This window comes from Zingiber officinale, chromosome 3B (genome assembly GCF_018446385.1).
Source record: "Zingiber officinale cultivar Zhangliang chromosome 3B, Zo_v1.1, whole genome shotgun sequence".
Classification (NCBI taxonomy): Eukaryota; Viridiplantae; Streptophyta; class Magnoliopsida; order Zingiberales; family Zingiberaceae; genus Zingiber; species Zingiber officinale.
Genome location: NC_055991.1, coordinates 15,300,362 through 15,372,450, shown reverse-complemented (window position 1 = coordinate 15,372,450; position 72,089 = coordinate 15,300,362). Strand labels below are relative to the sequence as shown.

The following is a 72,089-nucleotide window of genomic DNA, read 5'->3' as shown; positions in this document are numbered from 1 at the left end:
TTCAAGTTTGTGTCTAACTATTCAATGGTGATTACTATCAAAAGATAGCCTTCACCAAGGTTTTCCAAAAACATTTTAAAAACATTTTCAAAACCAATATCCCATCATGTTCCTTGGGCATAATGCACATGACTTGTACATTAGCTTTCCCAATGATGGGAAAACACATAACTATGTGTTTTGATGAACCTAAAACTCAAAAGAATGCACTAAATCAACATCTTGAGTTTTGTTCATCTTCCTAACATCTCACTTGTATCTAATGTGCACTAAAACACATACAAGTCATCTTATAGTCCTTGTGAGATGTAAGATTTTGGTTTTGCCCTATTCTAGGGATCATGCATATCTATCTAGGCATTTTAGATATATACTAGACATCCACCAAGGATGTCACTTGTTAGTAAGTGTTGTTAAATGTCTTTTGTCCTTAATTACAAGGAATTAAACTTAATGCATGATAATGTTATGGCATACATCAAAAAGAAATAATTTTCAAAAGAAAATATCCTATAATCACATGATGTATGAATGTCATGACATGGTATTTTTAGATTTTTCATAATAAAACATGAACGCAAAAATAGACATGATGTCATGACATATGATGGGCAAACAATCATGGCAAGATTTAGCATAAATAAAATATACCTAGATTAACTATCTAAGTATCCTTAAAACCTTAGCTAAACTTACAACTTAAACCTAGATTGCCCTAAAGTGCTTCAAGAAAATGTCAAAGCCTAAATTGGCATTTCTAATTCCCTTGATTAATTTATGCCAGTCGAAATTAAGCATATCCTCAAATGTTGGCATATTTCATTTTTCCACAAGAGTAGCACTTCAACATAAGGCTTCAATTTCCTTTAATTTTCTAAGAACATACCAAAATCCCAACTTGGTAGCTCTTATGAATTTCCCAATATGTGCCTTTTAAGATTAAAATCAAATTTTCACCACTAGGCACATTTTACTCTTTCAAGGAGTAAATAATAGTTCCATTTCATTTTCAAAGGTTAGCAAAAACCTTGAAAATGCTCCTTGAGTGTCAATTTCCTCAAAGTTGGGTTAACTACCCTTCTAATTGGAGTTGACACTCTCTAACCCATTTATGGGATAGAGAAGATGCTCCTAGGAACCCAACACCTATTGGTGCTCCTTGGATGCTCTAGGTACTCACTAGGGATAACTTCCCTAGATACCTTCCTAGTGACCTTGTTGGGCTTCTTAGAAGCCTTGGTCACATTTTCTAGGTCAACCCTAGGGATAGCCTCCCTTGTGACCTTGTTAGTGACTTTCTTAGACTTCTTAGAAGTCTTAGTCACTTTGGTTGCAAAAATACTCTTAGGGATGACTTCCCTAGTATTCTTGACTTGACCACTAAACCTAGGGTTTGTTCCATAACTATATGGAACCCTATGATAACTAGGCACATCCTTCTTAGCCTTTGGTTTGTATCCCAAACCTCTATGGCTATTTGATGGCTTTGACTTTCCTAGCCCTAGGTTTTGCTCATTTTGCCCTTTTAGGATATTTTCCATCCTTTTTAGGGTCTTTTCCATTTTATCAAGTCTTGATCTCAAGACTTGATTTTCTATCATTAAATCCTTAGAATTTGGTTTTTCATTAAGTCCATGAGCATGTTGGTTTTTAGGCTTGTATCTAAAATCCTTAGAGTTATTGCCTAGACTTTTACCTACATTCCTAACCCTAGGAGTGATAGTCTTAGCATGTAGGGCCACATGCTTTTCCTTAAAGCCCTCATGCTTTCTATTCTTATGGTAAATTGCATTAAAATGATAAAAATTAGAACTATCATGCTTTTTACCATTTTGCAAAGGAATAGGCTCAATGAAAGTTACCTTCCTTTTTACCTTGGAGGCTCCCCCTTGACTAGTGCCTCCTTGAGCCTTGACCTTCTTCTTCCCCTTGGGGCATTGACTACGATAATGCCCCTTTTGATTGCAAGAGAAGCATATAATATGCTCCTTGCTCTTCTTTGTGTTGGGGATGGTCTCCTTGGGCTTCACCTTGCCCTTTTGTGCCACTTGGCCCTTCTTCTTGGCTAATTTAGGGCACTTGCTCTTGTAGTGCCCATGTTCCCTACATTCAAAGCATATAATATGATTTTTATTATTAATTGAAATATTTATACCTTTGCTTGTAGGGGTGGCATCTTTTTCTTTGGATCCGGAGGTAGAAGCTTCCTCTTGATCGGACCTTGATTCTCCTCCATTTGATTTTTCTTGACTTGTGGAGGTAGAAGCTTCTTCCTCCTCTTCTTCTCTTGACCCGGATGTAGAGGCTTCTCCTTCTTCTTGATCCGGTGTCACCAAGGATTGCTCCCCCTCAATCCTAGAGGTGGAGGCTTCATCATCTTGAATATGAAACAAGGAATATGCTCCCTCCTTGTTCCCTTCGTTGCATTCCCTTGAGGATGAAGCTTCTTAGATTTCCTCTTCTTCGGAGGTTGAGCATCTCTCAACCTCGGAATCCTCCTCTTGGTCTTGCTCCAAAGAGTCTCCCTCTCTGGATTTTTCTTGATCTCGTACAGTGGAGGGGATCTCTTCATGAAGCTTGGCCAATTTGCTCCAAAGCTCCTTGGCATCTTCGAATTCTCCAACTTGAGCCAAGATGTGGCTAGGCAATAAGTTGACCAAAAGCTTGGTCACTTTGTCATTTGCCTCGCCCCTTTGAATTTTCTCCGAGCTCCATCTGCTTTCTTTAGAAGCTTGCCCTTGGAGTTCGTTGGAGCTTTGAAGCCTTCCATTAGAGCAAACCATTGCTCTATCTCCATCATAAGAAAGTTTTCGATTCTTGATCTCCAAGAATCAAAACTTGTAGAAGTGTATGGTGGAGCCACCCTTGTGTCAAATCCAAGTCCATCTTGGAATTGCATCTTGAAGTTGAGCTTGATGAAGTCTTGAACTTGAAGAATTTGCTCCAACTTCTTAACCCTCTAGCTTTTCTTGATATGCTTGACCCTTCCGGCGATGATTCCGGTGAAGAGCGGCCTCGCTCTGATACCACTTGTTAGGACCAAAAGTAGCTAGAGGGGTGAATAGCTCGTCGCGTTCGCTCGGTGCGCTTTGTTGCTTGGCGTTGCTTGTTTCTTCTTGGATGTGCAGCGGAAAATACAGAAACAAACACAAAACGCTAACACTAGGATTTTACTTGGTATCCACCTCACAAGAGGTGACTAATCCAAGGATCCACACCAACGCACACACCCTCCACTATGAATAACACTCCTTTATGGTAACTACCAAAGGCGGAGAAGCCCTACAACACTCTCAATACAAGAAGAAGAAAGGGAAATACAAGTTAAGCAAAAGCTTACAAGATGTGCAGTAAAAACCCTAACCCTAACTTCTTCCTCTTGCAATAGATCCGCCTCTTGACTTGGAAAGCCTCCAAGAACCTTCAAGAACTGGCGATCACGTGCTTGTAGAGAGCTGTGGAGGAGCTGGAATGAATCTGAGAAGAGCTCGTAAAGAGATGCCGAAGACCACGCTCGCCTGCGGCTTTAAACACGACGCAACGGTCGGATCCCGATCGATTCGAATGTTCCGAATCGATCGGGGAGGCTTTGGATCGATCCACGGATCGATCCAGAGCGCCTCTGTGCTCAGGAAACGCGCCTGGATCGATCCACGGATCGATCCAGCGCTTATCGCGCGAAGCAGCATCGTCCCGATCGATCGGCTGATCGATCAGGACCTCTGGATCGATCCACGGATCGATCCAGAAGCTCTCTGTTCGCTGGGAAGAATCTGGATCGATCCACTGATCGATCCAGAGCCTGGATCGATCCACGGATCGATCCAGCACTTGGTTTTTGCCCAAAACCAAGTCCCAAACCTCCCTAACCAACATCCGGTCAACCTTGACCTGTTGGTACATCATGCCTAGCATCTGGTCACTCCCTTGACCTGCCAGGACTCCCCACCAAGTGTCCGGTCAATCCCTTTGACCCACTTGGACTTTTACTCGTCGTGCCAAGTATCCGGTCACTCCCTTGACCTACTTGGACTTCCCAACACCAGATGTCCGATCATCCTTGATCCATCTGGATTTCCTTTGTCTGGCTTCACTCACCAGGACTTTCACCTAGCTTCACTCACTAGGGTTTTCCATCTGCCTAGCTTCACTCACTAGGACTTTCACCTGGCTTCACTCACCAGGATTTCCTTCTGCCTAGCTTCACTCACTAGGACTTTCACCTGGCTTCACTCACCAGGATTTCCTTCTGCCTAGCTTCACTCACTAGGACTTCCTTCTGCCTAACATGCCAGTTAGGACTTCCCAGTCAAGTATCCGGTCAACCTTGACCTACTTGACTCTTCTTCGATCAATATCTTATTGTCAAACATCTAAACCCAAACCAAGACTCAGCTTGGTTAACCAGGTCAACCTTGACCTGAGGGATGTTGCACCAACAATGTCAACATCATTCATAATTATATTTCTTTATCACATTACTACTAAACCAGACCAACTAACAAACAAAATAAATATACAGCCAAAAGAAATAAGTCCACTGTCAATAATATCCAGACGATAAACGGTACATTCCAATTTCTCATATTGTGTCCAGGATAAGCAATGTATTCACTTCCTACCCTCGGCTCCACTCTTGGCAACATCCTTGAATGTATATTACTGATGTCTTCATTTAGTCTAGTATCAGACCTCACCCACTTTAACCATCCATGTTACTTACATCCATAATATAGTCTTCCTGGGTTGTTGATTGATCTAGATACCAACACCAATGTTCTTAGTCCACAGTACCTGCATTGTACATTTTCAAATTTGGTATGGTCGATACTACTATTACTTGATGATGTCATTCAACAGCAACCTAAAAAATAAAATTCAACAAAATTAGAGCTAATTAAGAGAACCCCTTCAGAGTCCGAAATAAGACAAATTGAATCTTCAAAGTAAAGGAAAAAGTATAATCTAATTTATGTGCAACTTATAATGATGTACCTCATAATGATGTGCCAATTATGTCCCTTCGACGGCTAGTGTTTTCTTAGTAAAATGTTTACAAAATCAATCTAAAAGGAAGATTCTTTCTTTATGTTGTAGTTTTTTCAAATTTATCTTTATACATCAACATGTTCTACATCTGAAGCTAAAATATAATTATATAATTGGTTGTAATGGAATAAATCACACTTCATATTGGCAGAAATTGGCACAAGTGCAAATTCGCACAAGAAAACTGGCACTCTACCACCATAATAATAGATGTGAAATTAATCCTAAAATACATATAACTAATATCTCTAGTCGCAAAAAACTCTAACAATATGTTGCTTTCTAGTGCATTTTAATTTAGGATTTTATGTTGCTCTAGGTATTATGTTAAAGTTAGAATTCTTTTTCTTATTTAACTACAACATATCCTCTTTTATGGCTTCTCACCAATATTTATCTATAGTTTTATTCTTCTGCAGGCCGAAAATATTTGCGCCTATATCTATGTTGCTCTGCAGTTTTATTCTTCCTGTCAATTGGGCTGGTGGAACACTAGAAAAGAACAAAGACTTGACATTTAGTGACATAGAAAAAAGAAGCAAAATTGTTTCAAGAACACATCACATACCTGGTGGAATCACACAGCACAACTAAAGAACACAGATTCCACCAGAAGCAGAAACAAAAACACAGACAAAAACAAAATAAAAAACAAAATGATTCCACCGGATAAAGAACTTGAAAAAAGAAGCAAAATTTTCTAGAACCATATACCTAAAAGGCGGAGACGAAGCTAGAGGTCCTGGATGCCTTCGGGAGGGGAGGTCGTCAACTTCGGAAGGGGGCGTCGATGGTGCTGCCTTCTCCCTTCGAAGGTGGGGTGCTGCCTGCTGCCGTCGAAGGTGGGAAGGGGTTGCATCGAAGGTAGGAAGGAGAAGGGAGCAGCCTCGATGGTGCCGCCTGTTTCCGTCGACAGTTGGAAGACGACGGGATTTCGCACAGGCGGGCCTTCATCGGGACAGAAGTCGTGGGAAGGAGAAAGGGTTAGGGCGCAAAGAGGGTTGCGTCGCGAAAGTGTTTCTCAAGGTTTTTGGTCTTCGGCGTGACATGTTTCTCACGAGAAACACTGTTCCATCTTGTCATTTTCTGCGTGGGACAAAAGGACAGAGGAGTTTTTGGGACAAAAGATTTGAACTGGCGTTGGACGGGCTATGTGGATGATTGCATGAGCAAAGCACCACCCATCAACCGACCCCATGAGCGGGCCATTCCACTAGAAGCAACAATCGTTGGTTCGTATCGCCGATTTTGTCTAGTTGTCAGCTCGACGTCATTTTCCAAAAGGGGCAGCCTTGGTGGGAGCTGGTCCTGCATAAGGGGTGGTTGGAAGTCAACCTTGAGAGAGTCCTCTCAACTAAACTCCTCTGCAATTGGTCCCTGACATGGTCGCTCGGCCAAAAGCTGACTGGGCTTCCATGGTTGAGAAAGGGCATTGGTCAAGCGAATCTAGTCCTGATATGCTGGTGGTCTGATCGAGTTTACCCTTGCGACATCACAATATTTGTGCATATTATAAAAAATTATGGTAATATGTAGATGGGCTTGTTATACCTTGTAAACGAAAAAAAAATATATAATTTTTTTTTTCAAAAATGGGCACAAAATGAGAAAACATTATAAATCTTATTATTGTAAGATTGAATTCGACGCTAGAGGGGAGTGAATAATATTACGAATTTTATGAGCTAATAATAATTAAAATAATTGAATCAATAAAGTGATTCAATCAAGTATAGCAAAACAATGTAAGCATGCTAATAGCTGATCAACCAAATCAGAAATATATATACGTACAATAATTATAAAAATTTATTTCTAATTTTTCCTTTCCAAAAAGTCTCTAGAGGTGGGAAAACCTTACAAAAAATATAAAAAGTTAAGCACAAATACAATAAAAATGTCGACACAAAAACAAATGAAATGTTACTCTAGGTGTTGCTAATCAAAAATGAAGCTCAAGTTGCAACGTACCACAACACAAAAGGCGAGAGAGCACTTAGAGCACGAGAACAAGAGTGAATTCTGTGTAGATGAGTTATTTTCAAGCTCTACCTCAATGCTCTTTATATAACTCTTCTCTGGTCACCTAGAGCCTCCCTCGTCGCCTGGATAGGTGATGACATAGCTGCAACTTTTATTCGTTAGATATTGTTAACAAAGCTCTCCGGTCGACTGAAAGTCCTCCGATCACTTGGAGAAGGGTCAAATCTGATTTTGACCAGACTCACCGAACTGCTCGATAACTTCATCTCCCAGTCGCTAGGAAGCTACTCTGGTCACCCGTATTATCCAGTCACTGGACCCACATACATTCGCCTAGACTGTCTGATTTCCATCATTAAGAGCTATCACCAGCCAGTCGTCTGGACTCCTTCCATTCGGAATCGACGAATCTTGCTTCCCTACAATGTTTACACGTAATGAGTATGATAGAAAATGTAAAGTTACTTGCACTTACTTTGGGTCTAGACACTCAGTCCCCAACTGACTCATTTAAACTAAGGTGCCAAGCTATAGCTCTCAGTTGATTCCACTTAGACTTATTTTCTAAGTTTCAACTCCTAGCTTACTCCACTTGGTTTTATCCGTCAAGCTTTAGCTCTCAGCTTACTCCACTTGAACTTGATTCACCTACGTCCCAGCTAGGACTTTCTAGCTTGGTTTCCAACCAAGACTTAACTCCTACCTGACTCCCAATCAAGTCTTTAGCTACCTAGCTCCACTAGAACTTAGTCACTACCTAGCTTCCAACCAGGACTTCACCACTTGTCAAGTAACATACACCTACACACTTGACACAACTTGTTAGATCTCAAGTAATATAAATTTAACCTTAATCATGTATCAAAATCCTGGATTAAATGTTGTGCTCCCAAGACCAACAATTATCTCAATCAATTTTTTTACCAAAAATATATTTTTTTGGTAAGTTTCTTCTATCAACAGATAGATATAACCTGTTGGATCGAGACACATGAGAGGGGAGAGGGGAGAGGGGAGGTGAATCACGTGATTTTCTAAAAACTCATCTTTTTTCTTTTTGAAATAAGTACGTAGCGAAAAAACTAAACACGAAAGCAAAACAGAAAACTCAAACACGAAGGCTCCTTCCACAAGGTAGATCAGCTTCCAGCTGGTCTTCTTTGCATGGATGATGCTCTGGTTAACCGGAGTTGAGCTCACCCGAACCCAACTCCGACCTTCTCCTCGAACAGACTTTCTCTCCGACTTCTCATCCCTCGAACGTCGTGCATGTCCTTCTCGTCCACCGATATATTTTTCCACGGCAGCTCGTCCCTCTAATGCACCGAGCTCGTTGGCTCCTTTTCTGTGTCATTCTTCTCGCTAGCTGCATCTACCGCTCGACTTCTTATGTTCATAAAGTTTCTGCATACTTAAACACAAGGATCAAATACACAGAACCTAACTTGGTTGATCATATCAAAATTATTGCTCGAGGTACTTATAGGATCATGATTGCACCAACATTTAGGTCCATCAAAGACCTTTTTGTAAAAAGTTTTTGATAGTTGCAAGGGCTTCAAAATCAGCAAAATTGAACATGGGAAGACTAAGGGGAGTATTAGGAATACACTAGTATTAGTTTGGAGTAAATTGGATGCACCTATGTGCATGAAGTTTTTTTTTCTTTTGCAACAGGTCCTTAATGGTTACAAAGTCAACAAAATTGAACATGGAAAAACTGAGAGTATCAAAAATACACCGGGGCTACTTCAGAGTGAATTAGAAGTGTTTAGGTCCATTAAGAACTTTTTGCAAAAAATCCTTGATGGGTGCAAAGCTAAGGCTGAGGAAACAGAAAATTTGAACATAAGAAAACTCATAGTAGTACCAAGAATATATTGGTGCTAGTTTGGCATAAATCACATATGTCTACATCCATCACAGATTTTTTTTTCTTATAAAAAGTATTTGATGGATACAAAGAAACTAAAATTAGAAAAATTTAACATAGTAAGACTAGGGGAGTCTAAGAATACCTTGGTGCAAGTTTAAAGTGAATTAGAAGCGTTGAGATCCATGAAGAACTTTTTGCAAAAAATCCTTGATGGTTTCAAGGGCATAAAAAATAATAAATATGCGAAGACTCAAGGGTGCGCAAGGAATAATACATCATTATTGATTTGGAGAGAATCGGATGTGCCCAACTCCATAAAAAAAACAGAAAAAGAAAAAAACAAACCTTATGCAACTGTGATGGCCCTTATTTGGAATGAATACTATGTATCTAGGCTCATTAAGAACTTTTTGCCAAAGTCCTTGATAGTCTTAAATCCGAACATGTCTTCCTTTATATTTTGGCATTGCACTAATGACTAATAACTATCTATAATTTATCTTCTCAGTGTTGACCTAGAGACGAATTAACGGGAGCAGTAAGAGCGAGTGAATCATTTTTTTTACCACATTGATAGCCTTAGATGGTCTGAAACAAGGAAAGTTGTATATGGAAAGATTGTGCTAAGTGTCAAAAATGTATCTATGACGATTGGGAATGAACACTAGGCTTCCATATGTATCAAACACTTTGTCTGACATTCAACAATATCTGTATCGATCAACTAAAGACTCTGGAGCAGGCTAGATTAGTCTAGATATAGAGTAGGGAACTACAAGCAAAGAAACAACAAGAACACTCATTCATAGAACACCATCAAAATTTACATGATAAATTGTTAAGGAAATTTTAAAAGGATTCGACAAACTTTGCATTGTAAAGGGGAAGAATCTAAGGGGATTACGAATAGCTCAATACTATGATGTGCTTTAGGTGTCATTGATGCTATACTTGCTAAAAGGTATTTTTTTGGGGTGAATATGGCGCCAAAACAAGGAGATTAATGGGGTAATAATGGCAATTTATATTTGTAAAGTACCATTTGGTGCCAACAAAGACTGGAAAGTTTAAATATTACAAAGGCGAAGGAAAACAGCTCCGTGACCCAAAGGAATGAATGGGGTACGGTATTGATGGTTTAAAGTAGCAATACGAGTGGAGTATTTTTGAACTTGGCAGACAATTATAAATTGATGTTATAATTTATCTTCTTTGATATAATATTGGGGCAAACTATAAAAGACATCTAAAGTAAGTGTAATCATCTTTTATTATAACAACGAGTGGAGAGTATTTTGATAATTGTGGTTATTTGTAAAATTCTGAACTCGATTTGAGTATTATTAAAATTTAGATACGGGATTTACTAAATTGTTACAAGAAAACTTTTTTAACTATCTCAATGAGCAGAGAAGATGGCATCAATGCAGAGGAAGTCGAGCTGAAACTAGACCTCTTCTTCGATTGTCAAATGTCTGACTAGAACAACAAGCTTAAGATACGTTCCATTATCATGCCAACTTCATGATCCAGTGTCTTTTTGGTGTAGGGCATGCATGACGCACCCTTTTTTCACGTTGAAAGGATTTGAGAGAGCAAAGGTACACAGGAACCCCCGCCGCTCTCCTTTTGGACTACGATTCATGTATCATGTTCTTCCACTACTATCAACGATTAATAGGGGATGGATTAGGTGAATTTGGATCGGATTGTAGATTGGCTACTTAAAAAAAAATCTCAATCCCAATCTGACCAAAACTCAACCCAAAAATCTTAAATTCGAACCCAAATAATCCACCCAATTTGAAAAAAAAAAATGCTATTTTTTAATAATTTTTTTCTTTGATCTCAATATTTCATTTATATTACATTCTGTTATTTATGTATCTAAAACATTTTAATTTTTTAAATAAAATTTAATTTAACCCTAAAAAACTGTTAAATCCTAAATTTAGGCCAATCCGAACCCTACCTAAAACTAAACCAACCCAAAAATCTCCAATCCGACTCCAAAAATCTCCTATCGCAATTTGATTTTTTTGGGGGAGCAAATTAGCAGGTCATCATTTTTGAGACCCCTCACCGCCAAAAAAAAAACATATACCTGGTCTGAAGCACAAGCTCTATTCTCTTCAGTTGCATCACTTTGTGCTGGCCGGCTGCAGCCCACGCCGTGGTGGATGGGCGATAGCAACGTGAGTACTTGTGATCGGAAGGGCATGGCCAAGTGGCCAATGACTGATCAGCTGTCCTTATCTTTGTTGATCAGCCAATCTAAGGTCTTTGCCTCACCATCGTGACTGCTAGCTGACCTTCTGACTGCCGTAGTAGTGGCTCACTGCTGGTGTGGGTGACCACATGCCGGTACCTACCAGCGTGGTCCAAAAGTGTGGATGATGATTTCACAACAGAGGAAGAAGGGAATCATGGAGCATAATTATTGCAGCAAGTTTTGTCCACAGATAGAGCCATGGAATAAAGAAGCAAAGTTAAGAGAGCTTTAGATAACATTTCACTTTTATGAATGAACACCACTGGAGTATAAGAACCATTACATGATAATGAACTTTTCAAACCACATGATGTTGATTCAGTCTAAGAATTTGCTGCCTTGGGATTCTTGAAGTTACACAATGGATCTAGATTCTGAATCATACACAACTGAAGTGAAACTTCCCAGTATGCTCAAATTGGGCTAAGAATCAAACAGTATGATAGAACAGGGTAATTCCAGTAGGTAAATAGCAGCAATGTTGTCTACTCGCACTCTCTCCGCCCTCAATTTCTTTATACCTTTAACTTTTGTATTTGTTGTATTGGCTGGAATTTTTTTTTTTTTTTTTTTTTTGTAACCAATCGTGTAAGGCCCAATATAAAATAAATAGATAATGAATGTTGTTGAACATAAACCATCTATTTTGAAATTGTTTGAACAATAAAAAGATAACTGACGATGTAAGTTACATTCCTATTCATGATAAGTTCTTCAATTAGAAAAGAGCAATAGACCATCTAGAGTGAACAACCTGATTCGAGCTTCTGACAAACTTGAGAAATCCACAGAAAAAAGTTCACAACTCTTGCATGCCTCAGCTTCTTCATTGAGCTCTTATAAGTGTTTGATGCTAAGTTGGTCAATTGTAACAATGAGCCTCCATTAGTTCCTCAAGAACCTCACTCTGTGCCAAAGTGCTGACACAAAAGGAAATGTCAAGGTCGGAGATGGATTTCGTTTGAGCCATTGAGTTTATTTACCTTGGCTGAGTCAAATTGCTTCTTAAGTCGAGGTTCATTTCTGCTTAGTTGTGTCAACCCTCTCAAGCAACCTTCAGACATTCACTCAATGTCCCTTGCATTATTTTGTAGAGAGGTGCACTCATAAAGGAAGAAGACGGTGTCCTTCGAGGAACAAGAGATTAGACTTGAGGTGCCCATGCTTTAGAGTTTGACGTATAAGGGCAACATCACACCGTGAAGATAGCTTTGAGCATGTATGAAGCTCGTTGGCATCTTTGGTTTGCCAACAATATCAAATTACAAGGACCCTTCAAGCTCCTTAGCAATCTGGGAGATTTTCCATCCACTATGGTGTTGTGGATGACCTAGCATAAATCAGTACTAGGCAGGCAGGGGCAATTGGACATAGCACGAGAGGATCTATCACCTAAATCCTCAAAGGCTTGAGCATCAAGTGTTGTCCCCAAATTTTGGATAAGTTTGGCAACGTTGAGAGATGTAGAGGTAATTTTATTTCTAGCAGCCTTTGGAAGGTGTTGATCTTTTCAAGTTCATTAGTCTCAATAGAAATTGGTTCTCATCATTAGGGGCATTAGGAACTTAGCATCCATAGCTTATTGAGAAGGGAGCTCAACCCCAAGAGTCGACTTGAGGATATTAGGCCTTGGAATTTGGGGATGTGGACCTGAGGTGTGTCAGGAGATCATCTCATATGGTGTTTCTATAGCTAGTGTTATATCAGGGGAGTATCTAACATGGATCAAATTGCCTACTAATCTCAAGAACCACTAGATGAAACGTACGTGCTCATTATGATGATTAATAGTGAATGATCAATACAAGCACCATGAGTTCGGCCAATGAAAGGTCGACACACATGTCCTGCTAGTTTAGTCAACAAAAGAGATCTATCACAAGGACGAGCTTGGGTTCCCTTAGGCTGCTTCTAAATTTGACATTTCCCTAGCAGACAAACACTCATTCTAATGTCGGGGATTAGCTACACTAACACAATGTTATGGCTATAGGAACGCGATGGTATGTACCACGTCATCCTCCACGCCTTTTTATTAAACAAAATTTCACCCTTAACCCTTTCAACACAAAAGACAAATCAATTTTCATGCCCATTTCACCTTGAACGATCTACTGGCACATCAATAACCTGGACCCACTTGAACCAAGCTCCTAACACTTTGGCAAACTTAATTAATTTTCTCAACTTAGATCCAATCTAAATCAAGAGATTAGCAGGCTGTCACATCTATTATAATTTCACTCATACAGGCACATAGCACGCTTGGACAATATAGACCATAGAGCCACGCAAATACTACTATGAATTGCAATGATGATAAAAGGGTGGTTGCACAAAGGAAATCACGCTACAGTGGACTGCAATGCACGAGATGAGCGGCAACGGAGTAAAATTGTCATCGTTGGGTGCTGCTGACAATTCACATTCGTCATCACAATAAAGAAAATTACTAGGGACAAAATTATATGTAAAACCTTGCTTGCAAACAAACAACAAAAGATCTTTATTAACTAATGATTCACACATTAATTCAAATGACTCTAGAAAAATTCAATAAAATAAGCATTAGGTATCCCTATTGCTGCATTTTCACTTTTATTCAATTCGAATTTGTTATGTAATTGAATAGCAGAGAAGGTTTCATATTGCAATTTTTTTTAATATGATTCATCCTTGGAATATGATGCGAGTCCTTGGGATATGATGCATTTAATTTAAATGATATCAGATAAAACATGCTACCTTTGAGATCATAAAGTTGAGCTTAAATGCCTTGAGAAGCATACCATAGATCCAATAGACTCTCGGCTGAATGTTTCACCTATTGGAGAATATATCCACCAGTGCAGTAATTGAATAAACGAAAATTTTAACATAAATCTGTAGATAGAGAGCAAGAGGAAATGATGACTACTAGACAAGAAGGGTAATTGCCCTACTATAAAACAAAAGATCTTTTTTCTTGTTTTTTTAACACAAATGAGACAGCAGATCGTTTTTCTCCAATATTTCCCACTTTTTGCTACCTATATGCTTTGCCAGAACATCTAAATGGGCTCAAGAAACAGTTTATGATGCATACAATATGCTGAGATACATATGAAAATTCACCTTTAAATAACTATTAGTGTTCTGTTGATTTACAAATGTTTTTTTCTTGAAGTGCCATGACCTCACATATGTAGTCATTAAAACAATTAGATGGCAAGAAGTAAAAATATTCTCGACTAAAAATGAGAATCTTGTCAGCAAAGTTTGTTAATTTAGGCCATATTTCCTAAAGGGAAGAAACGTGAAAGGAAATAAGGTATTGGAAATTTTTCACTAAGTTCTTCCCTCTATTTCCTTTTGGCCTTGTTTACTTGAGAGCACGGAAATGAAAACTATAGAATGGAAATTTTTTCTCTATTTACTTCGTTAAGAAAGGATGAATTGCTTTCCATTCTTTTGTTTACTTAATGGGTAGATGGATTTACAAATCCATCCACAGATCAGTTTTTGATCATATTTTCGTCGACCCAAATCGAGCGGAAAACAATTTCCTTCCTCCCATCTATGCAGCTGAATTTCTTCACGCGACCACGAGCGACTGCAGGCAGTGGCCTCGAGCGACCGGATGGCAGCCCCATGCAAGGTCACCTCGCGTGACTGCGATCGGTCGACAGCCTCGTGCAGCCGCTGCACCTCGCACAAGATTTTTTTTTTCTTCCTAACTTTTTTCCCATTTTATTTTCCTTTCGTTACCTAAAGATTTTATTTTCTTTTCTCTTTCCTTTCCCTCATCTTTCTCTAGGGCATTTTTTTCCACTTGGAATTCATTTCTTGCTCCATTCCATTGTTCAGACTAAACAGAGAGTTAATGAAAATGGAGGGTGCAAAGAAAAAGACCAGAAAATTATTTCCCCTATTTGAACTAGAAATGCTTACTAGGTGGATGTCAATTTCATCTAAACCCAAAAGAGTTAAAATTATTATCTTTTCAAAATCATAATCGATTTATCTTTTAATAGATATATCTTTAAAATTTTAGTTTCATTTTCTATTTCCTTACCTCCAAGGTAAACCTCTTTCTTTTCCATTTCTTTGCAAACTATTAAAAACATTTCTTTATATTTTTCCTATAAATTTATTTCCTAACTTCTTTCTTTACCATATTTTCTTCCCCTAGACATAACACGGCCTAAGGACTTCCTGAAGACTCTTCTCTTCAATGACTTCCATGCAAAATTCCAAAATTTTCACAACCCTCCAAGTTGGATCTATTCATGTGTTTCAGTCTACTCATTAAAACAAGGATTAATGTTACAGCCGTCAATTTGAGTTGGGTCCGTCAGGTTGAACTGCCCCACCAAATAATTTAAGCGCATTGGGTTGAAATTTTATCAACCCATTTAAAGGCAGGTCCAAGTGGACAGACCCACTTGGGCACACGACACGCGTGAGTCGACCCACGACGGGCTTGGATTGACTCGTGAGTTGAGAAAAAATTTAAAAAAAAAAAAAGAGCAGCCCGGTGCACGAAGCTCCCGTCATGCGGGTCCCGGGGAAGGATCCATTGTACGCAGCTTTACCTTGCTTTTTGCAAGAGGTTGATTCCAGGATTCGAACCCGTGACCTTTTGGTCACATGGCAACAACTTTACCGTTGCACCAAGGCTCCCCTTCGGTTGAGAAAAAATTAATTCTCTAAAATTTAAAACTAAAGTAGAAAAGTCAATAGGTTCGTGGGTTTGACGGCTAGTGGGTCGCAAACATTGAACGCGCTATGATGAAAATGATGCATCTAAACATGCCTATGGCATGCAACTAAATTGAGTAAGATACAAGAAAATTGATGGGGGTATCCTTTTTCAGAGTATGATCCAATCCCTTAAAATTTTTAATCTTTTCTATATATTTTTTTTATTTTTTAGTGGGCTCATAGGTTGACCCGCCTAACCCGTAACTTGCATTAGGTTGGATTGGATTTGGGATTTCCTAACCAGCCAAGATGATGGATAAACTCATCCCGCCTCGCCAAATGACAGGCCAGCCATGGCTCAGCCCGCCTCGTCACGGGTCGGCCGGCCTAGTCATGGGTCGGCCTGCCTCGTCATGGGTCAACCCGTCGCTCTAATTAATGTTATGGGTAGAGTTTTTTTTTCCCATCCCTGAGTAACTCAAACCAAGATGAATCCTCAAAGAAATTGCAACCATTGCAAGGAGTTCAAGTTAAGAACCTTTAAAATAAATAAATAAAATGGTTCACTAAATGGTGTCTGATCTTCATCTTATTTAGTTGGATTTCCCTTTGTGGGAATCATGGATGATTTGAAAACAAAAAAAAACTGTAATTATCTTTTGATTCTCTTTAACTTTTTCTAGACAATATTCTTTATAAAAGAAGCATGCCTAAGTAACTCGAGATAATCAACCAGCTTAGTTATTTATCTGCCTATTTGGGGCCCTATTTCAAGAAAGAAAAATGATATGCACAAGGAAAAAAATTCAATGAAAACCTCAAGGATAGACACATAAAATGATGGGGCCCACAAAAAGTGAAATGGTGGGCCATGACTTTATGTGTCTATCCTTGAGGTTTTCATTGAGTTTTTTTCCTTGTGCATATCATTGCTCAGAAAGAAAAATGATATGGTAAAGGAAATTACTTTATTGCCTTATTAGAGTTTATTTGACTAGCATTAAAAGGACAAAACCTTAAATATATGGTAAAGGAACTGAGAGACAAGTCTTCAATAGACATGCGTAGGTTTGAATGAAGTATGCTGACATGAAAAAACAAAGGTCTTGGCTTATTTCTCTCTTTTTTCACAATAAAGTTGAACCTACTGCTTACGGAAACCCCTTCACTCTTTTTGTTCGATAAGCTGATCGACTTCAATACAGACAAATGCATGTGGTATAGTAACATCAACTCAAATTAATAAGGGCACATACACCAAAACATGTGATTTTAACCAATGAAAGGTAGATGTTACTAGGAAGGCATGCTGCTCTAGCTGTAAAATTGTGTGAATAGCTGAATCCCTAAACTAAAACCTTCTTCCTGATACAAAGATAATTCAATATTAGTTCTTGTGTGGGTGCTCGTGTGAGCCTGTTCGATTATGCCAAGTATATTATGCAGAAATGTAATAAAACAACAACAATGTTAACACGTTTGTTTGGAGATTCTGCTCCAATTTTACAACCTATGATTCGCCAGGCGAGTCATGATAACCGACATTTGGATACTTTATTTTATTATTATAACTTGGTGTTTCCACCCTCTTATGTATCTAGTTATATATTTTTAGTGTGTTTCATGCGGTTGGATCTTTGTTAGTTTCCATTTTAATTCCGGTACAATTTATGGATATTTTGGATATTATTTTATTCTATTACGTTTTGCAGAAATTGTGGGAGACAACAATTGAGAGGAGGAACACCGGGTTGATCAAATCATAACTTGGTTCAATTGTTGGATAAAAGGAGAAGAAATGCCCAATCAAATTCAATATCAAGCCTAGTTCCAAAGCCCAATTTTACAAGTCCAAGAAGAATTGCAATTAAACCGGTTCAGATTGGTTCAGATCGGTTCAAGTGAGAGCTTAAAAGGCAATCTCGGGTTCACGTTTCCTTCGGCTCGGGCACTATTCTTTCTTTCTTCCTCGCATTTTCTTCCTCTTCGACGCCCGACACCCCCTTTCCCTCTTCGCGCGATCTTGTCCAATCCGGCGACGACAGCAACTCCGGCGGCCTCTGTTAGCGGCAGCGACCTCATCTCGGTGTCCCCTGCCAGTGGAGTGGTTCTGCGCTGGCGAGCAGCGAGTACCCTTTTCACTTGATCCTTTGAGCGGACAGCGACGGCATGGATCTAGGATTCTCTTGATGATGGAGCGTTCTCCTCCGGCAAGGTATTCCTTCTCCATCCCTACCTCAGAAGTTCCTTGCCGACGGCGTTGCGAAGGTAGGGAGCTTCCAGCAGAGGAATCCGACTGTGTCCTTCTCCGGCGAGTTTCATCCTTCTTATTCCATCACTGAGCTCCGTGGAGGGCTGCTTCTGTAGACGGCGTTGCAAAAGCAGGAGTGTATCCAGAGATTTATTCAGTCCTCAATTCCGGCAGAAGCTCATCATCTTCAAGCTCAACCTCTGTTCTTCAATTCCGACAGGACTCACTCAAGCAAATCCAGCACTGTGTGCTGTGGAGCCCTTCTTCTGCGGACGGCATTCCGGAAGCAGAAGACTCCTCCATTTCAGTGAGCAATTCCATTCCAATTTCAGTGGAAACTTCACTATTCGTGATCAGCGATCGTTGTGCTGCTGTCCATCGGCTTTGGCGTTCTAGATCCGGGCCTTTCGTGTGACGGCAAAGGGTAGTCGATTGGAGTTAATTGTGGAAGAGTGGTTTGGATAGTTTTAGTTTAATTTCTGTTTGTTTGTTTCTTGTTTAGTTGTTAGTTAACTTTCTAGTTTGATTGTTTCATGTTAGTTGTTAGCAGTTAATTAGGTTTTGTTTAATTGTTGTTAAATTTGTTTAGTCAATTGTCTTTGTTTGATTGTTGCTTCCCTTATGCATTTTCGTGTTAATTGCACTTGTTTCATGTTATGCTTATTAATGACGAATCTTGTGTCGTAGTGTAACAATACGATGCAGGGATAGTCTTCGATAGTTAGATAGGATTGTTAGTTGGTTAATTCATGCTTGTTTGTCATTTCTGTTTATGGTGTTATCCGTAGCGTAGAGTGACACTGCGCTATAGGTTCATCGTTGTTGGTTAGTTAGAGTTTCCTTTATTGCATTAGGAGTAGAAATCCCAAAACAAAACCCACATTGTTTGATTCCATCTGAAAACAAACGTCCTATCACTAGTTCCTCGAGAGAGACGACCCGATCCTCTACTATACTACCTTAGTGTAGGTTAAGGGGTTCGGTAGATTAGAAATTAATTAATTTGATCTGAGCGAGTGACAATTGCAAATACTTATCAAGTCACTCCCTAAATCACTTTTTTCACAAGAGGCACTGGTTACAATCTCAACCTTTGGGATGATTACAAAGTAGATCTCCGATCACAAAGAAATAAAATGACAAGCTAAATAGAAGAGATTATCGAAGGACTTGATGATTGAAACCTTGGATTGCAAGCCCTTGGAGATTTGTAGCACTTGATCACAGAAAAATATCAAATATGTTCATGCACACTTTTTGCTCAAAAAACCTCCAAGGACTATATAGATGCTACTCTTATGAAACATATTTTATCTGCCACTAGTTGGCTGTTTAGAAATAAATGACCATTGAGCAGCCAACGACTACATTGTCAAACTGATGTTCAAGACTCTAGTTGATTATTGCTCAAATAGAACCTTTGTTCACTAAAATCTCACATTCAAATGATCAATTGAACACTCAAGTTACTAAGGTTCATCTCCATTTGACTGAATTGAGTTGGTGATCACTCCTTTACTCAATACACCCTCGTAAGCCTATGCAAAATCTCAAATTGAGCTAAACTGTAGGCTACAACTAAAACATATACCCCCTCATGAGTCAAAGGCTTCAACTGCCATTAGGTAGTCTACCCTTAACTACCCAAAGATTACAATCACATGTAATCTTTCTATTTTCATGTATTCTGATCTTCACTCATCAATGCTCCTCATTAACCTTGAGTAAACCACATGGCAAGCCCTCAATCCCTAAGATGCATCAATCCCTGTGAGCTTGCTCTGCGTGTCATATTTCACCCTTCATTTGCAAGTCCACTTTGCTTCATGTCGCCATAGAGTACACCTCACATAAGGCTTTCAGTACTTCAAATGCACCAGACTCTCTAAGCTTACTTCACATATAATCATCTCACCTCGCCTTCCAAGTTAACCTAACACATGGCCTCCTAGCCATAAAACCAACAACCAACCAACTCAACTACATTAAGTCATCCAACTCTACGAGCCCCCTTCTGTGCATTGTTCAAAGTCCCTACACTCTTAATGCAAATATCAGAAAAACACAGTTGTTGAAGAGCATCGTTCAACCTAACCACTTGATAGTATTGATGCACCAACACTAGCTTCATATTGAGCCAAGTAAAACAACTAAATTGGCAATGAAATCAATGTTAAAGGCACCCTTTCATATTAACTCTAGTTACACTCTTGCAGCTTGTTGACAAATTTAATTGTAACCCATTATAGCTATTAGATGGGCTTCTGCTTAATGATTTAATGAATTGAGATTTGATGCCTTAGAATAATAAAACTTAAACATTACTATGAAGATACCTACATTATAAAAATATATATATATATTTATATATATGATAAGTATATCAACTTTAATATACCAAGAATATCTATTGATTGGATATAGAGAAGCCTATCCAAAAAAAATCGTTTAAAGAAACCTATCAATGCAAAATGACATAGAGAAGCTGCTTGTGTATTTGATATGTGCGTTAAGTTGGGTAGGGACTTGGCACAAAACATAAAATTCATGGAGCTTGTGACTCAGACAAGATTAAGTATGGATAATGACTTAGGGTGGCCAAGATAACATGCTCAATGGCTTAGAGGTCAGATGAAGTTACAAGAACAATGTATAAGGCATTCAAGGGACCATAAGAAGAGAAGCATTGAGTGGTGTTGAAGAAGCTAGTGGAGCTTGACTTGACATGGCCAAGTTGGTTGGTTTAATGGCTCAAGATTCACTGAAACCAAAGAAGAAGGAATGGGGCATCCGAGAGACCACATGACAAGGAGCATAAAGGTGGCAGTGTAACGACAGTTAAAGGAAGCGAACTAAGTAGATAAAGAGTGAAGGATAACATGTGAAATGAGTAGAGGACTCAATGAATTTGAGGAACTTAAGACCTAACAGGAAATGGCTTCTGCGGTGAAAGGCAAGCTGTGAAACATTCTTACATGAGTTGTGAGAATTGAGCAACCTCTATTTTGGGTTAGAATAGTTCTTGACTAAGGCGATGACTCAATCAATAGATTGGTCGAGATCCACATTCTAGTAGATTGAAAGGTGTTCCCAGTCGACTGGTAAGCTAAGTCGACTAAAGAGTTGACTCATTGGATGGCTGAATGTTTCTATTTGGAGCTTAGTCAACAGCGCGTCAATTGGTATAAGCAGTTAACTGAGTAGAGGAAGGCTACAATGCTAGATGGCAGATACAATGAAGTCGAGCAATCCACTAAAGTTGTCATGAGTTGAATTCAGTAATCGTTGCCTAGGATAACAATCGATTAATGTCAAGCCAAGTCAACTAAGAAATCAATTGGAAGATTAATAGTTGGAGTGATCATAAGCAAACAACTGATGCATGGTAATGTGTTCAGTTGACTAGTCTACTACAAAACAAAAAAACTAAAGGCTGAAGACAACTTGAACAACAAGGGTATACAAGGAAAACCAATGATGGCCCCTGGGGACTAGTCTAACTGAGCATATTGTGATATATCTTGAGTTTGTTTCATTTCATAAACTAGATTTGGTGTTGTCTTGTTTATCTTTTCCTATAGTTCTTACCTTCTTGTAAAAGTTGTAAGAGGTTTCTCCACTTTCAAAAGGAATATACAGAGAAGAAAATATAATGGGGATTCATGAGTGGAGATTCAGGACTGATTTATCAAAAAGTTATAGGTCGTGTAATAGAAACAAAAGTTCCAAGCCACTCTATATTAGTTTCTTGGCATTGACTTTGCTTATGTTTATTTTTATTGAGTTTAACATTGTTTGATTGACCACGCTAAATCTTACAAAAGAATTGTATTGGTATGACAAGTGTTATTCACACCCCTCTAACCATCCCATCACCATCTCTCACAATCTTAACAATATCGGGATTATATAAATAAAATTTCCTAATAAAATCAGTAAATTTACAAGGAACAAGTAGTGATGCTTTTCCACAAAAGAGACTCCAAGTTGTAGAGTTGTTGACTCTACGATGCTAACCTCCCCTATCTTTTAACAACATAATACATTAAAAATGGATAAAAAGGACTAGTACCTTGTCATGTTTCTCCACTTGTCTTTCAAATCAACCTGTTTGAAGATCAGTTAATTGTTATGATGTACAAAGGGAACAAGAAGAAGTTGAAGTATAGAATAGATACCCCAGTTCTATCTCCAAGTATATCGGTGTAAGTCTTCAGTATCATCTTCCAGTTACCTTTTCCAAACCTATCATTCAGTGAAAGAGAAACCATAGATGCAGTTATCAGGGTCGATCAAGAAATACTAAATTAAGATTAATAATAACAGAAAACAAGGGGTAAATAACAGCAGCCTATTATCTTATACATAAACATATCCAATTTCCTACAAATATTTAAGAAAATACCTAACAATAAATCCCAAATATCTGGATTGGCTATATGGATCTGAATCCCATCATTGAACTATGTGTGGCTGTATTAACATCCAAAATTTTCAATTAAGATTTCATTATGAATTTTTTTGGGTTTTCATTTACACAACAATTACAATGCTGGTTGGCTTTTAAAAAAAAGAGCTATCTATTATGAGGATATTACATTAATAATTATATACTCATGATCCACTGGCACACACGTTGATGCTTATCAAGTAAAAAAGTGTCTACCTTGCTACAGCAGTTCGCAATGTATCTTCTTCCAGCTGACTCCACTTTTTTTTCCGCTTCCTATCACCACAGTTTGTTTTTTCCATCAAAGTCAAAGGAGAAGGCTTCGTGCATCTTGGGCTAGGTAAGCATATTTTCTTTGATGAAGTTTCAGACGTCTCAGATGTAGACTCAATTGAATCATCTCCCCACTGCACAGAGAGAGAAATTACTTCTTTGATAATTATAATAAAGCATCCACACCTTCCCCACAAGTGGGTTCGATGCAATGAAGTAACTGCTTTATAATCATGTAGTATGCATATGAATGCTATATGATGACCAAAACAACCTATTACCTATTACCACACATCTCCAAGAAAGTATACCTCATCCACCAACAGAAACGTGATACTTAGAAATAATACTAAATAGGTTTCTTAGTTTGACACCCAACCACACCAAGGAAACCTTTAGTATCTACCTTCTCTCCAGTACCTAATAGATTATCCTACCTTACTCTGGTATTTATAAAACTCACAATTGAGAAAACAATTCATTCATGACCACGAGTAGTGATGAATCAACTAAATAATAGGAAATCTAAAGTTTTCCACACCGGAAACAAATAAGAGTAAAGAATTCATTTGATGTTTAGATAAAAGAAACATAGGGTGCTGCAAAGCACTGGAAATAGACAGGGCAGATCAGTTCCTAAAGGACTGACCCTAAATGGTTGAGATAAACAGGTTTAATGATCAATTGATCAAAGACAATGTTCTGAAAAAGCCACAACTTCCTTTTTATTTTTAATGGTTTCTGCTTCTTCAAATTACAGAATAACTTTTGCCACCCACCTAAAAACAATGATGCATCAACTGAATTGCAAAATTTTAGGTTTACAAGGCCAACAACAATAATAAACAAATAAGCAGGCAAACAATCAAACAGGAGGTCATAGGTCCAAACTATTTGAGATTCATTACACAGATCTTATCGCACAATTGAGCTTTACGCAAGTTATATCACTATTTGATTCTAATATTTGATCTTTCGAGCATTTTTTAAATGTGACAAATAGGATTTTTTTTTTCATCTGCCTAGCCATTTAAAAACCCATCAATGTCGGTCCCAAGCCGAGATGAAAAAGGATGAGGGTTACGCCCGTTAGGTTGTTAGTCAACATTGACTTTCAAACAAATTTTCAATGAATAGATTAACTATTGTATTAATGATAGGATATTACCAGAAAGAATACGTTGCAGAGTCCGACTGTAGGTTGGATAAAAACCTAAGAACTTGGGTGTGGTGTTAAATGTCTAAGATTTGGAATATGAAATCTAAGAACGCTCACTGGTAAAGCAATGAAGGTAATAGATACAATGATTAAGAGAAGAATTAATATTTTGGATGAACAAAAGGCAAAATTGATAGGAGAGACGGCAAAGATGATAGAGAATTAAGTTTTAAGTTATGATACACAGGAAAAAGTAAAACAAAAAATGTAATAGGTATTGTTGTAGATAGTTCACTAAAGGATGAACTAGTAGATGTAGTTAGAAAAAAGGATGGAATTATAGCTCTTAAAATAGTGGTGGCGAAAGAAACTATTAATGTAATTCGCATATATGCATCTCAAGTAAGATTAGATGAAGACATCAAATCTAGGTTTTGGGACAACCTAGATGAGATATTACAAAACATCCCACCAACCGAAATAATTCTAATAGGAGGATATCTAAATGGATAAGAGAGAAAAATAAGAAAGATAATAAGATGCATGAGGTTATGGGTTTGGAATAAGAAACGAAGAAGAGAAAAGTATATTAGATTTTACGATAGCATATGACTTTATATTAATTAATACGTTTTTCAAAAAAAAAAAAAAAACACTTGGTCACGTTCAAAACTAAAAATAATAAGTCACAAATTGACTTTCTTATGGTTAGAAAGAAAAATAAAAAGATTTGTAAAGATTACAAGATAAAAAAATTAACTACTTAACATAGGTTAGTTGTGTTGGATATACGCCTCAAACATAGTATCAATAAAAGGGAAATGTGCACAACTTCTAGAATTAAGTTGTGAAAGTTAAAAGATAGGAAGCAACATATATTTAAGGAGAGATAAAAGTATAAGTATTAGGAGAAATACATGGCGACTTGAATACGACATAGGATAAGATTAGATTAAAGTTGAAAATAATTGTCAAAAGTGTACTCAATGAGTCAAAGAGACGTGCACTACTAAGTAAAGACTCTTGACGATAGAATGACAAGTATTGAAGAAAGTAAAGAAAAATGAACAACCTAAAAGATATTACACACTCGTGAGAATGAGGAAAACTTTAATAAGTATACAATAACCAAGAAAGAAGTTAAAAAGGCAATGAATGAAGTCAAGAATGAAACTTTTGAACTTTTATATCAAAAAATTGAATACAAAAAAAAGGCAAAGAAATATTCACAAAATAGCTAAAGCGAGAGAGGAAGACAAGTGATCTTATCCAAATAAGATGTATTAAAAATGCATGCAATGGCAGAGGTATTTTCATTAACTTTTTAATGAAAGTTTAGGACCAGATGATATTCCGATAAAGATATAGAAGTGTCTAGGGAAACAAGGTATTGAATAACTAAAGTTATTCAATCAAATATTAAAACTGAAAAAATACCAAATCAGTGGAGGTAAGTACTCTAGTTCCTTTATATAAGAACAGAAGAAACGTACAAAATTGTGTAAAATATAGTGGTATTAAATTAATAAGTCACACCATAAAACTTGAGAAAGAGTAATGTAAAAAAAGATTAAGAAAGGAGACCACGATAACTAAAAATCAATTTAGATTTAAACTTGGAAGGTCGACAATTAGGGTTGTAAACGAGCCGAGCTGAGCCGAACAGCTCGAGACTCGAGCTCGGGCTTGGTTCTTTATCCCTAAGCTCGAGCTCGGCTCGAGTTCGATTCAAGCTTTAGTTCTTAAGCTCGAGCTTGGCTCATAATAAAATTAAATAGCTTGAGTTCGGCTCGAGCTCGGCTCGAAAAAACTTTTAAAAATTAAACGAGTTTAGTTCAAACTCATTTAAGATAATTAGCAATAATAATTAATAATATATTATTATATTTATTATTTATGTGATATTTAATTATATATACATATATAATAAAATAAACGAGCCTCTAAACGAACATGTTCGAGAGCTCACGAACCAAATATTGTTAAGCTCGAGTTCGGCTAGATAATGTTTTCGAGCTCGAAATTAGGCACGAGCTCGGATCATAAACTTAATTGAACGAACTCGAATGAACTTTTTTTCGAGCCGAGACCCAAATAGCTCGCGAGTGATTTGGCTCATTTACACCCCTATCGACAATAGAAGCTATACTTCTTAGATAATTAATTGAAAAGTATCAAGAATATAAGCAAGACTTATACATGGTATTCGTCGACCAGGATAAACTTATGCTAGAGTCCCAAGGGGAATTATATGAAGAATTCAAAAAAAGAGAGGTGTCAGTATAATGTATACTGAACTAATTAAACATATGCATGAGTATATAATGACGTGGAGACTCCAGACAGATTAACCGAATCATTTCTCATAAGGATCAACTCTAAGTACCTATCTTTTTATACTAATCATGGACAAACTCATGGGGCACATCCAAGATACGGTACCATGAAATATATATTGTTTGCAGATGATATTATTTTTGTAGATGCGACCCATGAAGGAGTGAATGTTAAACTCGAATCTTGGTGGGAAACGCTAGACTTAAAGGTTTTAGGCCAAGTAGAGTAAAGACAGAATTTATGAAATTTCAGTATTATTAGATATAATGAAATAATTATTAAGATTGAAGATGATGAGTTGTGTAACTGAAAGTTTTAAGTATTTAGGACTATTTTTTAAAAGAAGATGGATGGATTGAGAGATGTCTTGTATAACATACAAGCGCGATGATTGAAATGAAGAATAGCGTCAGGCGTTCTTTGTTATCATAAAGTACCTTTAAATTTAAAAGGAAAATTTTATAAAATAGTTGTTAAACCTGCTATGTTATATGAAACTAAATGTTAAAATATGACTCAAGCATATGAGCAAAAGATGAGAGTTGCAGAGATGAGAATGTTAAGGCAGATGTGCGGACATACAAGGATAGACGAGATAAGAAATAAAAATATTAGAGAGAAAGTTGTGGTTGCGCCTATTGAGGAAAAACTCCGGGAGACAAGTTTAAGATGATACAAACATGTACTTAGAAGGTTAAGCGATATGAAACTATGACAAGTATGCACATCAAACAAGAAAGACAAAAAAAAAACTTAGTTAGCAACTATAAAAAGATAAAATTTATTTAAATATAAATGATAATATAGTAGGGGATAGAGCCCGATGATATAGAAGAATCCATATAGTCGACCCCACTTAGTGGGATAAGGTTTGATTGTTGGTGTACCTAGTCATTTAGATTCTCCCATTTAATTGTCTATTGAAGCTAACATAAATACTCCTATATAGTTTTTTTTCCATTTTCCTTCCTTGAAATTTTACTCATCTATTTTGGCCATTCTTGTTTAAGCTTATTCACTTGTACCATGCAGAATGACTCAAAGACAGTTGTTCATATTATAGTCTTTTAAATTTTCCAAAACTAAAGATCACACAACAATATCCATTTTTACCACTGAATTTTTATCATCTTAATTTCTTAATGATATCTTTATCAATATCTTATTATTAAATAATAGTTCCAAAATGTTTAAAAACCTTGGAAAGCATTTCCTTCACATCAACATTAACTGTAGTCTCACATTTCTTTCTTCTGGTTGAAACTAATTCAGTTTATATATATATAGGCTTAAAGTTGATCCCCGCCGTAAACCTTAGAGAAAGAGTACTTGTTACACTTTAACTTTAATATTAGTGACTACCTTATTCTACATAATCTTTATCAACCTAATGTTATTTCTATATGTTGTTTCCACTATGAGGTCTTGGAGTCGAAACTCGGCACGTCCGAGCATTCCTTCCCCCATGCCTTGGCCACCAGCACTAATAGCTAGTAGTCACCCGTGATTTACCTCCTCCGTGTTAGCCTAGGGACGGGTTGACGGGGCGCTGGGGCGAGTGAATCGTCTTTTGCCACATATATGTTGTTTCCACTAAAATAAACAAAATAACCTAAAAACATTATCATAAATACTTTTTAAAGTTGATAAACATTATATGTAAATCCTTCTTCCTTAATATTCCCCCATTAGTTATCAAATAAATAACATCTCTAGTTGATCATCCCATATAAAACCAAATTATTTTTCGAATTTAGTTTCATATCTTATCCTTGCCTCAATCATCATTTTCTAAAGTTTCACAATGTGACCGATAAACACAATCCTTCTATAATAAGAATATTATGTGTCACCTTTATTGTTTTAATAATATGGTACTAAAGCTCTAACTTTAAACATCAGACAACCTTAGTTTCAAACAATTTTTATTAAATAACTCTTTAGATAACTAAAAATATAAACTTCAACCAAGATATCAACACGACCTACATCGTATTTACTTTCACTTTAAGCTTCTTTAACCTCATTTAATCTAAAATGTGATTAAAAAAACTGACTCATAATTTTCAATCTATAAAGCTCCTTAAAGAAGGAAGATAACATGCAAGCCATCAAGGAGTCCAATAGACCTACGACATGGAATGACATATAAAAAAATGCAATAGCAGATAAGGATATATATCAATGGTTGGTAGAAAACTTATTTATTGTCTAATACATGAATAGCAATAACATACACAGTAAATATGATTTGTCAATTCATGCATAATCCAAAAGAATCTCATCTACAAGCAGCTCATTGATTATTACAATTCTTAAAGGAACATCTAGTTTAAAGAAACGAAGGGGCTAGAGGTATATGTAGATGTTAATTATGTTGGTCACTGAATATTGCAGCTTTCTTGGTGATAATCTGGCATGTAGGAGCAAGAACATGTGGCAGTGGTAGTGCAGTCTAGTGCAGTCACAAAATTCTAAGCAATGGCTCACGGTGTGTGCGCGCTACTTTGGTTAAAAAGCAGAAGGCTTAAAAATCAAGTGGAACCCAATGAGACTATTGTGATAATAAGTATGCAATTAGCATAACTCACAATCCAATATAATATGATCAAACTAAGCACATTGAAATGGCACACACTTCGTCAAAAAGAGAATGGGTTAATTTATACCTCTTACGTATCTACACATGAATAATTGCAGATATAATTGCTAAAGGTAATATCTCAGTGTTTCAAGCTTGCGGAGTGCGGGAAGATATGATTTTGTAATCATATATAGGCTGAAACTATTCCATAAATTATATGATATGATGGTGTAGCTAATTTTCATAAAATTCTGATTAGTTTTTGTAGAAAAGTCTATTTAGAAAAGTCTATTAAAAATTTTAGGATTTTTATTAGAAAAGTCTATTAATTTATGAAGAACAAGTCATGTTATCAATCTATAAAAAGGATTAGGATCCCATATATTAGATAAATTTTGAGTTAATACATTCTTGAACACATATTGTACCTCATATAAGTGTAGGTAATTTTTTAAGAAATGAAGTAGTGGATATAACATTATGGTTCTCTTTATAAGCATGCCAGTTAGGGCTTCAGTGTGAAACAAAATTAGTGGATTCGTAAAGCAATAATCATGCTTTTATGTATTATGATACCCTTTAATCTTAGGTGGTAAGTATTTCCAAATAGTAAAGTTAAACTCATGAATTCCAATGTCATTTTGTAATTCATGCAAATTTATAACTTTTTTATTCATATTTCCTTTTTTCTGAATAAACAACAGGAGCACTAAATCAATAAATAGCAAAATTGTTTTTTCCCCCATCATAGAATAGGCAATTAGTGTTGTCAGGTGATAATTTTGATGCTAGATAACATCATTGAAGAAAAGTAATAATTCCATCATAGAATAAATTATGCCTACAGAGATATGAGTATCATTTAGAATAATTAGTTTTTGCTTCTGTTTTTTTGTCTCAATAACTAGTTCTCTGAGTAACTTGATAAGAGAACTCAAGTTAGGTGGAATTAGATAGGTTCAAGAACGACCATGGTGAATATGAAGGCTCCATGGTAGGTCTTGTTTTACCACTAATTTTGAAACATGAAAGAAAGGGGTGCAAGGGTAGTGTTGACCTTACATGCTTATGCATCCTTGATGAAAACCAAGCTGAAGGAAATCAAAACCATTAGCAAACTAATAAAAAAAAGTCCATAAAAAATATGGTTATGAAGCGGTAGACATGTCCTATTGTCTTTTCTAGAATCTCTTGATGACCCTTATGTTTCTTTTCTCAATACATCCAAATCCATCTTTTGTTCATCGTGATTTTGGTCTCCTGTTGTCCTTAACACCGCCAAAGCCAAACTCACATCTTGATGAAAAAGGTGGATTTTGTTAGTTTTGATATTCAAAGTAAAACCTTAAATATTGATCACAGGAATAGTTGTTGTAAGGCCAAATATTAATAAAGGTTACCACTTGTGATACCAAATGATAAAAACATAGGTGAATTCAATATTGAATTTGCTTGAAACCAACTATTTGATATAGATCAAAAACTCAAGTTGGAACCATCCTACCTAACATTTTTACCAAAGCTTGATAAACCAAATATAGGTGATACAAAATTAAGAATTGAAATTTTCTTTATACCAACAACAACAACAACAACAACCAAGCTTTTTGTCATTAGGTGGGGTCGGCTGTATGAATCATTTTTACACCATTGAGCTCTATCTCCTATTATATCATCATTTATATTTAAATAAATTTTATCCTGTTTTATTGTTGCTAACCAAGTTTTTTTTTGTCTTCCTCGTCCTCGTTTGATATGCATGTTTATCATAGTTCACATCGCCTAACCGGAGCATTTATTGGTCGTCTAAGTACATGTCTGTACCATCTTAAACGTGTCTCTCGGAGTTTTTCCTCAATAGATGCAACTCCGACTTTCTCTCTAATGCTCTCATGTCTTATTTTGTCCATCTTCGTATGTCCACACATCCACCTTAACATCCTTATCTCTGTAACTCTCATCTTCTGCTCATGTATTCGAGTCATAGCCCAACATTCAGCTCCATATAACATAGCAGGTCTAACTGCAATTTTATAAAACTTACCTTTAAGTTTAAGAGGAACTTTACGATCACATAAAACACTCGACGCTCCCCTCCATTTCACCCATCCTGCTTGTATTTTATGTAAGACATCCCTCTCAATCCCTCCATCATTTTGTAAAAATGATCCTAAATATTTAAATCTCTCGGTTCCGGGCAACTCGTCCTCTCCTATTTTAACAATTGTTTCATTACTTCTAATATTGCTAAACTTAAATTTCATATATTCTGTCTTTAATCTACTAAGCTTAAAACATTTCCCTTCTAGTGTTTCCCTTCAAGATTCTAGCTTAGCATTTACTCCTTCACGTGTCTCATCTACCAAAATAATATCATCTGCAAACAATATGCACCACGGTACTATGTCTTGAATGTGCGCAGTGAGTTCGTCCATAATTAGTGAAAAAAGATAGGGACTTAGAGTTGATCCTTGATGTAATCCTATCTTTATTGGAAATGCTTCAGTTACTCCCCCTGAAGTCTTTACTTTGGTCGTCACATCCTCATACATATCCTTAATTAGTTCAATATATGTTACGCTAACACCTCTCTTTTCTAAAATTCTCCATATAATTTCTCTTGGGACTCTATCATAAGCTTTTTCTAAGTCAATGAATACCATGTGTAGATCTTGTTTTTGCTCCCGATATTTTTCAATTAATTGTCTAAGAAGATGTATAGTTTCTATTGTCGACCTTCCAGACATGAACCCAAATTGATTTTCTGTCACTGTAATCTCTTTCCTTAATCTTTTTTCTATTACTTTTTCCCAAAGTTTCATAGTATGACTCATTAGTTTAATACCCCTATAGTTTGCATAATTTTGTACGTCTCCCTTATTCTTATATGAGGGAACTATAGTACATATCCTCCATTGATCAGGCATTTTTTTCGTTTTCAATATCATGTTAAATAATTTTGTAAGTCATTCAATACCTTGTTTCCCTAAGCACTTCCATACCTCTATCGGAATATCATCTGGTCCAACGGCTTTTCCATTGTGCATCTCATTTAAAGTTTGTTTTACTTCTGAAGTTTAAATTCTAGAATAAAAATTAAAAATTTTATGCTTATTTGACCTAATTAAATTACCTAAGTTAAGTTGGTCACCTAAATCTTCATTAAAAAGTTGATGACAATACCGCTCTTTTATTTCTCCATCGTTTACTAATACCCTATTACATTCATCTTTAATACATTTTATTTAGCTAAGATCTCTTGTTTTTCTTTCTCTCACTTTAGCTATTATATAAATGTCTCTTTCCCCTTCTTTTGTATCCAATTTTTGATATAACCGTTCAAAAGTTTCATTTTTTGCTTCACTCACTACTTTCTTAGCTTCTTTCTTGGCTATTGTATATTTTTTTAAATTTTCCTCGTTCTGACAAATATATAATTCCTTATAAGCTATTCGTCTTTCCTTCACTTTCTCTTGTACTTTCTCATTCCACCACCAAGATTCTTTACTTAGTGGTGCATGTCCCTTTGACTCACCGAGTACACTCTTAGCTACTATTTTCAACTTTGATACCATCTTATCTCATGTTGTATTAGAGTCACCTAATGCTTGTACTTCTACCTTCTCCTTAAATATATGTTGCTTCCCATCCTTTAACTTCCACCACTTAATTCTAGGAATTGTATATATTTTCTTTCTATTGATACTATGTTTGAGGCGTATATCCAACACTACTACCCTATGTTGGGTAGTTAAGCTTTCTCAGGGATGACTTTGCAATCTTTACAAATTTTTCTATCCTTTTTCCTAACCATAAGAAAGTCAATTTGAGATTTATTATTCCCACTTTTGAATGTGGCTAAGTGTTCTTCTCTTTTCTTAAAAAACGTATTAGCTAATATAACGTCATATGCTATCGCAAAATCTAATATAGTTTTCCCTTCCTCATTCCTCGTTCCAAACCCATAACTCCCATGTACTCTCTCATATTCCTCATTTTTCACTCCGACATGCCCATTTAGATCACCTCCTATTAAAATCATTTCATTTAGTGGAATATTTTGTAATATTTCATCTAAGTCCTCCCAAAACCTTGATTTGATAGCTTCATCTAATCTTACTGTGGTGCATATACACTAATTATGTTCATAGTTTCTTTTGTCACTATTATTTTAAGGGCTATAATTTTATCTCCTTTTCTAACTACTCCTACAACTTCATCCTTTAACAAACTATCTACAATAATACCCACTCCATTTCTTGCTTTACTCTTTCCAGTGTACCATAACTTAAAACCCGAGTTCTCTATCATCTTTGCCTTCTCACCTGTCCATTTTGTCTCTTGTACACACAAAATATTAATTTTTCTCCTAATCATCATATCTACTACCTCCATTGATTTACCAGTGAGAGTTCCTATGTTCCATGTTCCAAATCTTAGATTATTAGTTTTCCTATCATATTTGTTCTTATCTAACCTATGGTATGAGAACTCTTGCCTATTTAACACTACACCCAAGTTCTCATGGAGATGTAGCGGTCCTTACTGAGACGTTACAGTCGGACCCTGTAACACGAACTCTTGCATATTTATCACTACACCCGAGTTCTGGAGATGTAACGGTCCTTGCCGAAACGTTACAGTCGGACCCTGTAACGCATTCCTTCCGGGAAAGGATCTAGCATTAGCATAATAGTTTAATGGATTCATTCATTGAATATTTGCCATAGTTTAACGCTGGCTGACAACCTAACACAACCCTCCTCCTTTATCCGGGCTTGAGACCCTGCAACACGTTCCTTCCAGGGAACAACCTAGCTTGGTATTTTCTTTATACCAAATACAATTAATCCCCTCAAAGTGGATTATCTCTCCTTGTTCTATGCTTCTCCATAAGAAAGGTTTTTTCCACCTTAAGGAAGCAATTTTCCCTCTTAAGGAAGTATCTCCCCTCTAAAGTATGATTTTCGCCTTAAATAAAGAATATTACACCAACAATATTCAAGAATTGAGAAATAATAAGATTTATCACTTTTGGAATCTTGTCGAAGTGTTGAAGAGTGAATAAATTGAAACTTGACTAATATAGTCTAATTTTTCAAAAGATTCAGAATGAGTTCAATTGACTGAGTTGAGTCAACTCCTCACAAGATCAATCAATTATCATTTCTGATTCAGTTGTATGAGTCTTGTGTTCTCCAATGATCGAATTTCAAGATATCATAGAAAAGTTGGTGAGGGAGAGAGAAAAATTGGCAATAAAGGCTGAGCAATAGCAAAAGAATACAACTCTGAAGGTTGCTAATAAGGTTGGTAAAAGAAATTACGAAGGCTAATAACAAGGAAAAATCATCATGAAGATTGATCAATAGTAACAAAATCCAGCTATGAAGGCTAATAAAAAGAAAGCCAACTATTAAGGCTAATAAAAGAAATCCAGGTACAAAGGCTGACAATAGAGAAAAATCAGCAATAAAGGTCAATCAACAGTGCAAATTCCAGCTATATAGCCAAATAAAAGGAACATGAAAAAATTAAAAATGAAGATCAAGTAGGGAAAAATCCTAATATAAAAGCTGATAAAAAGAATCCAACTATGAAGATTGGAGCAACAGTGAAAAATCAAGGTAGAAAGGTTGGTAAAAAGAATCCAGCCATGAAGGAAGGCTAGTAAAAAAAGGGAAAAAATGATAATGAAGGTTGAGCAAAAAAGGGAAAATCTAAACATAAAGATGTGCAAAAGAAATCCAACTGTGAAGGCTATGAAAAGGACGATTTGACAATAAAGGCCGAGCGAAAGGGAAAAATTGAACTATGAATGTTGGTAAAAGAAATCTAGCCATGAAGGTTCATAAAAGGAAAAATAAAAGGGAGAAATCCAACTATAAAGGTTGGTAAAGGAATAAGGGAAAATTGACAATGAACGCCTAGCAAGATAAATCATCAAGATATGAATCCAGCTATGAAGGCCAGTAAGAGGAAATAGGAAAAATTTGGCAATGGAGGCCGAGAGTTGGTAGAAGGAAACTGAAAACTAAGAATGGATGAGAATATGGAATTAATAATGGTGGTGGAACAAAATAGCAAATGTTGGAGGTGATGGTAGTTGTGCGAAGGATGCAGTGGAGGAGACGATTTATGATGATAAGGAGAGAAAAAATTAAAAATAAACTCTAATAATAAGAAAATCAAATACAAAGATTGAGTTAAAGAAGAAAAAGAACAATAACAAAAATACATTTAGATTGAGATAAAGAAGATAAAGGACCAAAAGGAAGAAAATAAAAAATTAAAAGAAGTTAACTATAAATATGATTTTAAAGTATAAGAGAAAAATTGCTAAGGATGAGAATAAGAATAACAAGAGGATGAAAGACTAGCAGGCAATTAAAACAAAAGAGAACAAGATAAATGTTTAAAAAATATAGATAAAGATATAAAACAAGAGGGGTAGGAAAGAGGATAAATAAGTCAAAGGAATGATAATAGAAAGATATAGGCAAAAATGAAGTAGTGTAAGGACTATGGTAAAGCAAAATAAGATTAAGAACATGAAGATAAAAATAAAAATAAGGATAAGATATAGAATACGAAAGAAAGAAAAAGGGAAAAAAAAATAACTTTTTATTAGTAAGGAAAGAATAAAGAGAGAAGGAAAGCACAATAAAGTGAGGTGATGAAAGAAATATGGAACTAAACCATAGATCTAAGTGTTAACGCTACTTGGATAAGGGCAATGTTGAAGTTTGAGCATGATGGTAAATGAAAGGATAATTAATACTAAGACCAAATCACTAAGTTTTGGCTCTAATACCATGTTGAAAATTGAAATTGTATTAACTCCAAACTTGTTTAATATATGGGATCCTAACCTTTTTTATAGACTTTTTTAATGAAAATCCTAAAAACTCCAATAGAATGATCTAAAAACTATGGAAATGAACTACACAATCAATCTCATAATTTATAGAATATTTTCAGCCCATACATGGTTACAAAATCATATTTTCCCACAATATGCATTTCATATTTTTCAATGAATTAAAAATCAGTTAACAAAGTTTACAAAAATGCAAATATCGAATTTTTTGCTTGCGATATCTATGGAAAGGAAATATAACGAGGAAAAGAGGTTGTGATTGAAGCAACTATCTTTACTGATACCATAGGATATGACCAGTAAATTTGTTGAGTAAGAACACATTGAAAGTCTCAATTGTTTTTTTAATCTCGCAAATTTCCTAAGAAGTAGAAGAGAATAGACATAAGAATAAATTTGAACAAAACTAACAGCAATTTTGTACTGCAATAACCAATGTATTCAAAATAAAGTAATAAATGAAAATTTATCTGGTAGAACCAAATTAAAATGAGGAACAACAAGGAAAAAAAGGAATGGTTGTAAAAGAAGAAATAAACTAAACTAAATGGCCTGATTATATACTATAGCATTCTCTAAGAAAAAATGAGAAGCATGAATCTTTGTTGGGAAATTCAAGTAACCTCATAAGTATGAGCAGTTGGATTTTTATCCATTAGACTTAGCTTTCTAGTTACTTTGATCCCAACATTACTTGCTGCATCTGCCAGCATCTTTTTAGTCCCGTTTAGTTGTTTCTCTGGTAACGGATCTTTGTTTGATTTGAAGGCATCATTTAGTTGTTCCACCTGGTTATTACTAGTTCCCTTGGTTTCAACATTGTCAGCTTCCTTTTCAACACTAGAGGTGGGTCTATTTACACCTTGCTGATATTGAATGCCATTTGACTCAGCATCAAAGGTCTTCACAACTGATTTATTAGCCAATACCTCCTCTGCTTTCTTTAATGCACACTGAAGAGGATCAACCACTGCAGCCTGAAGATCTGTACAACTTGATTTAAAAGCTTCAACCGTTTTTCCATATTCTGGAGTAGTCACTTGAAAATTTTTGTCAATTTGGACTACATTGCTTTGCACATCTTTGTACACTGCATAAATCAAGATGTAAAGTTTGTAACCTACCCAAACTTCAATGATGGAAATGTTGTCAGCATATAAGGAGAGTAAGCAAACAGGAATTACAATTCTATCAAAAATAAGTTGACAAAATCATTTAAGGTAACATACTCGATGCAGATTCTAGTTCTCTGCTACCCGTGTTAACGTCAATCATCTTAACATCTGGCTGATCACCCTCGTCCTCGACACAGAGTTCTCCTGATGTAGTAGCATTCTTATCAAGAGCCTCTTTCTCAAGGAAGGAAGGCCCAGAGTCATTCAACACAGCGGTCAGACAAGCCCTAATGGCATCCGATGCTCCATTTTTTGCGTTCCTCTCAAGCAGAAGAGAGCCGCTACCGGACGCCGCCGCCTTTACATCCTCCAGCAAATGCCTGAGAGGCAGAGACGCCAACACGTCGGATCCATCCCGTTCGATCTCGGCCACCCTGGAACACAGAGTAACGACGACGGCCGCGAGGGCCCGATCGGAGGAGGAAAGAGCTTCGGCGAGGCAGTCGAAGGCGACCGCACGGTATGCTTCGACGAGGGATCCGTAGAAAGAAGAAGACGCGGCGGAGGTGTCTTCAAGGATGACCTGAAGCTGACGGAGGGCGGGGAAGCCGAGGGAGAGGTCGGAAGTGAGGCGGCGGAGGAGGGCGGCGAGACGCAGGCGGAAGGAGAGAGGAGAAGGCAGGGGGAGTGTGCGGAAGGCCTCCGTCGTGAGCTTGTCAGCGTCGGACTGGCGGAGGAGGAACTCCACGATCCACGCACAGTCCATGGTGTCCGATTCCGACATGGCTACAAGGGGAAGCCGTGCGGGGGAAGCCGTGGACGCACTGGAATATCTTTAGAGCCCCTTTGTGTTTTTTTTTTTTTAATTGTTTTGAGGAGCAGACTGGCCTAAGCGCTTTTAAGAATGTGAAAATATTTACAAGTTGCTTAATTTACTAAATTTACATTTTCCTCCCTGTTTAATATATTATGTTTCAGCCTATAATTTATAAAATAAAAACAAAACACACTATGACCCTAACGTTATCAACTCCCTCGTATAATCTTTTTTTACCAAAAAATTAGAAGGACATTCCAATTTTATTTTGAAATCATCAAATGGCCACCCACTTTAATTTTTATTAAAATGGTTGTTCACCCTTATAAAATGACACATGCCCTTTGACACATTGCATGTGCACTTCTATCTATTTTCCATTTAAATTTTATCATATTATAGTAATTATGAAACTCCTATAATAGCTACGAAATTTGAGAATTGTGAATTTAATATATCATTATTATTCAATTAATTGCTTAATTAATTGCAACATATGAGTTTCTCTTTTAATGTTCTCTTTCTTTTAGTAGTATTATAGAGACATTTGATGCGAAAAATATATCCCAAATATGAAATCTATTTTTTTAATTATCTCATCAAGTTAGAAAATGATATATCATAATTATTGAATTACTCACTGAATTACTTGGAACATGTAGCATATGCATAACAAAAGTTCATTGACAAGTTTATTTTAGGGTTTATGGGTTTAGGCTTTAGGATATGTGAACAAACAACTTATCTATGGAATGTCACTCTTCTTCCAAGTAAAAAATCATTTCCTAATTCCTCTTATGCGTGGATGGGAATTATAGCAACTGCGAATTCATTACTACTACAATATTATAATTGTAGCAACTACGATTTCATGACTGTTACAATGGTATAGCAACTATGGATTCATAGCTGCTACATCTATGAAATAGTAAGTGTTACAACTATTGTAGTTGTAGCAGCTACGAAACCATAGCTGCTACAACTAAAACATTATAACAACTACGAAAATATAACTATTACAATTTGACAGGATTTATATGGGAAAAAAATGATATTTGTGCATGTCAGATGTATACATGTGTCAGAGGATATGTATGTCATTTTAAAGAAATGGGACGCTTTTTTAATAAAAAATCAAAGTGAGACGCTATTTTGATGATTCAGCAAATGAGGAGCACTCCTATGATTTTTGCCCCTTTTTTTTGTTTGTCACACTTGCAACAAGTGATTTAGAATTGAAGGTATTTTTGGCCAAAGTTTATCAAAAATTAAAAGTTTTGTCTTCTTTAAAGTTGAGTGGAATGATAAATTAAAAATGAGGTGTAAGTTAAGAAATGAATCTTTTATTTTTATTTTTATTTTTATTTTTATTTTTATTTTTTTTCTTTCTTTATCTAGAAAAAAGGGGAAACATTCAAAAGATAAATATAAGCATTCATTTTTTGTAATTTATTCGTTTAAAAATAAACATAAAAGTAATTAACAATTTGATTATTACAAAAACTTAGTTTATGAGAAAACTCGAAGTTTTGTTATCATCCCTTCCTTCCACCTTTATATCTTTTTGTATTGTATATTCTCAATTGATCATCTTTACAAGGGAAACAAAGTCAATTTTTCTTCGAATGGTAATATCAAACAAATACTCATGGTTGGAAAAAAAAAATGTTCCTCTTGTTCCTTTAGAAGCTAGATCCTCTCTATCTTTTTGACATCACCACAACCTTAGAATCCATTTTTGATTCATGCAGTGTAGAAAATCGAAGAAATCCTTGTCACCTATAATTTTTAGGGTGCGTTTGGTTCAGGGTTATTCTTGATAACTTTGGTTATCCATCCAAGGTTATCAACAAAAACCTTGTTTGGTTTAGGTATTCGATGATTTCCAAGTAATGTTCCATGCCTGACACGTCAACAAAAAGGTCATGCAGCCCGGAATCGGAAAACCTCAGAAAACTAAGGTTTTTCTTGATTCCGGGGTTAATAAATTTTTTTTACCAAAAATACCCTCCGATAAGAAAAAACATGAAAAAAATAGAAAAAATTAAAAAAAAATGTTTAAAAAAATTTAAAATTTAAAATTTTAATTTTTTTAAAAAATAAATAATTTTAAAAAATAAAAAAATAAAAATTTTAAAAATAAATTTTTTTTTAAAAAATAAATAAATTAAAATTAAAATTAAAATTAAAAAATGTAAAAAAAATATAAATATAAAAAATATAAAAACATTAAAAAATAAAAAAAAACACATAAAAAAATAAAAATATATACAGGAAAAAGAAAAGTAAAAAAACATTAAAAAATAAATAATAATAATAATAATAATAATAATTATATTATTATTATTATTATTATTATTATTATTATTATTATGTATAGTTGGTTTTGTAACTGAGGGTAATACGGTAAAATATTAAACTAGGGTATTCATTAAACCTTCAAACAAACAAATTTTTGTTGCATTACCTAGGTTGAACCAAACAACATTTGGTTATGTTTTATTCTCCATAACCTTGGCTATGTGATTACCTAGTAATCACATAACCAAGGTTATACATGATGACTTGAACCAAACGCACCCTTAAGGTAATGGGAAAGCAAATTCAAGGTTGAACTTTGTCTATGTTCAAACATTTGGTAACAAGAAAATCTAAGACCAAATTTTTTATATCTATATGTGGATCTTATCTTAAATCCAAATTGCATGATAAATTTGAGCTATGGTTTTTACACATGGTATAAGGATTCCAACTTTGTGAAAGATAAAGGAAAGGTAAATTCAAGGTATAGAATTTTGTCTATATTCCAACATGTGATATTAAGAAAATTTAAGATTGAATTTCAGTAATTATGTGAATCCCACCAAAACCTAATTGGTTTAACAATTTGTATCTTTGATGTTGATTTTTTATATATGTCAAGCTGGGAGAAAAATAAAAGGTTCAAGTTAAGAACCTTCATTTTACCTAAATTAATTAAACTTAGAAATGAAATCAAATTACTATAACTTAAATAGGTTATTAAATATCAAAAATATATACAAAAAAAGATAAACTGTTAGTATAATCGTGCTCAAGTTGGTCGAGGTCAACTATTGGTCGAGCTCAACTAAGTGATTGATATTTGGAATTAAGTTATTGAGGAGATTATTGATACAATTACACCCAAATAATCAAAATTGACATAGTGTTTTGATATTTGATTAATGGGGTTTGACAAGTTGGTCAAAGTTTATTAAATATTTGAAAATTAGAGAAGTCTAATAAGTGTTGGCATCCAAAAAGGTCAACAAATGTTAGCATTGTGCCTTCATTCCCCTTCATTCTTCACTTGCTATTATGTTGATTTGTGATTGATCTGTCTAGAAAGAGGGTGAATAACTCTGAAAATAAATAATTAACAATCTTTTCTCAATCTTCGAACTAAGTTAGGTAAACATTTGTATAATAATAGAAAATAAATTCATAAAATAAAGATAGAGACAAGAAAGATTTATTTGGTTTGCAATAAAAGGATTACTAATCTAAAACAAATGAAGCTCACTATGAAAATCTTCTTTAGGGGCAGAGTAGTCTTTTACAACGTTGACAACTTACACAGTAGTAGAACAAAAAGAGAATTCATTTACAAATATTATTTTTTTAACTACTGAAATCATAGCTGTATTTATAGTGCTAATTCGGGCGCCTGGAAAGATTCTGGGGGCCTAGGAGTTTATACAATTTTATCCACGATGCAACGGATCATGACAACTCGGCAAGTGATAAGCTTTGTGGTTTGGGTGCCTGGACCGGTCCAGGCACCAGGACCCGATCCGGGTGCCTGGACTGGGATGAACCATCCCTCGATCAGGGTGCGAGCTCGAGGCGCCTTAGCTAGCCCCGAGGGTCTAGGTGCTCAGACCAGGTCCGAGCGCTCGGACTAAAGTCAACAGACTTGTTGACTTTTTTGTCCAAGCTCTCGCTCCGGCACCGCTCGTTTGGATGATTTCAACCATCCGGAATAGGGCTCATCCGAACCCATTTTTCGACCTTCTCGAGCAACCTTCTGCTCCGGCTTCTCGTCCCTCGAAAACATCGTGCGCCTCCTTCTTGTCTACCAGCGTACTCTTCCACAACACCTCGTCCCTCGGATACATCGAACCCGTTGACTCTTTCTCGTGTCGTCCTTCTCGCTAGCTGCGTCTTTCGCTCGACTTCCTATGCTCCTAAGTTTCTGTACACTTAGATACAAGGTATCAAAAAATAACATAACCTAACTTGACTTGATTGATTATATCAAAATCTCCACGAGGTACTTACATGATCCATCAACTAGATCCACTCATTAGTCGAATCTTCCTCTAATTGCTTTAGTTCAAGTCTGCCAATAACTACTTGAGTCAAGTAAAATCTATCATCAATTGACTAAGTCATTATAGCCTTGAGCTCATCTGACCAAACCATTACAGTACAAGTTTATTGATTAATGACTATTTTTTACTTTTCCATTGTAGTATCAATCGACTGACTATAAATTAATCAACATCCAATCCACTTAGCCACAAAGAGAAACATTCAATGCATTAGCTAATCATCCTAAGGTTGACTCCTTAGTTGATTCAAGTCTCTAGTCGATTGGACTCAATTTTAGCCAATTGGAACCTACTATGACCATCCTAATGATCGAGTTTTGTGCCTATGTTAGGATCTACTCTCTCAAGAGTGCATTCTCATAACTTTCATAGCTTAGAACTAGATTTACCTTCTACAGCTTAACTTTGCCACCACAGTCATCTCCTGTTAGGTTACTCATCTTTCTTAGATGCATTAAGCCCTCAACTTACTTCAATTGTCATCCTTCACACCTCCTAGAATGTCACGTGCTACCTTTCATATCTCTATGGACCTTGAGCTACTGAGTTGCTAACTTGATCTATGTTAAATCACACTCCATGAGTTGCTCCAACACCATCTCAATCCTTCTTATCTTGTAGTCTCTTGGTCATCTCATATAACATTCTACAATATCCAATAACCTCCAAGCTACTAATTTATTATCTTGGTCATGCCAAATCATCATCCTTACATTCAACCTCATTGAGTCACATGGTCTCCAAACTCTATGGGCGCCCTATTAAGTCACCATACAACTCAAACACATATATCAAATCTACATGATAGGTCTAACTTAAACCCTTTACACATGCAATAAAATCTAAGGTTAAATCTAACCACTTGAGGTATAATTGCACCAACACTTAATGTTAAGCAAGTGGAAGTCTTGATTAATCAAGTTTAGCTGGCACTAGATAGATGATAAAATCTTGAAGGTTAGGCCATTTAGCAAAGGGAAGGCTTGGCAAGTCAAGGTTGACTGATACTAGATAGATGAGGAAGTCCCGGAATGAGATCTCTTAGCAAGATAAGGACTCAACTTTAGAGTTAGTCAAAGTCTAGGATCAAGTAGATTGAAGATTGTATTCAATTAATTAATGGTTAAGTCTATTAGGCTATCAATTCAAGCTAGTTTGCGAATATATAAAATATTTTTATTTCCAAGTTAATCAATATTGGATTACAAACAATCTGTTGCAGAGATTTTTTGGGGTATTAGTTGAATTTAAATATACCGAATTTAAATTCACTTATCTGTTGAAAAGACCTGAGCGAATGATCTTAGGTTGTCAATAGGGGCTGGTTTTTGCCAAGTGATGAAGGCAGTACTCTGCACTGTGTTGATCGGGCGGACGTAGCAGATCAGAAAGGTCGACCGAGCAGTATGGTCGACCGAGCAAAGTCTTCGTCAAATCAAAGAGGCAGGTCGGGCAGACCGCGAGGCTGGTCGGGCAGAGCAGACTGACCAAGCGAGAGGCAGACGGATCAGGAAGACAGGTCTGTTAGGAGGCAGATTGGGCAGCAGACAGGTCGGGCGGCAGATCAGTCGAAGTAGACAGGATCCGGTTGAGCGAACAGCTGAGCTCGAGTGGGGAAAAGACCGAGGGCCAGATCGACCGAATGGGCGGATCGGCTGAGCGAGCAGGTCGGATCGGCCGAGCGGAAGCTGGGTCAGCCGAGCGGGAGTCGGGTCTATAGGTGCAGCGGAGGCCGGCAAGAGGGGGGTGAATTGCTGAAAACAAAAATTAACTATACCCTCCTCGGATTTCAACTCAGAAAAGTAATAGTAAAATTAAAACAAGCAAGGAAATAGAAATTAAGTAGTAGACAGGTTTTAACCTGGTTACAATCAAGGAGGTTGTTAATTCAGGGCAGTAGAAAAAGCTCAGTAGAAAAATCTCCTTTGCTGAAGGTGGAGAAGCCTTTTACACTTTGGAAGTTTAGAACTATTGCTAAGAAAGAGTAAACAGTTAATTACTTGAGTTGTTTTTTCTTTCCTAGCTCCAGGGGCCTTTATATAGGTTATGGAAATCTTATCCCGAGAGTCCAAGGCGCCTCCAACTGGATTCAAGGCGCCTCCAGCTCGGTCAGCGGATAAAACTTTATCCGCTGCGTAAACGGTCAACTTTGACTATTGAAGGCGCCTTGAACAAGCCTTGAAGGCGCCTTCAAGATTGTTGAAGGCACCTTGAGCTGGATTTTCCAGCACAACTCCTTTTTCCAGCTCCTTTACGTGGGCTTCCGATGCTCCGTTCTTTTGGGTGATTCCGGCCAACCGGAATAGGGTTCACCCGAACCCAATTCCCGGCCATCTCCTCGAGCAGCCTTCCGTCCCGGCTTAACGTCCCTCGAACGTCGCGCACGCTCTTCACGCCCACCGGAATACTCTTCCGCAGCTCTCTCGTCCTCCGGACGCACCGAGCCCGTCGGTTCCCTTCCCGTGTCGTCCTTCTCGCTAGCTGCGTCTTCCGCTCGACTTCCTGTGCTCCTAAGCTCCTGCACACTCAGACACAGGGATCAAATACAAAGCAGGACCTAACCAACTTGGTTGATCACATCAAAACACCACGGGGTTCAACAATCTCCCCTTTTTTGATGTGCATCAACCCAAGTTCAAGTTAGGGAAAAAATAGACATAAAAAGTAATTTTAAAGAAAAATTACTAAACTAACCAGTTAAGCATAACTTTTGCAATAAATAAAATTGCAACACATTTTCAAAAAATAGGTAAAATTTTAATTTTCTTAACTCCCCCTAAACTTGTACCTTTCTCTCCCCCTTTGTGTTAGAGTGTATACTAAAAGCCTAGCTTTTCGTATACACATTTATCTAGAAATAAGAATCACATTGGTTAAATGACTATATTTATGATAAATGTAGTTGTTCAATTAATTTATATTGTAGATAATATGGTGTGTGGTGTCACACACAGAGGATCATGTTATCAGTACCTTATAAATTATAAACAGTAGCTCATGACCATAATGGAAAGGAACAAACCATTGGAAGGTCGTAGTGTAATTAGGTATTAGTTTATCTTAACTATATAATTATACTAGTACACTTAGAGTATATTGAGTAGGACCATTAGAGGTCGTTTCTTTTATACTGACTTTATAAAGAAACAAAGACCTCAGTTATTATGGAAGTGTGTGCTCTTAATCCTAATATAATAACAAGCATATATATTTGATATTTATTTCTTTAATTTATCAATGGGTGAGATTTAGTTCGATGAATCAATAAGCCCGATAAGTTGGGAAATGATATCACTTATAGTGTGTATTGTTGATTATAGAAGGAAACTGTGTCCTAGTGATCTAGGTTGAGAATGTCCTCAAGAGGAGCTCATAAGGATTGTCATATTAAACCCTGCAGGTGGACTTAGTCCGACATGACAATGAAGTTGAGTGGTACTACTCTTGGAGCTAGATATTAATTAAGTGAGTTGTCAGTAACTTACTTAATTAGTGGACATTTGTTATCTTAAACACAGGGAGACTAACACACTCATAATAAGAAGGAGCTCAAAATGTAATTTGGGATTGGTGCGGTAGTTCAATAATAGTTCTTTAGTGGAATGAATTATTATTGATGAAATTAAGTTGTGTGTTCGGGGCGAACACGGGATGCTTAATTTCATCGGGAGACCAAAACCAATTCCTCCTCTCGGTCCCTATCGTAGCCTCTAGTATATAGAGATTTATACCCACCGCATACCCACCTTCTTATCCATCCAATGGGGTCGGCCAAGCTAGCTTGGAACCCAAGCTAGGGCCGGCCAAGACCAAGTGGATGAGCCATGTAGGTGGCCGGCCAAAGCATGGGTCCCAAGCTTAGGTGGCCGGCCACTAGAATATTAAAAGGATTTTTATTAAAATTATTTCTTATGTGGATATCATGATTTTAAAGAGAGTTTAAAATTAAAATTTCCTTTTATAGCTTTCTACAAAAGATTAAGAGAAGAGATTAATCTCTTTCCTTATTTGTAGTTTAAAAGGATGGTTTTAATTTTTGGTAAAAACTTTCCTTATTTGTAAATCATCTACATGTTTAAAAGAAAGTTTAAAATTTGAAATCTTTCCTTATTTGTTGATTAAAGGAGGATTTTAAATTTTAAGAAAAACTTTCCTTTTTAACCATGTTCATGATTTAAAAGAAAGTTTAAAAATTAAATATTCTCTTTTATAAGTTTCTACAAGAGATTAAGAAAAGATTTGATATCTTTTCTTATTTGTAGATTAAAAGAGATTTTAATTTTTAGAGATAACTTTCTTTTTATCCATATGTTTAAAAGAAAGATTTTAATTTATAAAATTTCCTTTTTATTAACCAATCATGAAGGGATTAAATTATTGGAGAAATTTTTATAAATTTCCGGAAGCAAATTAGGAAGTTTTAATTCTTGTTTTAATTAAAACTTTCCTTGATTTGGGGCTTGAGGTGGCCGGCCATTGTATTTGAAAAAGAAAATTATTTTTAATTAAATAATTTTTCCTTTTCAATGGAAAAAGAATTAAGGAAATTTTTATTTAATTTTCCTTATTTGCCAAGACCAAGGATTATAAAAGAGGGGATAGAGAAGACTTTATGGTTAATGATCTCTATTCTTTTCCTTCCTCTCCTCTTTGGTTTTGGTGGCCGGCCCTATTACTCTCCTCTCCTCTTGTTGGCCGAAACTTATCTCTTAGTGGAGCTTTTGTTTGTGCCCGGATCAAGGAATGAGAAGAAGGAGAGAAAGCAAGCCTCGTTTCTAGTATCCCTTGGAGCATGGTGGTGGTGGCCGAACCTCTTCATCCTAGAAGAAGTTTTGATGGCCGAAACTTGCAAGGAAGAAGAAGGTGCTTGGTGGTTCTCATCTCGGAAGATCGTTGCCCACACAACGTCCGAGGTTAGAAGAGGAATACGGTAGAAGATCAAGAGGTCTTTCTAAAAGGTATAACTAGTAATTTTTGTTTCCGCATCATACTAGTTATTTTTAGAAATAATACTAAATACAAGAGGCATACGATTCTAGAGTTTCGAATTTGTTTTCGATATAGTGTTCTTTTGTTTTTCTTTCCCTTGTGATTTGATTGTTCTTTTTGGTTAACCTAAAGTTATTTTAGGAAATTAAATATTATCTTTCCATAAAAGGTTTTGTCTAGTCGGTGGTGGTTGCTCCCATATCCAAGAAGGCTGTGTGCCTCGCCACGTCAGTACTGGGAACCAATTATGGAAATTAATATTTAATGGAATTAATAACTTAAGGTGATTTGGGTCGAACGTGTTAAGTTCCGCAGGAGACCCAAGTCAAAACCTAAAAGAACGAATAGATTAAGTTTTGGATCAAACGTGTTAAGTTCATAGCGCCAAAATTTAATTTAAAAGAACACATGGTAGCTAGAAAAAGGTTCAGACCTTTGTACAAATTTTTTGTACAGTGGAACCTCTAGGTTTTCCGAGTAGCAACCAACAATTGGTATCAGAGCTAGGGTTTTGCCTCTGTGTATTTGGTATTAGGTTAATTATGCACATGTCATACATAATTTAGGTAGGTTAATAGTAGGATGTGCTAACTTTGTGGATGCAGGATCCAACTATTATGGCTTTTAGTTATTATGTGTGTGATTGGACCCTTGGACATGTCAAGGGCATTTTATTGTGTGTGCATGATTGTATTATAAAATACAGCAGGAGCTGTATTTAGTTTTATTAGTTATTTTTGATCTAGTTACATGTACATTCCTTTTATGGAATATAGGATCGATGGATGTAAATTTTATTTTATGTTCGATCTAGTTTACATGTACATTCCTTCAAGGAATATAGGATCGAAAAATGTAAAATTCTATTTATGTCGCGAATCGGATCTTGCAAGGCGTGGAACCTTTTGAGGACCAGAGGCGCAGCGGAACAAGGAGCAAGATGGATGCGACAACTAGACCCGGTGGCGGTGGCCAAAGATGGCAGCAGCTAGGGTTGGCGACACACGGAGGACAGCAATAGATAAAAGCCATAATAGTTGAAAATTAGTTTTTCTATTTATTGCTTTTTATGCTGTGTTGTGTGTGCTTGTTAGTATGCATGTTAGGTAGACTAGCATAGTTAAAATTCCTCATTTATAAATAACTAAGTGGGAGAGGGATTTTTAAGTAAATCCGATGGTCTCCATTACTGGTTTGTAAGTGATGCAAACAAGCTTGCGCGTTGGCTCTGAGTGTCTTCCTCCATAACGGATGAGCTTGTTTGTGGATCACTAGAACAGACTTCCATTTTTGGATGACTATAGGAAGTTAATTAAGAGCGTGTGATCTTCCCCAACGGAAGGGGCATAATCTTATTAATGGACTTAGTGTCAAGTAATGGTATACACTTAGACACATCTAACAGTATCCTCCCCATCGGAGTCACTGCTATTATTTGTGTGACCAAATGATACCAACTATTAATTTTATTTGTCAAAAAGTTATGTTGACAAGATAATAAAATTAATGGGTTTAAACCCTCCTTTTACAAATGTTGAATTTGTATACGTACACACTAACGTGGCATGCAAAATTCACGGTGTTTGAGGTGTTGGTGAATTTAAATAATATTATTTGAGGAATCAATATATTTTTAAATTCAAAAGTTTTTGACCAAATATTTGATCAAAGACAGATCAACTATTAATTTTATTCGTCATAAAGTAAAGTTGACGAGATAATAAAATTAATGAATAAAATCTCCTCTTCGATTTTGTATACACAAAATTCATGGAAATTTTAAGGAGTTGATCTTGACCAAATATTTTTGTGATTCTTATGATTTAAAATGTTTGTCAATCCCTAATAGTCATACTATAGAGAAGACTTAGTAGTCCCAATTATAATGATTGGAAATAGGACTTGGACATTAAGGTAGATTGTCTTCTTAGAACTAAAAACAATATAGGTGTATTTAATTCATTAGTTGAAACATGTTTAGTGGTGTTATCTACCAGAACCTGGAGTGTAGATACAGATGCCATCAATTATGTCCGCAATTCATTGCAGGGTTCTAGGAAACCCGACAACTAAATGAAATTAAAACACAGTCCACATGGGCACTACTGTAAAAATGGTAGCTGTTGCAGTGGGAGATGTTTATCTTTTGATAAGAATAAAACATGGATTTTTGAGTAATTGTCTTTACGCACCAAGTTTAGAAAGAACTAGTTTTCAGTTTCTAAACTATTCAAAGAACTTGATATTCTGCCTCTTTTAATAACAAAATAGGAAAAGAGGAAGTTATCTGTTCTGGTACGTTGGTTGACAATTTATAAATCCAATAACTCTCACGATACAACAAATGGAAATTAGTAACACATCTTCTAATTTTAAGAGAAAGCAACCTTCGAAAATGAACCATTAATATCTTTGGCATCTAAGGCTAGGTTATATTAACTTGAGTAGGATTCATTGGTAGCTGATGAACTTTTGGGTTCATTAGTAGTGGAAATCTTTCCAACCTGCGAGTCTTACTTGGAAGGAAAAATAACCAAGAAGCTTTTAAGTCTAAGGGGTATGAAGTCAAAGATATGTTGAAATTGGTTCATTCTGATTTGTGTGATCCTATAACTGTCCAGACAAGAGGTAGTATTGAATATTTCGTCTATTTTATAGACAACTATTCAAGATACAAATAAATTTACTTAATGTATCGCAAGACTAAGTGCTTTGATTAGTTCAAATAGTACAAGGCTGATGCGGAGAAATGTTAAAGTAAAAGTCACTATGGTAAGAACATAGTGGCAAGTACCTCTTGGGAGAATTTAGGAGTCACTTATCAGAAGTAGGGATTCAATCCCAACTAACTGCACCTGGTACACCCCAACAGAATGGTGTAGAAAAAGGAAGGTATAGGACTCTTATGGAAATAAGTAGATTGATGAGTTATTTAGAATATTACCAAAATCATTTTTAAGATATACTTTGGAAACGGAAGTGAATATAGTACCTTCCAAAGTCAGAACTCTCTACTCATATAGAATTGCTGAATAGGCGTAAGCCTATTTCGAAGCATATTCGGATACGGGTAGTCCAGCACATATGCTGAAGAGAGACAATGATAAGTTGGACAGGAATTCACTTGTTTGTGGGTTATCCTAGAGAAATGAAAGTAGGTTTATAGTCTTAAAAATCAGAAGGTCATTGTTAGCATCAATGACCGATTTTTAGAAAAGGACTATGTAATAAACCACGTGCCCATAAGAAAATTTGTTCTTAAGGAAATAATAAAAGACATGTCTAATCTAGTATCAAATGTACAAGATGAGATACCACAAGGAAACTGCAACACGTATTACAAATGATACACAATTACAGAAAGTGCCTTGTCGTAGTGGGAGGGTTGTTAGGCAACCTAAAAAGATTCATGTTTTAGGAGAGTTTTTGGACTCGATCCCTGGAGGACATGAACCTGATCTCTGGACATATGACAAAGCACTCCAAGATAAAGATGCAATATCTTGGCAAAGAGTAATGAATAACAGAATTAGAATATATGTATTCTAATAAAATCTGGAAGCTTGTAGAACCACCAAATGGTGTAAAAGCCTTTGGGTATAAAAAGGCCTATAATAGGAAAAGAGGGATAGACAGGAAGGTAGAAACTTTCAAAGCAAGGCTAGATGAAAAAGAAAACTTTTTCACTGGTAGCCATGCTTAAGTCTATCCGGATACTTTTATCTATTTGGTAAGTGGATGACAAGACAACATTCCTTAATGGAAGTCTTGAAGAAAGCATCCATATAAAGCAACCAGAAGGGTTCATTGCAAAGGGCTAAGAGCATCATGTGTGCAAGCTTAATCAGTCTATAGACTGATGCAAAGCTTCAAGGTCTTGGAACATCCAGTTGCGCTTTCATGTGGCGAAGTCTCCGTCGAACTTCGGGGGATGGATGTTCACTCCGTCGAACATCCAAGTGTTTTCCTCCTTATCTTTCGGAACTGCATAGCCATATTTCATTATTAAAAGAATGTCAAATTCAGTTTTAAAAAATACCTCCATTTTGCGCTTTCATGTGGCGAAGTCTCCGTCGAACTTCGGGGGATGGATGTTCACTCCGGTCATCATCTTGATCGTAGTGCTTCAGTTGGCGGTTAGTCCTTCTGAGGCGATCAGGCTCTTATACCAATTGTAGGTGCAGCGAAGGCCGGCAAGAGGGGGTGAATTGCTGAAAATAAAAATTAACTATACCCTCCTCGGATTTCAACTCAGAAAAGCAATAGTAAAATTAAAACAAGCAAGGAAATAGAAATTAAGTAGTAGACAGGTTTTAACCTGGTTACAACCAAGGAGGTTGTTAATCCAGGGCAATAGAAAAATCTCCTTTGCTCAAGGCAGAGAAACCTTTTACACTTTGGAAGTTTAGAACTATTGCTAGGAAAGAGTAAACAGTTGATTGCTTGAGTTATTTTTTCTTTCCTAGCTCCAGGGGCCTTTATATAGGTCCTGGAAATCTTATCCCGAGAGTCTAAGGCGCCTCCAACTAGGTTCAAGGCGCCTCCAGCTTGGTCAGCGGATAAAACTTTATCCACTGCGCAAATGGTCAACTTTGACTGTTGAAGGTGCCTTGAACTGGATTTTCCAGTACAGCTCCTTTTTCCAGCTCCTTTGCCTGGGCTTCCGATGCTCCGTTCTTTTGGGTGATTCCGACCAACCGGAATAGGGCTCACCCGAACCCAATTCCCGACCATCTCCTCGAGCAGCCTTCCGTCCCGGCTTAACGCCCCTCAAACGCCGCGCACGCTCTTCACGCCCACCGGAGTACTCTTCCGCAGCTCTCTCATCCTTCGAACGCACCGAGCCCATCGGCTCCCTTCCCGTGCCGTCCTTCTCACTAGCTGCATCTTCCGCTCGACTTCCTGTGCTCCTAAACTCCTGCACACTCAGACACAGGGATCAAACACAAAGCAGGACCTAACCAACTTGGTTGATCACATCAAAACACCACGGGGTCCAACAGGGTCGGCCGAGCGGATTGACCGAGAGGGTAGGTCGGCTGAACAGATGGCAGATCGGCCAAGAAGTCAGGTCAGCAGAGAGAAGTCAGGTCGGCAGAGAGAAGGTCGGGTCACCTGAGCGGGTAGGTCGGCCGAGAGGATTGACCGAGGTCTGCAAGTCGCAGTTTCCTTGAAACAGATTTGCCCCCACCTCCTGAAGTACTTCGAGGCTTACTCGGGTCGTCTGTTTCCCATGATACAATAGTCTGACCATGAACTCCACCAAGCACTGGTGATCACGACGAACTGAGAGGAACCCGATCGCTATCACGGGCACTTTACCGAGCAGGAGTTGCACGACAGAGAAGGGGAGTGAGGCGGAGAACTTCTGCTTGCTTCACACTTTTTCTCTGCCTATGATCAAAGCCTCCTTATATAGGAGATCAGATCAATGGCAGCGTTAATGGTCGATTAATGACCATTACTCGCTGAGCAGTGAAACGCCCACCGTTTCACTCATTATTCCTCCGTCGTTTTGCTTCTGCATTAATCTCGAATTTAATGCATCTGTTTCACAGCAGCAAAAAAATCATCGTGGCAAAATGTTGGTTGCTCCACTTGGGCAAATTTGTGCCCCGACAGGATCGGCATTCGTGTGAGCAGGTCACGCTCACACTCGAGTCAGCTTGGTTCAGTGCAATCCGGGCCCTGGATTTGCACCTCCCCCCTGCGCACCCACGCATGAGAGAGAGCCTCTCTCCATGCATTTGTTCACATCCTCAATGTATGTGAATGGATATAGAATGGATATAAACCAACAAAGCGCCTTGAAACTTTCAATGTGGGACTCAAGTCTCATTCACAATGGAGCTTCTTCTCTTCCACGTCTTTATTCATCCACACTTATTCAACAATCCCCCACATGAATGGAGATAGGGTACGTGATAGCATTCAGCAGTTGAGTCATATATAGGATAGGTAGACTTTACCCTTTGAACCTTCCCTTGTGAAGATTTTGTTGCTTACTGGCTGATAGTAGACACGATGTCCTTGAACTATACTGTCGTCTGTGTAAGCAGTGACAAATCTCACCCAAGACTCTCCCTGATACAACTCAGTTCTCATGAATGTGTTCATTCTTGGCCATGAACACGCTTGGTTCTGTGAGAAGCTCTAAGAATTGTTTTTCCAATTCTCTTCGAGGCGGCTCACTTCTTTCTCACATAGGTGATCCCTTAAGAGTTGTCATCTACTCTTCTTGATCATTAAAAGTCCATCGGCTTACCCTGGTCTAGTCACAATTTCATTGGGCTATCCCCCCTACAGTGTGTCTAGTCAGTGCAGATCCCTTTGAACCTAGTTCTTGGGATCTCCAATCAGCATAGGTTGGGTGTCCTCTGCACTGATCGCTGACAACAGCATCAAGCCCATTTCTCTTGATGAGCTTGCAACTAACTCTCGATTTAACCCCTTGGTTAACGAATCCACTAGGTTATCTTTTGACTTCATATAGTCAACAGTGATAACTCCCATTGAGAGTAGTTGTCTAATGGTATTATGTCTACGACGTATATGTCTAGACTTACCATTATACAGATGGCTTTATGCCCGACCGATTGCTGATTGAATATCGTAATATATGCAAATCGACGACACTGGTTTCAGCTATCGTGGAATATTTTCTAAGAATTGTTGTAGTCATTCAGCCTCTTCACCACATTTGTCAATAGCTACAAAGTCAGATTCCATCGTGGATCTGGTTATTACTGTTAGTTAGAGCCCTAGAGCCAATCATTTGATGATTGTTGTATGGACTCATTGTATCATATGCTTCTATATATAAATAAAAGGCATTTATTTTGGTTATTATACTTACTTGTATTGGTGCCAAATAACTAAGTATAATAGCGTCCTTGAGTAGAAGGTTCTTACCTATATCAATCGATTGGTTGAATCGATAGTGAGATGATATAGGGAACACTACTCTTAATCATTCCTAGTCTAGTATTAACATTCAGGGACAATGTTAATGGGACGAGACTAGCATGTAGGTCAACTCGATGACTTGATCTCACAAGTCATGGATATGGAGATATCAAGTTGACACATGGGTATGCATTGGAGAATGTATACTGAATGACCCGCCATGAGAAAGTATCATGGATCGTTATATAAGTGTCATATACTTTCTCATGTGGCTATTAGTCCTTGGACTTGAAGTCATCATGGTTCCCTACATAAGGAGTTACGTACTTTGGCTTCGTCAAACGTCACCCGTAACTGGTGGACTATAAAGGCGATTACTGGATATATAACGAATTATGTAGAGGGATGTGAGTGATATATATGGGATCTATCTTGTAACGACCCAAATTTCCTCATTCCAAGTCCTAATAGCATTTAAAAATATTTAGAAATGTTTTAGAAATATTCTAGAGATTTTTAGAAATTTTTAGAGTATTTTTATGTAATTTTTGGAGTTCGTTTGGTATTTTTACTAAATGAAAGAAATTTCGACAAAAATAATGTCCAAGCCGAGATTTGAACCGGAGACCACTGACCCGGTCAAACCGCGGCTTGCCAGGCGTTCCAACGGATGTTTCGTAATAAGAGGGAAGCGAAATAATCTTAAGTCATAACCGAAATACCTTAAGTATAAAAGGATAGGTTAAGAGAGGGGTTAGGTGAATTCCTTTCTCTCGAATCCCTCTTCCTCACGTGCGACGGCTCTCGGGCAGAAATGAAGGAAACCTAGGGTTTCACCTTCGGCGGCCGGCGAGGGGCTAACTTCGAGAGTTCTTCGCCAATACAGAGTCCTCTCGTCGAAGGGAAGCTGTGAGCACGAAGAGGAGCCAGAAAGCTCGAGTTATCTGAACCCTAGAAGCTTTCTTTCCGGCTGTGAGTTCAAGAACACATTGTAAGTTCTTTCTCACCTGCAGTAGAGTAGCTCCGGATTCTTGTTTTGCCTTGTTTTCGGGTTTTGCTGTGGAGATTTTTGGTTTAGGGTTTGTTGCCGTGAGATTCAAAGAAAGAATAAGAAAGAGGAACTTAGAATAATTCTTGAATTCGGTCAAGGGGAGTAGTTTCGGATCTTTGCATTCTTGAATTCGAAGCATGCCGTACAGATTTTCTATTTGTGCTAGCTGTCGTAAACCTTGAAGAAAGAAAGGCATGTAGATCAGAGGCATGTTTCTCATAGTTATGCTTAACTACTTTCATGTTGTATGATACATTCCATGCTATACCCTTACATTTCGTGTGGAAGCTAAGGACAGTGGACAAACAAATCTAGTTAATGGAGGCAAGGTAACATATGATAGCAATTCAAATATTTAGGCACTGTAGTTGAAGTTCCAAACTGAAATGAACCATAAATTATCCTTGGAATTTACTAGCTAATGCTTGAAGTTAGTCACCCATATATAAAATGGATTACCTGTGTTTTTCACTGTCATAGCCAAACTGGATTTGCATGTGTGCCTGTTGGTACCCTTGAATTTCAGATTGTTGCTTCTTGATGTTCATAGATTGGTTTATATTTGAGAACATGGAAGCAAATTAAGTATGTAGATCCATTGGGTGCATGTTTTAGTACATCACGTGTTAACTTTTGTGATAACAGCAGAAATTTTCCTTATGCTCTGCTCGATAAGGATCAATTTAGAATGTGTAAGTGTATCAAGTGTATGCTATTGGTTTCATGGATTAGTGCTACGAGCAGTATGCTGTTAGAGACTATTTAGATCTCTTCTACTCTATAAAAGTGTAAGCTTTGCTTAGGTTTCACATGGGTTTCAAACTTCAACAGATTTTTAGTTGAATAGCTATGCGTAACATTATGTTTCTTGTTCTGCTTTCTTGTCGTGGTACTGCATATAGCTCCAACCGAATTGTGATTTCTATTGCTTGGCAAAAGTTGAGTTTTGAACAGGTTTAATTAGATTCTTTTTTAGCTTCGGTAGGTTCTTAATTAGTTGGAACAACCATGCCTTAAGCTTGTTGGTTAGGTCCTTTTTATGCTTTTCATTGGGCAAGAACACCCCTATATTTAGCATTGCTGTTTAGACCTTTTTGTGCTATGTAGTGACACGAACAACCCTTGATCTAAAGTACATAGTGTTAGTTTTCTATGCTATTTAATAAATATGATCAGCCCTGTTTAATAGCATTTCAAATTCAGCCTCTTCGTTATTTAGTAAGCATGGTATTCTGTTGAGTATGTGCAGCATTGATTTCTTTTCTAGTTTCCTTACCATTAAATGTGCACGAGCAGATTTATTTCCTAGTTTTATTTGCCATGAGTCGAGCATGACCAGTTTCCTTGCTATTAGATATACATGAGCAGAATTTTTTAGTTTTCATTTGCTATTAGATAAGCAGATTTTTCATGTTGCTATTAGTAGAACACGAGCAGTATTTTCCTAGTTTTCCCTATTGCTGATATTTAAGCATGAGCAGATTTTTAGTTTGCATTTAGTTCCTAGATTTCTTTGTGTAGCAGTAGGCGTGCACAACAAATGAAGCAATGTAGATCTTTAATTTCATTTAGCTATAAGAAAGATAAAGAAAAGAAAGAAAAAGACCAAGGCCTTAAGAAAATCTCAAAGTCAAGACTTTAGGGATTTTGACACACAAAGTGCTTATTAAATTGCCGAGGCATTATATATTAGAAGTAATAAAAGATAACAAGTATTTTACTTTTTTTAAGAGGCTAGTACCCGACTTCCGAGGTTGTTGTTAAACAAATCCAGGTGTCCAATTCCGAGGTCTTGGCCCTGGTAGACCGAGGTCTGCTCTTTTAGGATTGGTGACTCGCTACCCCAACCTATTAGGGAACGCGCATAAGATGGTACTACGCCTGGGCCCAAGAAGAAAGTTTATTATTATTTTGAAGTATTAAAGTATAAGTTTTAAACAAGTGAAATAAAAAGAATAAGTTTTTAAGCAAGTGAAATAAGATTTAGAAGGTGTTTAAAATTCAGCAAGTTTTAGTTTTACTTATGCTAGCATGTTATTCTGATTAGATTTACATGTTTAGCATTCCAGTATGCATTATTCTTTTGCTATTAGATGAGCATGTGTAGTATTTTCTTTAGAGCTTTCAGTTCTTGGATTTCAGTATATTTACATACATATTCGAGTTTTTGTGAGTTAGACAGCGCTTACTAAGCATTCGCTTATAGTTTGCATTTCCTCTTATTGCAGATACAGGAAAGGAAAAGTTTTAGCAAAGGAAGGCGACAAGGTGTCGCAGATGATGTGTGACGCCAGGACTATGGGAGAGACTTGGGCATTTTTAAGTTTCCGCATTTTAGTGATTAATAAATATTTAAGATTGTATCTTACATCTCTTGTCATTGGAGATTATTCTGTTTTAGATTGTATGCTGAGATGAGTTTGACACTTATTTAATTGCGTGAGTGTTGATATATATTCTAGCTGCCTGTGGCTGATGTATACTATATATGTACCTCAATTTATGGTCACCGGTACAGGGGAGATGCTGCCGAAATTTTTCGATAAAGACTCCTCGTGGTTTCGATCATACCGGTTAGGTTGAGTTAATAGTTAAGTAACGGTCACCCTTAAAGAGTAGTAATAGTAAGAAGGGTGGTCGTTACATATCCCTCCTATATGACGGGAGTGACATCAATATTCTTGATAGAGTGAGACCACGAAGTGCATGGCCATGCCCAAGTGAGTCAATATTAGATATTGAATTCATTTGATCGAGTGAGTCTACTTGGAGTTCAAGATTTAGATTGATTAGAGGATGACACGGTTTATGTCTCATATTGATCAATCTAGATGTTTAGGATAGAAGGACACTTGTCATATATTGTGAAGAGTCACAATTAGTAGTCACAAGGTGATGTTGGATTTCAACATTCCTGTAACTTGGGTAGTAATGATGTGTTGCTAGATACCGCTCATTACTTTTGCTCCTAAATGAGTTTAGGAGCATTGCCAACGTTACAAGAACCTATAGGGTCACACACAAAGAACAATTAGATAGAGATTATGTTCATTTGATGAACCTAAAGGATTAGATTCATGTGATAAACCAAATTGGATTAAGAGTAATCTAAATTAGGCTAATTGAGTTAAACTCAATTTGGTTCATGTGTTAAGTGAGTCTAATTTGGACTTAGACTCATTTAATTAATTTAATTCTATGAATAGAGATTCATTAAATTAAAATTGACTTGAACCAATGGTTAGATTAGATCAACCAAGGTAGAGAAGTGGTCAAGTTTGACTTGACTTGACAGGAAGATGAAGGGTCAAGTTTAACTTGACCATTTGCCACCTCATTGGTGAGTTGACATTAAGTGGCTAATGGTGATGTGTCACATCATCAAAGCTAGCACATGTGTGTGCCACCTCATGAGGGAGATCAAGAGTTTTTGACTCTTGAAATTCCATGGAGTATATAACTCCTCATGAAAAGTGGCCGACCACTTTAGTGCTTGTGAGGAGTTTCATTTTGTGTGGTAACTCCATTTTCTTCTTCCTCAAGCTCTTTCCTCTCTCACTCTCCTCCTCTTTGGCCAAATCTTTCAAAGGGTGTTAGCACACCTTTTGTTAGGTTTCTCCATCTTCCGTTCGTGTGGATACACATAGAGGAGTATCTACTTTGATACTCTCGAGATCCGGCGACGAACCTTGGACGAGCGGTATTAAGCGAAGGGCTTCGTATCAAGGGTAAAGATCTTATCTTGTAGATCTAGGTTTAGAAAACTCATACTCGAAGTTTTACTACTTTTATTCTTCGCACGGATCCGGTGGCGGGGGTTTCGAGGTTTCTACAACGCAAAAAGCGGTTTTTGCGGCCCGAAAACCCAACAATTACGATTTGCTTAGAAGATTTCTAGGAAATGGCTGCACCTGCTAGAGTGAAGACATATCCACTCGTAGACTTAGAGTCTTTTATATCAGATATCCAACTCGCATCGCTGTATCCTTCGATCACAGCAGGATATCTTGTATAGTGCAGTTCATATTCATGAGTATACCTCAAGTACCTCAATACTCTTGTTATCCCTTTCCATTGCTCAACACCGGAATTACTCGTGTATATACTCAGTTTACTTACTGCGTAGGCCAAGTCTGGTCGTGTACAACTCATCAAGTATATCAGACTTCTAATTACTCGAGAGTACTCTAATTGAGAGATACTTTCACCTCGATTTTTCGATAGATGTTAATTTGTATCTATCGGCGTTCATGCCAACGCAGTATCATCCTTGGTGAATTTCTCAAGAATCTTATCCACGTAATGAGACTGACTAAGAACAAGTCCTTCTGTCATTCTAAGAATTTTGATTCCTAGAATCACATCAGCTAGGCCCATGTCTTTCATGTTAAATCTTGAGTTCAACATGTTTTTAGTGGATTTGATTATTTTATCATTACTCCCAATGATAAGTATGTCATCTACATAGAGGCACAAGATGACATAGTCACTCTTTGTGGCTCTCATGTAGACATATTTATCATATTTATTGATCTTGAATCTATATTCTTTCATGACATTATCAAATTTCTCATGCCATTGTTTTGGTGATTGTTTCAAGCCATATAATGACTTCACCAATCTACAAGCCTTGTTTTTCTGTCCTGGCACAGAAAACCCCTCAGGTTGGTCCATGTAGATTTCCTCTTCTAAATTCCCGTTTAGAAAGGTTGTTTTTATATCCATTTGATGTATTTCGAGATTCCATAGAGCGGCAATAGCCAACAATACTCTAATGGAAGTTATTCTCGACACCGGAGAGTATGTATCGAAGTAATCAAGGCCTTCTCGTTGTCGATATCCTTTGATTATCAATCTGACCTTATACTTATCGATCGTGCCATCTGACTTCATTTTCTTCTTGAAGATCCACTTGCAACCTAGTGGTTTACTTCCCGAAGGAAGATTCACAAGTTCCTAAGTGTGATTTTGCAAGATAGATTCTATCTCAGATGCAATTGTTTCTTTCCAGTGAGGTCCATCAGAAGAGCCTACAACTTCTGAGTAACTTCGGGGCTCACTCTCCAACATGAAAGTGATAAAATCCGATTCATAGGATTTTTCTACTCGAGCTCTTTTGCTCTGTCTAGGCTCAACCTCCATGGGTTCGTCGTCATCATCATTTTCTTCTTCGCCTTGTGTTTCGTTTGCTCGTTTTAAGGAGCTAGCATCCTCTCGGGTCTTATACGGAAACACATGCTCGAAGAACGAGGTATTTCTCGATTCGATTATCAAGTTCTTGTGTATCTCCGGTATGTGTGACTCATACACACAAAATCTATACGCAGTGCTGTTTTGTGCATATCCAATAAATATGCAATCAACAGTCTTTGGTCCTATCTTAATCCTTTTCGGATTAGGCACCAACACTTTGGCAAAACACCCCCACATTCGTAAATATTTGTAAGACGGTTGTCTTCCATTCCACAACTCATAAGGGCTCTTTTCTATTTTCTTCCGGGGTACCTTATTTAAAAGGTAATTAGCTGTTAACACAGCTTCCCCCCACATGGACTCTGGTAATCCAGAGCTTAATAGAAGAGCATTCATCATCTCCTTTAGAGTTCGATTCTTTCGCTCAGCAACTCCGTTTTGCTGAGGAGTATAAGGAGTTGTTGTTTCGTGTCTGATCCCATGTTCAACACACAACTCAGCGAATGGTGACATATATTCATCGCGAATGGTGACATATATTCATCGCCTCGGTTACTTCGAACCACCTTAATTTTTCTATCAAGTATCAGATCGAAGTATCTTAATACTTCTGCCAAGCTGGTTCTGTACTTCATTCTTGAATTCTTTGAACTTTTCAAAGGATTCAGACTTATGTGTCATCAAATACACATAAGCATATCTACTGAAATCATCAGTAAATGTGATGAAGTACCTATAACCGCCTTTAGTAGCAACATTGAAAGGGCCACATACATCACTATGTATGAGTCCTAACAAATCAGTTGCTCTCTCGCTGTGCCCACTAAAGGGAGTCTTGGTCATCTTACCTCGTAGGCATGACTCGCATATCTCATATGATTCAAAATCAAATGAGTCCAACAAACCATCCTTATGGAGCTGGGATAAGCGCTTGCCATTTATATGACCTAAGCGACAGTGCCAAAGGTAGGTTTGGTTCATGTCATTTAACTTGAACCTTTTGGTATTTATGTTATAGATAGGGCTCTCAAGGTCTAGAATATAGAGTCCGTTTATCAGAGGTGCACTACAATAGAACATATCGTTTAAAAAGACGGAACAACATTTGTTCTTTATTGTAAACGAGAAACCTTTCTTGTCCAAACAAGAAACTGATATAATGTTCTTAGTTAATGCAGACACATAACAACAATCGACTAACTCTAGTACAAGCCCAGAGGGCAGAGATAGAAAGTAAGTCCCTACAGCAACAGCAGCAACCCATGCTCCATTGCCTACTCGTAGGTCTACCTCGCCCTTTGTCAATGCCCTGCTATTTCTCAGCGCCTGCACATCAGTACAAATGTGAGAAGCACATCCAGTATCTAATACCCATGATGTAGAAATAGATAGATTGACTTCTATAACATATATACCTGAAGTGGAAGTCTCACTTCGCTTCTTCTTAAGATCCTCCAAGTATACCTTGCAGTTCCTCTTCCAGTGCCCGGTCTGACCGCAGTGGAAGCAGGTAGCATCCTTGGCGACCCCTCCTTTAGGCTTCAGTGCCTTGCCTTTGCCCTTGGCTTGAGACTTTCCCTTGCCTTTGGGCTTGCCCTTGCCCTTATGTTTCTGAACTATCAGAACAGTGTTGGGCTTAGCCTTCTTAAGGTTTAGCTCAACAGTTCTTAACATGCTAAGCAGCTCGGGCAGTGGCTTGTCAATCTCGTTCATATTGTAGTTTAGAACGAACTGACTATAGCTATCTGGTAAGGATTGCAAGATCAGATCAGTGGCCAGCTCTTGGCCAAGTGGGAACCCCAACTTTTGTAGGTTCTCTATGTACCCAATCATTTTGAGTACATATGGGCCTACAGGAGCCCCGTTTGACATCTTGCACTGAAACAGTGCCCTTGAGATCTCAAATCTCTCATGCCTCGCTTGACCTTGATACAGTTGACGAAGATGTTCAACCATATCGTAAGCGCCCATTAACTCGTGTTGCTTCTGAAGCTCAGAGTTCATGGTCGCGAGCATTAGACAAGACACATCTAATGCGTCATCTTGATGCTTCTTGTAAGCATCTTTGTCAGCTCGCGGGGCATTGGCAGGAGGAGCCTCCGGAATGGGCTACTCCAGAACGTACAGTTTACGTTCCTGAGTGAGAACTATTCTCAAGTTCCTGTACCAGTCTAGGAAGTTTGCTCCATTGAGCTTGTCCTTCTCAAGGACAGATCGCAGGGAGAAAGTGTTCGTATTCGACGTCATGGTAATCTACAACAGAAAAGCAGAAATAAATATCATATTCTTAATCATTTAATTAGGCCTTTAACTAAATGATGCTCCTACTGAATTCTATAATTCATGTGGGACGAGATTCACATCATACTAACCCTTGAGTTAGCTTTGGCTAATACGCCCAAGACTTAGTATGATCGGTAGGTAACGATTACCAATTACATCTCTATGCAACTCTTGTTTATAGGATAAAATCCGCATTTATATTAAAACTCGAGTTAGCTTTGGCTAATACGTCCGAGAATTAATATAAACGTGATTTTGTCCTACCTTTCCAACCATTGGAAGAATGCCTATAGTTGTACTCGATCCAACCGAGTAAACTAGGAATACTCAATCTAATTGAGTTTGTATTCACTCATGCGTTGATAGGCGGGACCGAGATTGTCCCTCGTACCCTACCAGAATAGTATGTGTTGCTCTGCTTTGGCAGATTCAACAAAAGCATGCGATCGAGGTAGTGGTAGGTATCACGGCATGGTAGGCATTACGAGTTGACGCATTTTAGATCTAATCTAAACGATGATGCGTATCATATACTCGATAGATCTAATCTAATCGAAGGGTGCATCATGTGTACGACTTAGATCAAATCTAATCGCTAGGCACTAATTAATTACTTAATTAACTAGCATGCATCACATACATATAAGCAATTAATTAAATTATTTTGTGATTGTGTCATGGCCCTACTACGATTTTCTCAAGCCAATGAGAAGATCGGATGGTCAACCTAAGGTCAACAACTTCTCAAGCTTCTTCCTTTGACCACCTTGTGTTGCTCGCGCCCTCCTCGTAACTCCGTCTCGTGTGGACCTTCCACCGCTTCAAAATTTACATTACAATTTTGAAACTCGAGTTACATTCGAGTCTAAATCTAATTTACAACCAGAATAAAAGGAAGGCATGACCCGCAGGTCGCGAAAAATAAAATAAATAAAAATAAATAAATATACTACACACATCACATAATGGCACGCAGGCCGTATTATGAATTACAACACAATTGTCCAATCGAATTGGGTCTTTGGGCCATGACTATCACAAAAATAATATATAATTCAAAATTATATATTTTTATAATTTTCTGTAATTTTTCATAATTTTACAGATTTTATGAGTAAATTTTTCCCGACAGTCCCGATTAGCGATTTCGGGCGTAATCGCGGAACAAATCCCCTTGCGGGGTTAGGGGAAGTACCCCTACCCGCGATCTAACCATCGCGAGTTGCTCCTAAGCGATCCAAGAGCGCCTTAGCACGCTGTCCCAAAAATTTTGGGGCGAAACTTTGCCGTTTTGGAAAATTCTTCTCGGTAGTCGAAGCCTACAAGTGCCGAAATACTTGTGCTTCGCTTCTACGAGAAAAATACCCATTAAAATTATAAAAACATGAATTTACAGAAAGTTTATAGATTTATATTTTTCATAAAAATACGAATCTAAACTCGTACTCGCTTCGCACGTGGCTCTGATACCACTGTTGGGTTTTTCGCGTTGCGAAAACCCCGAATCACCCTATCCAACGGATCTCGTGCGAAGAAAAGATTTCAAAACAAAATTACGAGTATGAGTTTCTAATTAGATCTACTCCTAGATCTACATGAAACGAGTTATACCTTTGAAGCGAAACCCTTCGCGTTCCCGCTCGTCCAAACGGTGCCGGATCTCAAGAGTATCAAGATAGATACTCCTCTAGAAGTATCCACATGGACTCGTAGGTGGAGAAAAACACACAAAGAGGTGTGCTAGCACCTATGTGTGGTTCGGCCAAGTTGAGGAGGAGAGGGAGAGGAAGAGAGCTCCAAGAGGAAGAAGAAGGAATTATGCACTTGAATGAGGAAAATCAATTCATTTCACATTCAAAAGTGGTCTGCCACTTCAAATTGTGCAACTCCCAAAAATTGCATTAAGTGCAATTAATGTGAAGCTATTAAAGAAAATGGCTTTGTAACTTCCATGAGGTGGCACCCATGATGATGTGGAGTAACATCATTGGTCCACATCAATGCCAACTCACCAATGATGTGGCATAAAGTCAAGTCAAACTTAACTTTTAATCTTCCTCTCAAGTCAAGTCAAACTTGACCAAATCTCTTCTATGGTTGATCTAATCTAACCATTTGATTCAAGCCAACTTAATATAATGAATCTAATTCATTAAATTAAGTTGATTTAATGAGTCATAATCTAAATTAGACTCATTGAATACATGAATCCACTTGAGTCCAACTCAAGTTAGCCCAATTAGGATTACTCTTAATCCAATTTGATTCATCAAATGAATCTAATCCTCTTGGTTCATCATATGAACCTAATCTCCATCTAATTGTCCTTAGTGTGTGACCCTATAGGTTCTTGTAACGTTGGCAATGCCCTAAACCCATTTAGGAGCATAAGTAATGAGCGGTATCTAGCAACACATCATTACTACCCAAGTTACAAGAATGTTGAGATCCAACTGTTGGTGCAACATCCCTCAGGTCAAGGTTGACCTGGTTGACCAAGCTGAGTCTTGGTTTGAGTTTAGATGTTTGACAATAAGAAATTGATTGAAGAAGAGTCAAGTAGGTCAAGGTTGACCGGATACTTGACTGGGAAGTCCTAACTGGGATGTTAGGTAGAATGGAAGTCCTGGTGAGTGAAGCCAGGCAGAAGGAAAGTCCTAGTGAGTGAAGCTAGGAAGATGGAAAACCCTAGTGAGTGAAGCTAGGTGAAAACCCTGGTGAGTGAAGCCAGGCAAGGGAAAATCCAGATGGATCAAGGATGATCGGACATCTGGTCCAAGTAGGTCAAAGGATTGACTGGATACTTGGCACAAGGAAATACAGATAGGTCAAAGGGATTGACCAGATATCTGATGGAAGTCCAAGTAGGTCAAAGGGAGTGACCAGATACTTGGCATGAATAGAAAAGTCCAAGTGGGTCAAAGGGATTGACCAGACACTTGGTGGGAAGTCCTAGCAGGTCAAAGGAGTGACCAGATGCTAGGCATGATGTACCAACAGGTCAAGGTTGACCGGGTGTTGGTTTGGTAGGCTTGGGACTTGGTTTTGGGCAAAAATCAAGTACTGGATCGATCAGTGGATCGATCCAAGCCTTTCCTAGCGAACAGAGAGCCTCTGGATCGATCCGTGGATCGATCCAGATGTCCCAATCGATCAGTGGATCGATTGGGACGCGGCTGCTTCGCGCGATAAGCGCTGGATCTATCCATGGATCGATCCAGGCGTTTTTCCCAGAGCACAGAGGCGCTCTGGATCGATCCGTGAATCGATCCAAAGCCTCCCCGATCGATTGGGAACATTCGAATCGATCGGGATCCGACCGTTGGCGTCGATAAAGGCCGCAGGCGCACGATTCCTTCGGCATCGCTTCTCCGATTCACTCTAGATCTCTCGCCAACTCCTCCACAGCGCTCTCAAAGATCAGATCGCCAGTTCTTGAAGGATCTTGGAGGTTTTCCAAGTCAAGAGGCGGATCAACAACAAGAAGAGAAGTTAGGGTTAGGGTTTTTACTGCACATCTTGTAAGCTTTTGCTTATCTTGTATTTCCCTTTCTTCTTCTTGTATTGAGAGTGTTGTAAGGCTTCTCCGCCTTTGGTAGTTACCATAAAGGAGTGTTATTCATAGTGGAGGGTGTGTGCGTGGTGTGGATCCTTGGATTAGTCACCTCCTTTGGAGGTGGATACCAAGTAAAATCCTAGTGTTAGCGTTGAGTGTTTTGTTTCTGTATTTTCCGCTGCATATTCTTGAAGAAACAAGCAACGCCAATCAACGTCGAGCAATGAGCGAGCGACGAGCTATTCACCCCCCCTCTAGCTACTTTTGGTCCTAACAAGTGGTATCAGAGCAAGGCCGTTCTTCACCGGAATCATCACCGGAAGGGTCAAGCATAACAAGAAAAGCTAGAGGGTGAAGAAGTTGAAGCAAATTCATCAAAAGTCAAAGATTTCAAGAAGCTCAACTTCAAGATGCAATTCCAAGATGGACTTGGATTTGATACAAGGGTGGCTCCACCGTACACTTCCACGAGCTTCGATTCTTGGAAATCAAGAATCGAAAACTTTCTTATGATGGAGATAGAGCAATGGTTTGATCTAATGGAAGGATTTGAAGCTCCAACAAACTCGAAGGGCAAGCTTCTCAAGAAAAGCAAATGGAGCTCGGAGCAAGTCCAAAGGTGCGATGCAAATGACAAAGTGACCAAGCTTTTGGTCAATTTATTGCCAAGCACCATCCTTTGCAAAATTGGAGAATTTGAAGATGCAAAGGAATTATGGAGCAAATTGGCCAAGCTTCATGAAGAGATCCCCTCCACTGTACAAGAGCAAGAAGTATCCAGAGAGGGTGACTCTTTGGAGCAAGACCAAGAGGAGGACTCCGAGGTTGAGAGATGCTCAACCTCCGAAGAAGAAGAAATCCAAGAAGCTTCATCCTCAAGGGAATGCAACGAAGGAAACAAGGAGGGAGCATACTCCTTGTTTCATATTCAAGATGATGAAGCCTCCACCTCTAGGATTGAGGGGGAGCAATCCTTGGTGACGCCGGATCAAGAAGAAGGAGAAGTTTCTACATCCGGGTCAAGAGACAAAGAGGAGGAAGAAGATTCTACCTCCACAAGTCAAGAAAAATCAAATGGAGGAGAATCAAGGTCCGATCAAGAGGAAGCTTCTACCTCCGGATCCAAAGAAAATGCCACCCCTACAAGCAAAGGTATAAATATTTTAATTAATAATAAAAATCATATTATATGCTTTGAGTGTAGGGAACATGGGCACTACAAGAGCAAGTGCCCTAAATTGGCCAAGAAGAAGGGCCAAGTGGCACAAAAAGGCAAGGTGAAGCCCAAGGAGATCATCCCCAACACAAAGAAGAGCAAGGAGCATATTATATGCTTCTCTTGCAATCAAAAGGGGCATTATCGAAGTCAATGCCCCAAGGGGAAGAAGATGGTCAAGGCTCAAGGAGGCACTAGTCAAGGGGGAGCCTCCAAGGTAAAGAAGAAGGTATCTTTTATTGAGCCTACCCCTTTACATTATGGTAAAAAGCATGATAGTTCTAATTTTTATCATTTTAATGCAATTTACCATAAGGATAGGAAGCATGAGGGCTTTAAGGAAAATCATGTGGCCCTACATGCCAAAACTACTACCCCTAAGGCTAGGAATGTAGATAAAAATCTAGGCAATCACACTAAGGACCATAGTTACAAGCCTAGAAACAAAAATGCTCATGGACCAAAGCCTAAGGATTTAGTGAGGGAAAATCAAGTCTTGAGGTCAAGACTTGATAAAATGGAAAAGACCCTAAAAAGTGTTGGTGCAATATCCCTCAGGTCAAGGGTGACCTGGTTAATCAAGCTGAGTCTTGGTTAGGGTTTAGATGTTTGACAATAAGATATTGATCGAAGAAGAGTCATGTAGGTCAAGGTTGACCGGATACTTGACTGGGAAGTCCTAACTGGCAAGTTAGGCAGAAGGAAGTCCTAGTGAGTGAAGCCAGGTGAAAATCCTGGTGAGTGAAGCCAGGTGAAAGTCCTAGTGAGTGAAGCTAGGCAGAAGAAAATCCTGGTGAGTGAAGCCAGGTGAAAGTCCTAGTGAGTGAAGCTAGGCAGATGGAAAACCCTAGTGAGTGAAGCTAGGTGAAAGTCCTGGTGAGTGAAGCCAGGCAAGGAAGGAAATCCAGATGGATCAAGGATGATCGGACATCTGGTGTTGGGAAGTCCAAGTAGGTCAAAGGGATTGACTGGATACTTGGCAAGGAAGGAAGTCCAGATGGGTCAAGGTTGACCAGACATCTGGTGGAAGACCAAGTAGGTCAATGGAGTGACCGGATACTTGGCACGACGTAAAAGTCCAAGTGGGTCAAAGGGATTGACCGACACTTGGTGGGGAGTCCTGGCAGTCAAGGGTGACCAGATGCGAGGCATGATGTACCAACAGTCAAGGTTGACCGGATGTTGGTTAGGAGGTTTGGGACTTGGTTTTGGGCAAAATAGCGTCTGGATCGATCCGTGGATCGATCCAGCTGGATCGATCGGTGGATCGATCCATTCTAGCCCTGCAGCTCGGATCGATCCGTGGATCGATCAGGTCCGATCGATCAGCCGATCGATCGGGACGATGTTGTTTCGCGATTAGCGCTGGATCGATCCGTGGATCGATCCAGGCGCGTTTCCAGAGCACAGAGGCGCTCTGGATCGATCCGTGGATCGATCCAAAGCCTCCCCGATCGATTCGGAACATTTGAATCGATCGGGATCCGACCGTTGCGTCGTGTTTAAAGCCGCAGGCGAGCGTGGTCTTCGGGATCCCTTCACGAGCTCTTCTCAGATTCATTCCAGCTCCTCCACAGCTCTCTACAAGCACGTGATCGCCAGTTCTTGAAGGTTCTTGGAGGCTTTCCAAGTCAAGAGGCGGATCTATTGCAAGAGGAAGAAGTTAGGGTTAGGGTTTTTACTGCACATCTTGTAAGCTTTTGCTTAACTTGTATTTCCCTTTCTTCTTCTTGTATTGAGAGTGTTGTAGGGCTTCTCCGCCTTTGGTAGTTACCATAAAGGAGTGTTTTCATAGTGGAGGGTGCGTGTGTGGTGTGGATCCTTGGACTAGTCACCTCTTGTGAGGTGGATACCAAGTAAACCAACCGTGTTAGCGTTGTGTGTTGTTTCTTTGTATTTTCCGCTGCACATCCAAGAAGAAACAAGCAACGCCAAGCAACGAGCGAACGCGACGAGCTATTCACCCCCCCCTCTAGCTACTTTTGGTCCTAACAAGTGGTATCAGAGCAAGGCCGCTCTTCACCGGAATCATCGCCGGAAGAGTCAAGCATATCAAGAAAAGCTAGAGGGTGAAGAAGTTGGAGCAAATTCTTCAAGTTCAAGACTTCATCAAGCTCAACTTCAAGATGCAATTCCAAGATGGACTTGGATTTGACACAAGGGTGGCTCCACCATACACTTCCACAAGTTTTGATTCTTGGAGATCAAGAATCGAAAACTTTCTTATGATGGAGATAGAGCAATGGTTTGCTCTAATGGAAGGCTTCAAAGCTCCAACGAACTCCAAGGGTAAGCTTCTAAAGAAAAGCAGATGGAGCTCGGAGCAAATTCAAAGGGGCGAGGCAAATGACAAAGTGACCAAGCTTTTGGTCAACTTATTGCCTAGCCACATCTTGGCTCAAGTTGGAGAATTCGAAGATGCCAAGGAGCTTTGGAGCAAATTGGCCAAGCTTCATGAAGAGATCCCCTCCACTGTACAAGATCAAGAAGAATCCAGAGAGGGTGACTCTTTGGAGCAAGACCAAGAGGAGGATTCCGAGGTTGAAAAATGCTCAACCTCCGAAGAAGAAGAAATCCAAGAAGCTTCATCCTCAAGGGAATGCAACGAAGGGAACAAGGAGAGAGCATACTCCTTGTTTAATATTCAAGATGATGAAGCCTCCACCTCTAGGATTGAGGGGGAGCAATCCTTGGTGACGCCGGATCAAGAAGAAGGAGAAGCTTCTACATCCGGGTCAAGAGATGAAGAGGAGGAAGAAGATTCTACCTCCACAAGTCAAGAAAAATCAAATGGAGGAGAATCAAGGTCCGATCAAGAGGAAGTCTCTACCTCCGGATCCAAAGAAAAAGATGCCACCCCTACAAGCAAAGGTATAAATATTTCAATTAATAATAAAAATCATATTATATGCTTTGAATGTAGGGAACATGGGCACTACAAGAGCAATTGCCCTAAATTAGCCAAGAAGAAGGGCCAAGTGGCACAAAAGGGCAAGGTGAAGCCCAAGGAGACCATCCCCAACACGAAGAAGAGCAAGGAGCATATTATATGCTTCTCTTGCAATCAAAAGGGGCATTATCGTAGTCAATGCCCCAAGGGGAAGAAGAAGGTCAAGGCTCAAGGAGGCACTAGTCAAGGGGGAGCCTCCAAGGTAAAGAAGAAGGTAACATTTATTGAGCCTACTCCTTTACATTATGGTAAAAAGCATGATAGGTCTAACTTTTATCATTTTAATGCAATTTACCATAAGAATAGAAAGCATGAGGGCTTTAAGGAAAAGCATGTGGCCCTACATGCTAAGACTATCACTCCTAGGGTTAGGAATGTAGGTAATAGTCTAGGCAATAACTCTAAGGATTTTAGATACAAGCCTAGAAACCAAAATGCTCATGGACTTACTGAAAAACCAAATTCTAAGGATTTAATGATAGAAAATCAAGTCTTGAGATCAAGACTTGATAAAATGGAAAAGACCCTAAAAAGGATGGAAAACATCCTAAAAGGGCAAAATGAGCAAAACCTAGGGCTAGGAAAGTCAAAGCCATCAAATAGCCATAGAGGTTTGGGATACAAACCAAAGGCTAAGAAGGATGTGCCTAGTTATCATAGGGTTCCATATAGTTATGGAACAAACCCTAGGTTTAGTGGTCAAGTCAAGAATACTAGGGAAGTCATCCCTAAGAGTATTTTTGCAACCAAAGTGACTAAGACTTCTAAGAAGTCTAAGAAAGTCACTAACAAGGTCACAAGGGAGGCTATCCTTAGGGTTGACCTAGAAAATGTGACCAAGGCTTCTAAGAAGCCCAACAAGGTCACTAGGAAGGTATCTAGGGAAGTTATCCCTAGTGAGTACCTAGAGCATCCAAGGAGCACCAATAGGTGTTGGGTTCCTAGGAGCATCTTCTCTACCCCATAAATGGGTTAGAGAGTGTCAACTCCAATTAGAAGGGTAGTTAACCCAACTTTGAGGAAATTGACACTCAAGGAGCATTTTCAAGGTTTTTGTTAACCTTTGAAAATGAAATGGAACTATTATTTACTCCTTGAAAGAGTAAAATGTGCCTAGTGGTGAAAATTTGATTTTAATCTTAAAAGGCACATATTAGGAAATTCATAAGAGCTACCAAGTTGGGATTTTGGTATGTTCTTAGGAAATTTAAGGCAATCCGGGCCTTAACTTTAAAGTGTTACTCTTGTGGAAAAATGAAATATGCCAACACTTGAGGAATATGCTTAATTTCAATTGGCATAAATTAATCAAGGGAATTAGAAATGCCAATTTAGGTTTTGGCGTTTTCTTGACGCACTTAAGGGCAATCTAGATTTAAGTTGTAAGTTTAGCTAAGGTTTTAAGGATACTTAGATAGCTAATCTAGGTATATTTTATTTATGCTAAATCTTGCCATGATTGTTTGCCCATCATATGCCATGACATCATGTCTACTTTTACATTCATGACTTATTATGAAAAATACAAAAATACCATGTCATGACATTCATACATCATGTAGTTATAGGATATTTTCTTTTGAAAATTATTTCCTTTTGATGTATGCCATAACATTATCATGCATTAGTTTAATTTCTTGTAATTAAGGATAAATGGCATTTAACAACACTTATTAACAAGTGACATCCTAGGTGGATGTCTAATATCTTTGAAATGCCTAGATAGATATGCATGATCCCTAGAATAGGGCAAAACCAAAATCTTACATCTCACAAGGACTATAAGATGACTTGTATGTGTTTTAGTGCACATTAGATACAAGTGAGATGTTAGGAAGATGAACAAAACTCAAAATGTTGA

At 37.8% G+C, this 72,089-nt stretch overlaps 1 protein-coding gene across 7 annotated transcripts; it reads right to left on the bottom strand.

Annotated features, from left to right (window-relative positions):
* Nucleotides 1–11,816: 11,816 nt before the first annotated feature.
* LOC122055976 lies at nucleotides 11,817–37,778 on the bottom strand. Of its 7 annotated transcripts, none has more exons than XM_042617689.1 (7): nucleotides 37,027–37,778; nucleotides 36,421–36,887; nucleotides 22,781–22,971; nucleotides 22,293–22,359; nucleotides 22,187–22,221; nucleotides 13,926–14,063; nucleotides 11,817–13,591 (listed from the first exon to the last, which is right to left on the bottom strand). In XM_042617689.1, the coding sequence occupies exons 1-6, from the start codon at nucleotides 37,694–37,696 to the stop codon at nucleotides 13,934–13,936; spliced, it is 1,560 nt and encodes a 519-aa protein (XP_042473623.1). In that variant the 5' UTR covers nucleotides 37,697–37,778; the 3' UTR covers nucleotides 11,817–13,591; nucleotides 13,926–13,933. The 7 variants fall into 7 exon arrangements, 6 of the variants coding, with proteins under 6 accessions (XP_042473623.1, XP_042473625.1, XP_042473626.1 ...); XR_006132978.1 differs by having other exon boundaries at nucleotides 11,819–13,591; nucleotides 13,926–14,004; XM_042617691.1 differs by lacking the exon at nucleotides 13,926–14,063 and having other exon boundaries at nucleotides 11,819–13,594.
* Between the last annotated feature and the right edge of the window lie 34,311 nt (nucleotides 37,779–72,089).

Bases quoted from the DNA above. Each gene is read 5' to 3' on its own strand.
- LOC122055976 (XM_042617689.1), bottom strand. From the start codon at position 37,696: ATGTCGGAATCGGACACCATGGACTGTGCGTGGATCGTGGAGTTCCTC. The intron at 22,972-36,420 runs GTTACTTGAATT...CTCTCTGTGCAG, and splicing joins CAACTGCTCATACTTATGAG to TGGGGAGATGATTCAATTGA. The intron at 22,360-22,780 runs GTAGACACTTTT...ACTGAATGATAG, and splicing joins TTGCGAACTGCTGTAGCAAG to GTTTGGAAAAGGTAACTGGA.